The sequence below is a fragment of the Haliotis cracherodii genome, unplaced genomic scaffold, assembly GCF_022045235.1.
Source record: "Haliotis cracherodii isolate W230 unplaced genomic scaffold, xgHalCrac1.p SCAF_4, whole genome shotgun sequence".
NCBI classification, from domain to species: Eukaryota; Metazoa; Mollusca; class Gastropoda; order Lepetellida; family Haliotidae; genus Haliotis; species Haliotis cracherodii.
Window position 1 is genome coordinate 24,574,670 of NW_027266297.1, and position 70,672 is coordinate 24,645,341.

Sequence of the window (70,672 nt, forward strand, 5' to 3'; positions counted from 1 at the left end):
ATAGAAATGGTTGCTACAACCGAGATCCGCTCTTGAGCTGAGTTGGCAGCCATGTTTCTACGTGTGTCAGTACCATACCCGTGCGTTTCACCAAAGTGATAGGACGCGCATCACTTCGAAAACAGAAATACTCTTTAAAGCGGCGTTAAACCCATCTATCTATCTCACTCACAGTCAACCAACTCACGACTCAGACACAAACGTAGTTACTGCGGGGACACGTTCTCGGAACCCGGCATAGAAGGCAAAATCACCGGAACTGATCCTTTGCGTATGGAATCCTAGTAGTGATATTGTCGCATTGTCGCCCTTACATAAACCAGCAACACGTGTCAAAAATAACCAAAGCGGGACATTTTGACCATTTCTCGCATTATCGCGCTTTGAATACTATTCATGTTATTAATTAAAGGGCGACAATGCAACAACGCGACAATGTCCCTTCTAGTATTCCATAGTTGAATTGTGGTCGTTCGGATATGATATGTGTTTGTTTGTTGTTTAACGCTGCACTCAGCAATATTCCAGCTGTATGACGGCGGTCTGTAAATAACCGAATCTGGACCAGACACTCCAGTGATTGACATCATGAGCATCGATCGACGCACTTGGGATACGATGATGTAACTACATACGACATTTATTGTTGCGTATTCGATAGGTCTGTCAGGCTTCATTGAGCGATCATTAATCAGTGTATCCATATAACAATATATATTTCCGTCGATACATCGACGCTAACATTTCTAATCAATGACAGTCTATGGTCATATGGTCCTGCTATCGTAGCCTCACCCCCGGGCAGTACGTCGAACGCCTTTATGTCGCCTCCAGTGTGGGTCAGGAATGGGAACAGGATTCCACCTGAAGCAGAGGCATCTACTACCCCGATCACCATGCCGATAACCAAGTACACTGTTCTGAAACATTATCAGTGATGGATGTGAAACTCCAACAACTACAAGTAGTTTCTGCTGTGACTTCACCAACAAACGTATGATATTACCGTCTAACAAGGCAGAAAGGTTCTCGCCCAGGCATTAATAAACACAAAATACATAATGATCGTAAATAAATAAGGCGTGCTTCTACGGCTATCATCAATTACTGATTGATTGAGTTTGGGTTTACGCCGCTTTTAGCAATATTACAGCAATATCACGGCGAGGACACCAGAAGTGGGCTTCACACGTTGTACCCATGTCGGGAATCGAACCCGGGTTTTCGGCGTGACGAGCGAACGCTTTAACCACTAGGCTACCCGACCTCCCATCAATAACTAGCACAATGGATCTGACTGAATAAAATCAAAAATGACTAGGTATAGGGTACCTAAACAGTCAACACAAACAAACAAAAAAGAAATAAAGAAAGATACTGGGCACACTTTGAACGCGACTTAGCTTCAGATTATTATGCATATCCAATGGTTTGTTTGTTTGTTTGTTGTTTAACGTCGCACTTAGCAATATTCCAGCTATATGACAGCAGTGATACCGCCCACCACCATGACACAACCGCCCCAATACCGATCATGCATGGTCAAGGGTTGTTCGCCTGACATACGACTCGCCGCTCCGTCGCCAACAAATCTGTGAATCGGAGGCAAAGCCTTGATTCGCCTGTAAACATGGTGTATGACCATTGGCGCGCAGCCCCTCCCTGGGGGCTGCCTCGCCCACCCTAATCCTTGCCGCCCATGGTAAGCTGTTCGGGTCATACCTGTCACAAGACGTCTTGCTTTCTGGCGGGGCTTTTAAAGGTAGGTAGTGAAATTCTTTATTGATAACAGGAGCAGAATGATTCTTATGCGTAGTGCAAATCGTACGGTACTTATCCCTAAGTCTAAAAATACACATTTCATTTGCCAACTGTGTTGTACTTGTGATGGCGGGGGCGGGTTGTGGCACTATTCCATTGGTGTGACGACAACCTATTAATAAAAAATCTCTGGGTCAGGCAAACCTGTGGTTGACTGCATGAACAATCATACACGCCGTTGTCATGTAAGGAAAGTTACTCTCTCAGTCCCTGAGTTCTGGCTCACCCTTCATTAACGACGATCTTGCCAGGAGCTCCAGTGAAGGTAGCTATTACGCGCATCGCAGAGTTCATTCTGTTGAATGCCATGATTTGGTTTGTTATTGATGTATCAGTGTAGAGAACAGGGACGATTAGTTCGTCGCCGGCCTCATAATACGCGATAGCAGGGACCGCAAAAGTCTGTGACTGAAAATCTACAAACAAACATGAGGAATGTTATATATGAGAGTTGACAGTGTAACATCACGTGTTTTAAGCGTGTTTTAATATGATTGAGTGAATACTACATGTACTACCGCAGCTACTACCATTACTACCATACAACCGTCGTTGCAACAACTGCATGTACAACACTACTACTACTGGCCCGTGAAGATCCGGGTTAGAATAGGACTACTACTACTACTACTACTACTACTACTACTGACCCGTGAAGATCCGAGGTAGAATGGGTCTTCAGCAACCCATGCTTGTAACTGGGGACTGGGTGAGGTGAAATTGGGTTTAACGTCGCGTCCAAGATTATTGCACTTATATAGCGACGTGCATGCACGTGTGTGTGTGGCTGTTTGTACTAGTCCGGACTAATGACAATTTATAGTGCTAGCTCACCTAGATACCATGTCGCAGTTTAACATGAATACCCCACTCAGACTCCGAGCCGACCAGTCCTTGTTTTAGACCCTTTTTCGGCAAGGGTTGAAACTGCATTTTTACAGCCAGTTATCTCACTTGCCGCGGGGAGATGGGATTTTACAGCAATCTAACTTCCCTAAAAATGATATCAGCACCAAGACTATTGAAGTATTTCCTTCTACAAAGTACTTCCTTACAAGTAATACACAAACTTGACAATTTTCTTCAGGACTCGCTTCATTATTTATAATAGAAGCGGGAAAACATTCTGGATTACAAAATCTTTATATGCATTTGGAAGTTGGATATAATTACAAGGACTATTCTGGATAAGCACTTCTTTACTTACCCAAAGTTTCAGGGCTTCTTCTCGCCCCTTCAAAGGTGGGGTGAGGTAGGGTTCAACGTCGCGTCTAAGATTATTACACTTATATAGCGGACTAATGCCGATTTATAGCGCTAGCTCACTGAGATACCATGTCGCAGTTTAACACTTAGACTCCGAGCCGACCAGTCCTTGTTTTAGCCCCTTAATGCCGAGCGCCAGACAGGGTAACAACAAGTACCATCTTTTAACGGTATGACGCAGCCGGGGATCGAACCCCGAACCTTCCGCGCTCCGGGCGGACGCTCTACCACTAGACCACGGAGGCGGTCTTAAGAGGCGACTAACGGGATCGGGTTGTCAGAGTCGCTGACTTGGTTGATGCATGTCACCATACCCCAATTGCGTGGATCGATGCTCATGATGTCAATCACTGGATCGTCCGGCCATGTCTCGATTATTTACAGACCGCCGTCATATAGTTGGAATATTGCTGAGTGCGGCGTTAAACACAAAACACACACACTTCTACTACTGCTACTGCTGCTACCTCCCGGGAGAGCGAAAGGTTGATGGTTCGATCCCTAGCCTGGTCATATTGAAAAGATGGTGCTTGTTGTTACCCTGCTTGGCGTTCGGCATTAGGGGGGCTATAACAAGGTCTGGCCACCATGAAATCAATGTAATGTGTCTGAATAGGGTATTCAAGTCAGACTATGGTATGGTATCTCACTGTAGAAGAACCTGCATAAGTCCGGACTATAACAAGGAGCCAAACATGACACGTGTGAAATATATGAAATAAGGATCTTCATGCGACGTTTAACCCATCACCTCACCAATAACACCGCAACTAACATGTCTATGCTACACTCACTTCAACTACTATTCATTCTGCTACTACTACTACTACTACTACTACTACTACTACTACTACTACTACTACTGACCCGTGAAGATCCGGGTTAGAAAATATCTTCAGCAACCAATGCTTTCCGTAAAAGGCAACTATGCTTGGCGTAAGAGGTAACTAACGGGATAGGGTGGTCAGGCTCACTGACTTGGTTGATGCATGTCATCGATCCCACTTGCGTGGATCGATGCTCATGATATCAATCACTGGATTGTCTGGTCCAGACTCGATTATTTACAGACCGCCGTCATATAACTGGAATATTGCTGATTTCGGCGTTAGACAACAAACAAAACTACTTTTCCCACTACTACTACTACTACTACTACTACTACTACCACTACTACTACTACCACTACTATTCCCTCTCCTACTACTACTACTACTATCCCCACTACTACTACAACTACACTACTACTACTACTACTACTACTACCACTACTACTCTTCCCTCTTCTACTACTACTGCACTACTACTACTACTACTACTACTGCACTACTACTACTACTACTACTACTACTACTACTACTACTACTACCACTACTACTACTACTACCACTACTACAACGACCACCACTGCTACTACCAATACCCCTGTCGCCACCAATACCACTGGGTCTTTTAATATGATATAGATTACGTCAAATATAATTAGGGTTACCCATTGCATCAGCAACCAGCCTCGAGTTTTGTCCGTCTAAATCTGTACAGAACATCTGAAATGGATTGGCAACAAAGTAATCAAACGTAACAGTGTCAGAATTAACGTCAATGACGAATTCCCTGATTGTAGTCGGAAATGATAGTGTACTAAGTTCTGCAGTTTCCAAGGTGGAACGACGGTTTCGATGCAGAGTCTGGGGAACTTCATTCGGGTTGAATCGCCAAACTGTGGGAAGTTGACAGTCAGAGATGAAGACGGTCGCGCCTTCTGTAAAAGTGAAACAAATGAAGTTGGCCAAGTGCAATTTGTACAAGAAAGTCAAATTCTAGTATTCGAAAAATATCACTCGTCAAAAGCTTAGCTTAACTCCCTCTGTGGAACGGAAACATCGTTTGAGGTGATGCATGTTTTTGTTGATATATACTACTCAAAATAAGTTAAAGAACACCCGATATTTGTCAAATCACTATAGTTAATCTGTCATATGAAAAACATCGGATCTCTTTTGAGTAGTATATATGCATTATGGCACGTAGATGTGAAAGCAGTGATCTTATCCAGGAACGCCACGCGGATCTGGTAGGCCTTGTAGGGCACTAGGCTCTGGCTTCTGTCCTGCTGTGTGACACAAACCGCAGGTCGATCATAAGCAGCAGTTAGTCGATTCGCGGGATAACGGAACTTCACGTCTAACAAGAAACTGAGCTACTGTCTGTAAGGACAGCTGAAATATACTCAGAGGCGATCAGACTGGTTCTCTGGGTATGCTGCGCTGCGAGGCAATATATCATGATCAATAAATATTTCGATATTGCAGAGGGCGTGTGTAAATAAATTTCTTGAACATAAACAAACACAAAATAACGGTGCAGGCTCATCGGATGTCTTTATTTGGAAATACTCCTCATTGTTATAATTTGATTAAAAAAAATTAGTATCCCCGAAGGGAAACCGCGTTTCGATTTCTGACTGTTTGAATGGCAATCTGACTGAAATTGATCTGGATCTCATTTCTAGATCTCTATTTTATAGCTTGGCATTTACATCTCTCTGTCACGGCAGTAGACCTAAAACAATACACATTTCATTATTTAAATGAAAATCGCAAAATACCTGGCATGTGGCTTGTCAAAACATCGTTCAACATTGCGACCCATTACAGATGTATGTATTTCGTAATTACTTTCAATAAAAAAGTCTGTTAAGTTTTGCTGATCAACGTTAAAAAATTATTTCTTTTTGTTCGCTCCGGCATAGCGTGAAGACAAGCATAGGCACTAGTTAATAACATGTTCACAACACAATATACACATCGCGCAAGACGAAGACCAGTCAAGAAAATTTAACCAACTTCAGGTCGACCATTCTAAACAAACAAACAAACAAACAAACAAACGTATGGATAAATAGCGCGAAACTTAATTTGAACCGTTTTGCTGGAATCTCTCAGCATGCGTCTGCTAACGGACCCGTTGAAAACTTCGATTACGGATTAAAAATTAATTCCTTAAGTTTTGAAACACACCCCACTACCACCCCCAAAACGTTAATTCTGAAAATGTTGAATTCATGAGTTTTGTCAAGGATTTATCGACTAGGTGTTGAAAATCATTTGTAGTATTTTTTACAGATCATTCTATATAACGTACAGCACAAGACATCTTCCCCATTCGTGACCAGCTCGTGTTGCTCCGGGACAAGCCGAATAACGACTGGTGCCTGTCATTCGTGACCAACTCGTGTAATTCCGGGACAAGCCGAATAGCGACTCGTGCCCCTCTCGTGGCCATTTCAAACAAGTGCAGTTTTCCGACCGCGGCGTTCGTTTTTACACCTAATTTTTATTGCATGTTTTGATCTAAAAACTTTTTTAAAGTGACAAAGACCATTTGTCATTTGATTCTAAAATGTATGAGGAACTCAAGGATATATGTATCACAGCTGAGTTTGAAATATACGTGATGTCGTTAATCCAGCCAAAATATAACTCCATAATTCCACCCTAGTTCGGCGAGGGTGGAAACTGGACTTTTATAGTCAGTTACCTCCCCGGCCTCGGGAAAATGGTGGAAACTGGACTTCAGTTAACTGCCTTGCCTTGGGATGTTGTGCATTAGAAGGACTTAACAACACTTCAACTTTCAGTCGTCTTTCCGGGGCCATTTTAATTAGCCCGCGTAATCACCAGAAGCCAATTCGCGCCAGCGACCCAACAAACTGGGCTTCTGCCCAGCGAGGGGCTGGAAAAGGCGGGTATATTCCCTTAAATCTTTGCATTTGGATGATGCTCACTATAACTTTTCACCTTGCAAATTCACAACTTCTTTATTTACTGTTGTTATCCGTAAGTTATCGCTACTTTGTCATCCGTCAACTTCCGTGTAATGTCAATCAAACAATTTATATATGTAGATTTACTAAAGCAGACGGAATACACCCATGTCTGATCGTGAAGTGCCGATGTAAAAACAACATACTTTGTTCAAAGGATAAGCCGATCTTACGTTGCGTGATTGCTCGTTTTTATTTTTTAAGGAACCGTGGTCATCATGAACATTCTAGTCACGTGTGCTAACATTCGTGACCAACTCCATTCGTGAGCAACTCGTGTTATTCCGGGACAAGCCGAATAGCGACTCGTGGCAATTTTTGCGACCGGGTTCCGTCTTAGCGCAAATGGGCATACCTAAAACAATTGTCAACTCGTTGCGTAATGGCTCACATATTATTTCCCCATGTTCTATATATAGTTCAGATGCAATTTAAAGCACATTGGGACGTGCGGAATTATACAGTATGATTGAACACATTTAACCGTGTCGATCTTGGGTATATTTTAAGATGCAAGACATATGTAATTATTTTATTTTATAATTATATTATTTCTGAGGGTTTCTTTGACGAAGAACTTAAAATCATACGCGCATTGTGATTAGTTTGTCGTATTTTCGCACATAATATTCATCAATAGGGGGACAAGTCTTCTTGCAGGTTACGGAAAGGGGCGAGTGGTGACGAATGGTGTGCTAAATCAACTGACCAATGGGGTGGGTGGGGGCGTACCCTACCTTTAAACAAATCAGATGAGTATTGGCTTATATAGGAGAGGAGGGGATGGGCATTGGCTTATAGAGGAGAGAAGGGGATGGGCATTGGCTGATAGAGGAGAGAAGGGGATGGGCATTGGCTGATAGAGGAGAGAAGTGAATGGACATTGGCTGATAGAGGTGAGAAGGGGATGGGCATTGACTGATAGAGGAGAGAAGGGGATGAGCATTGGCTGATAGAGGAGAGAAGTGAATGGGCATTGGCTGATAGAGGTGAGAAGGGGATGGGTATTGGCTGATAGGGGAGAGAAGGGGATGGGCATTGGCTGATAGAGGAGAGAAGTGAATGGGCATTGGCTGATAGAGGTGAGAAGGGGATGGGCATTGGCTGATAGAGGAGAGAAGGGGATGGGCATTGGCTGATAGAGGTGAGAAGGGGATGGGCATTGGCTGATAGAGGAGAGAAGGGGATGGGCATTGGCTGATAGAGGAGAGAAGTGAATGGGCATTGGCTGATAGAGGTGAGAAGGAGATGGGCATTGGCTGATAGAGGAGAGAAGGGGATGGGCATTGGCTGATAGAGGTGAGAAGGGGATGGGCATTGGCTGATAGAGGAGAGAAGGGGATAGGCATTGGCTGATAGAGGAGAGAAGGGGATGGGTATTGGCTGATAGAGGAGAGAAGTGAATGGGCATTGGCTGATAGAGGAGAGAAGTGAATGGGCATTGGCTGATAGAGGCGAGAAGGGGATGGGCATTGGCTGATAGAGGAGAGAAGGGGATGGGCATTGGCTGATAGAGGAGAGAAGTGAATGGGCATTGGCTGATAGAGGTGAGAAGGAGATGGGCATTGGCTGATAGAGGCGAGAAGGGGATGGGCATTGGCTGATAGAGGAGAGAAGTGGATGGGCATTGGCTGATAGAGAAGAGAATGAGATGAGTACTGGCTATTGGCTGATAGAGAAGAGAATGAGATGAGTACTGGCTATTGGCTGATAGAGCTGAGACGGGATGAGAGTGGAAGGGGGTGGGGGCGGGGGATTGTTGTAAATGCTCTGGAAACTGTAAGAAAGGCTATTTGACGCGGTGCACGTGAAGTTCCTACTCGACGCATGCGCTGTAACCCCTGGATGTTGTTATCGACTGCATGCAAAGATTATGTGTGTAGACTTCGCTAAGAACTATAGTGTTTCATTAATATCAATAAGCATATTGAGGATTTACAAATATTGGTTACATCTAGAAACAGGACAGCCTTTTTCGTTATTTTGCTAAATTTATTATTCTTGTCTTCCTGGAAAGAGAAGAATTGTAACCTCCCGCATATTTTGAATTATGTATGGGAAAATGGGTCACATGGCCTTTAAATTGTATTGGACCTGGGTCACGTGACCTTTAAATTGTATTGGACCTGGGTCACGTGACCTTTAAATTGCATTGGACCTGGGCCACGTGACTTTCAACTTGTATTGGACCTGGGTCACGTGACCTTTAAATTGCATTGGACCTGGGCCACATGACCTTTAAATTGCATTTGACCTGGGCCACATGACCTTTACATTGTATTGGACCTGGGGCACGTGACCTTTAAATTGCATTGGACCTGGGGCACGTGACCTTTAAATTGCATTTGACCTGGGCCACATGACCTTTACATTGTATTGGAGCTGGGTCACGTGACCTTTAAATTGCATTGGACCTGGGTCACGTGACCTTTAAATTGTATTGGACCTGGGTCACATGACCTTTAAATTGTATTGGACCTAGGTCACGTGACCTTTAAACTGTATTTGACCTGGGTCACGTTGCCTTTAAATTGCATTTGGCCTGGGCCACATGACCTTTACATTGTATTTGAGCTGGGTCACGTGACCTTTAAATTTCATTGGACCTAGGTCACGTGACCTTTAAATTGCGTTTGACCTTGGCTACATGACTTTTACATTGTATTGGACTTGGGTCACGTGACCTTTAAATTGTATTGGACCTGGGTCACGTGACCTTTAAATTGCATTGAATCATGGGTCACATGACCTTTACATTGTATTGTAGCTGGGTCACGTGACCTTTAAATTGTATTGAATCTTGGGTCACGTGACCTTTAAATTGTATTGAATCATGGGTCACGTACCCCTTTGATTTCATTAACATATCTATCTTGTGTTGTTCAGCAGATAGTGCATTTCTTACCTGCGCATGAAATGCTTTCTTCAATGACGCCCCGGAGAGATAAGTTAAGGTCTTCTACATCGGCCACAATATCCTCTTTTACGATGGAGGCAATGCAGGGCTTGTCACACTTGGGATCTAAAGAAGAAGAAAGTAATGTTTGACAATGTCTTAGTTTCACACATGGCACTTCATTAAACCGGGACTGGAGATACATCCGTATCCTCCCAATGATAGTTTAAATAGCTCTAGTAGTAATTCTCATCACTATATATTGGCTAACATTAGTAATAATAATCAGCACCGACTTATGATATTGTCGGAACCGTACAGTTGGCTAAACTTTCATCAGAGATTAGTTATGATTATGGGAATGTTTATTTCTTATTTAGATTATAGAAGTAATTATAAATCATATACATGTATAGCGCCCTTTCCGCGGCGCCCGTAAAAGTAGCACTTTCACTATTGGTAGCATGCTGTTGTCCTCCTTCTCCTTCTCCTCCTCCTCCGCATCATCATCATCGTCGTCGTCATCATCGCAAGTAGTAGTATGTTACACGCTATACTACAGTGTGCTGGTAATGCAGATAAATAAATAAACATTGAATGAATGAATGGACAGACAGGGAGAAAGATAATTTGGTTATGCATGCATGTTTGTCAAGACTTACCATGACAGGGCGTACATTCGTGTAAAGCAGCTAGTTGGACAATATGCAGTTGAGAGTCTATTCTCCGAAGGAGGCGTTCAAGGTCAGCAAGTTCGCAGTTAACACCTCCCTCCGAAGGAGCAGCGAAGCTCACAATCAGGACACAGCTGGCCAAGAGCAACATCTCTGAAGTTTGGAGACCACGTATTAGTGTGTGTTCGTTTAGTCACTTTATATGTCTTTATTTTTCACATATTTTTACGCTCAATTACTTATTTTTGTTTTGCACCATTGAGTTATTTTTTCTCCAAGCCGTAATAATACTAGTTTGACCACGGGGCATAATGATCAACATCGAATAATGTATTTTACAAAGTAGGCCTAATGACATATAGAAAGTTTCTACTTCACATGGGCTCTCAGGACCGCATCCGTGGTCTAGTGGTAGAGCATCCGCCCGGAGAGCGGAAGGTCCGGGGTTCGATCCCCTGCTGCGTCATACCAAAAGACGTTAAAAGATGGCACTTGTTGTTACCCTGTCTGGCGCTCGGAAAATTAAGGGGCGAAAACAGAGACTCGTCGGCTTTGAGTCAGTAGGCGCGGTCGGGTATCCTGGTGTTTAAACCGTTCTCTCGTCACGCCGAAGACCCGGGTTCGATTCCCGACATGTGTACAATGAGTGAAGCCCATTTCTGGTGTCCCCCGCCGTGATGTTGCTGGAATATTGCTAAAAGCGGTGTAAAACCATACTCACTCCTCCACCTGAGGGTGTAGATATGCAATGTTTACGGGTACGTCACTGTTGAACGATTCCATGATCGATGACAGGTATTCCATGCATGTGTTACATCATTTCACCTCACCTCACCTATCATGTTACATTAAATATTACTTATTATAATCTGCTAGTATATAAATTTGTTCTGTTACTTGGCACAAGATAGTATACACCAATGTTTGATGGTGGCTAAAAATGAAACAAACAAGAAATAGTTATACCACAGTGATGTATTTTATACGTGTGTCAATAATGCTTTTAGCTGTTTTGGCAAACTCGATTTTCGAAATCTACAGCAACAAATCTTTAATGAAAAGGAATGAGACACATGCCTGTTTCTTTAGGCATGCGATTACTCTCCTAGGTGAGAGGGCTCTCTGTCTTATCTTCACTGTCGATTAAACTGCCCACGGGGAGTCGGCCATTAAACATGTACAAAATACTGCCAAGGACAATTGAGTTCATTTTGCAATTATTGTAGAAAAATGTCCGAAATGTTCTTCGGATAATGAACTTGAAGATGAATATACTTGTAATCGTAGTCATTGCAGAAATATAACTGAACGTAACTTTCTCTTCGAACGCTTGAACCATTTGAAACTTCTTTAGGTACGTGTATATTCACTATATATTGTGTAGCAAACAGCGTGGTATGAGCTACACATTGTAACATGCATGTTTAAGTTATATGATTCATGCAAACCTCAACATATGGTAAGCTATCATGTTTATTGATATAGTTAAGCAAAGGTTGTGAAAATGGCCTTCAGGGACCGATCATTTAATACATAACCAGATTTTTTTATTTAAAACAAAAGGCCTGATTTCATTTAAGAAAAACACCTTGCGACAATGTAATATGTCATACCTTTGGCTTGTTCAAAATACATTAAAACGTCTGAAACACCGGAAAGGGTCAAGAGACAATCTAACTTTGAAGTGAGTGAGTGAGTATGGTTTTACGCCGCTTTTAGCAATATTCTAGCAATATCATGGCGGGGGACACCGGAAAATGGGCTTCACACTTTGTACCCATGTGGGGAATCGAACCCGGGTCTTCGGCGTGACGTGCCAACGCTTTAACCACTAGGCTACCCCACCGCACCTCTAACTTTTGACATGTCCGTGGCACAAGCATCTCCTCGAGGTAAAGGTGTTAATTGACTGACAGTGGAAACTGGACTTTTTATGCTATCATTATATCTACTTCTCTTGAGAAAAGTAACTTAGGTTGGATCAAAGACTTGCTCATGTCAAATTAAAAACACACTGCTCCCTTAAATCCTAACATGAGCCCTTGGAACACTTTTTAGCCTTACCTCTGCATTTCATGTTATAAAGTTTACAGTGTACGTAATGAACAAACACTAGTTCCTGTTCATACGGAACTTTTATATAGCAATAAATACATGGTTTGCCCATTTCTTAAATAATTCGCATTCAGGGGCCACAATGGGCCCAATGTAAGGGGACCCGTGAAGATTCCGGGATAGAATAGGTCTTCTGCAACCCATGCTTGCCGTAAAAGGTGACAATGCTTGTCGTAAAAGGCGACTAACGGGATCGGGTGGTCAGGCTCGCTGACTTGGTTGATGCATGTCATCGATTCCAATTGCGTGGATCGATGCTCATGATATTGATCACTGGATTGTCTGGTCCAGACTCGATTATTTACAGACCGCCGTCATATAGCTGGAATATTGCTGAGTGCGGCGTTAAACAACAAACCAACCAACCAACCCATGTGAGGCTGCCAGTCCCGGCTACCATCTTATTTGTCACTCTGGGTCTTAGTGCTCACCGACCGCCTCCGTGGTATAGTTGTAGAGCGGAGGTTCCGGGGTTCGATCCCCGGCCGCATCATACCAAAAGACGTTAAAAGATGGTACTTGTTGTTACCCTGTCTGGCGCTCGTCATTAAGGGGCTAAAACAAGGACTGATCGGCTCGGTGTCAGTATGCTGTATCCGATTGGGGTATTCATGTTAAACTGCGGCATGGTATCTCAGATCGCTTAAATTGCACTAGAAATCGGTATCAGTCCGGACTAGTACAAGCAGCCACACAGACACACACACGTGCTTACACATCTCTATATAAATGCAAATATCTTGGACGCGACGTAAACCCCATTTCACCTAACGTCACCTCACCCCACCTCACCTCACCTCATCTCTTTGCTCACCCCTGAATCATGAAGACTACTTCACACAAATATCAATTCACTTCTCTTCAACGCTAGAACGAAACACTATTGAACACGTTCTTAGGTCATCAATGATTTGAAAGACACATTGCGGGACAAATATCGGAAAAATTAAATAAACTCAACAGTTTATTTTTATGCAATTGTAAATTGAAAGAACTATTGTTAAACTTGATTATGTCGATTTAACCATCACTCATTCCTGCAACACTTTACAAAGTAATATGTGCCTGGGTAATTTTGTGTAACATATATTGGCTGGGGTAAGAAATGAATTTGCAACCACATGACCCCTACCATGGTTGAAATGTTGTAAATATGTCTCAGATACCCATCAGCAGTTTCTCTTTTTAATTTTTAAATATTTTAAATTATACTATACTTTAAATATAAAACCATGTAGAAGTATTATTTGAGTGCTGACGAACCCCGCCACAGCTCATTTTTTACTAACTAGGTCCGCTGTTCTGTATAGGCCAATTATACGAGTAGTTTCAGGCTTGTATATATAACATTATAATAAATATAAATAATAGTGATTAAGTATTTAGTATACACTAAATTTTCAGGCATGAAAATATCGGAAACATATTTGAAATGTTAAAATGTATCTATCCCTCACATGGAAGTTACATCAAAGGAGTTCGTTTAACCAGTTCGGATCACGGCTAAACGAGGCGAGTATCGTGGATGTGCATTGACCAATCAACAGGCAGCGTAACATTGAGCGCGGTCTGGATAATAAACATCATGGCGGAAGATGGTAAGTGTGAAATGAGAAAATGTTGAAAAACATAGAATTAATGATGTATAAAAAGATGAATGGATGGTTGTTACTGATGAAGGACTCGTACTTGACATGCAAATAATAACCGAATACCTGCGATGTATATAACGCCGGACACAGTTCAAACAATTGTTCCTGGAAAACGAGAAACATGACATGACCTGCTTCTGTCACTCTCTGTGGATGGAAACATTCCTGTACGCTTACAAATTATGTTGTTTTAAACAAATCATTAAACCATATGAGTTGTGTTAAGTTTCACGATCAGTTTCATACTCTCATTTGCACGTTATCAATTCTTCGGAGTAGTCAATGTTGATATGTTCACCAAGGGTTGGTAACAAGTCGATGAAGTTAAATCACTTTAAACTTCAGGTGTGACAGTATAATTTACGGTTAACTTGAGTATGTTGAGAGTCCTTCATTAAGACATACACCCTAAGCCCAAAATACCTACGAAAAAGACATCACAAAATAAGGTCATTACTCATATTAACCAGATAATTGATAACTTGTTTCTTTGATCATGTTAATAGGTGTGTTTGTTAAACTGAAATTTTCCATGTTGCCTACGTCGAGCCGATTGTAACTATCCAGCTTGTCTCTTTTACTGCTTATAATAGTTATGAGTTTTTGTGATATTCTGAGGTCCTTTGCATTTATTAATGGGACCTAACTATTTAGTCATTAAAAAGTCCACTGATGTTTCAGAAAAGTTTTGATTTGGTTACTCTGAAAATTACAATTAAATGAAGTGCAAGAGGTTTGCACATCACTAAATCAACATTGATATAATGTTGTTTTAATTGCGTACAGCATGTACAGTTTACTAAACTGGCCAATCGGTAGTTATGTTTGTAATACATACGTCATTGTAAAATGTCGAGTGCGAAAGAGTCTCAAGTAAGATTATTATCTGAATATGGAAAAATCTGATGTCTTTCCAGGTTGTAATATTCTAAATATAAACATTTGACAATATTATGAACAAAACAAAAATGAGTGGAACCAGACAAATTACATTTTGGACCTGTACTTGTTTTAGTAAAAGGTCCGAGACCAGGCAGAGTTCTTCCAGAAAGATTTTCAACCATTGATATTTAATGATGTATTAAATGTGCTTAAATGACAGATACACATTGAAGGCAAAAATATGTACATGGTGACATGGGGATGTCATTTGCAGTATGCTGTGATCCATGTAGCATAATGTATCGTGATGTACCCTGGTGGACAGAATGATTAAACATGCAAATGATGTAACTGATTTGATCTTGTTAATCATGTCAATTGTATAACCACAGTCTGTGACTTTAGCCACTAGTCCGGAGCCTGAGTCTAGTAAAATTCTGTTATGTTATGACTAAAGTGACAGCTTGGGCACAGTGTCTTGTATTTCACTTATGACCATGATAACAAGCCCTATATATAAAGAGGAATTGGATATGTTTTACATTATTGCATTGAATCGGAATCAGACCTCCAGATAATTTGCGTATCTGCGTAAAATATGCATCAGAAATGCAGAAGTACGCAGTAAAATCAAATCCAAGTGTATCAAATAAACAATGAACATTACAGATACGCTAAAAAATAAAACTTGTGCATATCATCAAAATATTGTAAAGTAACCCTGCGTATTCGATTAGCAAATCAGCAACTTATTTTGAAATTATATACGGACATCCGTCAACCTTGCCAAACTCCACGATGACAGTTACATCATGATCATTTGCCATCACATGCTCTTGTGGAAGTATCGTGGTATTTTTGAGTCCTATAAAGCTCTGGAACCCACAAGACACTAGTTTGCAGGGATTAGATGAATATCGTTTTTAAATATTTAACTTAAATACCCACATGTGTAAAAACTAGTGGGTAACAGATATTTGAATACCCAGACAGAATTACTGATACCCAATGATTTTAAAATGCATGGGTAAAATACCCACAACACCAAAAGCTTATCTGGAGCTCTGGGAATGCAATGCTAAGATACTTCTGAAATTCAGAAAGTAAAGTACAAATTGTTTTATATCACAACATGCCCAATTGTGAACTAAATAACAATATTTCCCAATTGGCACTTAAGCATGTTAAAGGTAGTTTTATATATTTATGATAATATTACATGGATGCAGCTTAACTTGAAGCATTTACTAGCCCCTAGGACATCCCCAAAGAAGCCTTACGGCTTAGATTCTGGACCTCCTCCATGGTGTAGTGGATAGAGTGTCTGCCCTGAGAATGGAAGGTTGGTGATTTGTTCCCTAGCCTGGTCATACCAAAAGACTTAAAAGATAGTACATGTTGATACCACACTTAGCACTCAGTATTAACTGAGGGGATAAAACGAGGAGTCAGCAAACTGTGTCTAAGTGAGGTATCCATGTTAAAATGCAGAACTGTATCACAGTGGGCTGGTGCTCTAAAACTGGCGTTAATATTGACTTGTACAAGCAGGCACACATGCGCATGCGTGTCGCTCTATGTCAGTGCAATAATCTTTTAATCATGTTAATTATCGTTGTCATTTAAAGATAGTATGTTCTGTGTATTTTTGCAGCGGAACCAGGGCACAGTGATTCTAAAGTGCGAGTGGATCAGCTGCTTCAGCAAGTGGTCAAGCAGTCTACAAAGTAAGCTAGGGATAGGCAGAGGCCATGCTTTTACTTCCTCTGTGGGAGTGTAGTGCAGAGCAGATCATGTAGATGGGCAGACACAACATATTTTGAAGAACAAATAAATGTGTCCTTTTTCATTGATTTCCCACACCCCAACCTGGACCTTTCTCTTCCAAAAGTCTGTAATCCAAGAAACACATAAGAAATAGAAAATGTCTGGTCTTGTCATGTTTGCTGTTTGACTCCTAAGGACATCACCATGATCCCAGTGATCATCTCCACCCAGTCTGCATGTACAATTTACTTCTGCATGCTTTTAGGTACAAGCGCTTGGATAATAACCATGAACAGCTAAGGCCTTTGAGAATTTTTACAACTTCTTGAGGCAAGGGGATTAACTTACTATAAAGGTCCAGAATTATTGAGTTGTAATTTAGCTTGATTAACAAGTCTATTCATAGTTCAATCAAAATCGTGTACCGAAATCAAATTATGGTTCGTAAATTGCTGTGCAGATTTCGGTTGATTCCAGGATTTGCAAAGCATGTTTAACTCCAACAGATGTTTTCCAAATCTTTTCCTTTTTTATCAAGGTGCTCACATGTTTTGATGAACTTCGCAAACTAAATACATGTTTTATCACAATATAGATTTTGATTATCGATCATATTGTTTTGACTGGGTGCCGCCATTTTGTTTGAAACAAATGTAAGTGATACGAGAGGTGGAATCTGATTTGGCAATAGGAGGGACATAGAAGGGACGTAACTCATAATAGTCACTGCTCGCGCTACGATCAAACCCAGAAATTCCAGCCTAGTTCGTCAAGTTTGGAAACTGGACTTTTACAGTCAGTTAACTCGCTTGCCTGGGGAAGATGGAATTTGTACTGTTACCTAAACTTTTATGGAGTATTGCGTCACTACTATTACCATGTACTAGTATATTAGCATGTTTAGTTGCAGTGTTGGGAGAAAGCTATTATTTTTGTCAGTAAACATGGTGAAAAATGTTGTGTAGTTGACAGTGTTCCGTTATGTCTGATGTTGCAGGGATGCCATAGATGCAAAGAAAAAGAAGAAGAAAAAGTCTAAAGGATCCGAGCAGGATGACATGGTAAGAATTTGATTGTTATGTTTACTTCTCAGTTTAACATGTTGGTTGGTTCAACATTGTTGTCCCTACTCAATCTCAGATATTAATATTAGTATCGTTTATCATGTTTATATATGTTTGGGGCATGTTGGACAGATGTGTTTAAGGTAGTGTTAAGCCCTTGTTGATAATAACTGTAAAACGAGTAGGAATTTGCTGCAAATCTGATTGGTTAATAAATGTTTTTTACGATATTTTATTGTGTATTGTGCGTACCTGAGCATAATGAGAACCCCCAATTCTAGGGTGCAAATTTGCGAGAAATTGCTTTTCAATAAAATGTGAACAGTCAAAAACTACATCATGTAAATGAACAGGAGATAACAAGCTTGGTCAATGAAAATGTGAAATTTGAGATAGAAAACCACCTGACATGATGATTAAAATTTCCATAGCATTAACTGTATGCTGGGCATTATTGTTGGGTGTTTATCGAAAGATATGCATATAAACGGTGTCTGCACTTTGCGTTTGCACACAGGTTTTTATGTTTACATCTCCATAAACATGATGAACAATGATAAACGCAAAAGTAAATAAAGTCATTTTTTTTAAAAATGCTGCTCACTGTACCTCCAATAAACAAACATAGCACAACAAAAGTATAATTTTAAACTTATCCTATCTCACGCTATGCATTTCTCCTTCTTTCAATCCTATTGAGGAACATGCTTGAACAAATGTTTCCAGCTTCTAATAACATTTTACCCAAACTCATCCCAGCATCACCATGGTCACCACCCAAACATATGGGTCATGCACTGTAATCCCATGCATAGCGACCTACACGACCTGGTCACGTGACTTCCCCTGCCACATCATTCTCGTTCTCATCAACACTCTGTGGAAACGTGTATTGAATCTTAGAGAATCCTTTTTTTATTGCATGAGCTTCCTCCTCCTCATGATAACATCTACGACACTATTTGAAGAGAATGGGAACAGAACGGGGGAAACACCTGCAGTGATTGCAGACATATTTGCTCCAGGTTACACACAACCAAATGTTTTCCCATAGACTTCTATAGTAACGTTATGATTTTTTTTTAAATAACTACCGGGTAAGCATTCAACAGCTATTACCTGTACGTGTGTGCACAGTTTGGCTTTAGAGCAGCAATAAAAAAAATAAAAATGACTAGCTTAGCCAGCTCCTTTTCCGAGTACCGGAAGCTAAACACACCACCCCCAGTTTCGCACCAAATGTCACCTACTTGAAAATAGCTGTGGTCACATTCAGCATAAGTCATCATGTTGAAAAAGACAGTACTAAATATAGAAAAACATGGTCAGTTTTAATAACTGGATGGATGTACATTTGAAAGACATAAAAATCTTACAGAATATCCTCCAATCACAGCCTGCAGATATCTCTCGATCTGCACTGAAGGCTCCCTACGAAAACCGCACTCTCCAAACTGGTACTGATTTGGTGTAGTAGAACCTCCACTGCTGATCCACATGATCTGTGCTGTGATTGTCATGGCCTTTGCCTTCCCGACCACATATGTTCCCCCTTCTTGGAGGAAGCCTTTTGTCTATACCTACGTGGGGGCATGGGTGGCCCAGTCGTCTAAGGCGCCGCGATTTGCTGTGCAGAGTTGAGTCCCTTGGGCACGCCAGAAAATTATGATCGTGGGTTTGAATCCCAGTTCGCCCCGATTATGTTTCTAGGTTTGTCAGCACCATATCTGTGCTCGTGGGTTTCACCGAAGTGGTAAATGTCTGAGACCTGCATCACTTCGGGCTTTCCTCCAACATTAAGCTGACACACCGCGATATAACTGGAATAATGTTAAAAGCGGCGTTAAATCCAACTCACTCACTTACTCACTCATTATACCTACGTAAGTGTTAGGGCGTAACATTGACTGCCGGTCTGAATCTCAGGATGCTGGTCATGGGCTTTCCTCTACTCAGAAGTTGTCACCAAACCGGCTGCCTCCCCCTCCACTGTAACAGCTGTGAAACCAGTTGTGTCTACCATACCTTCGCTGTTGATCGAGGACAAGGGATCTCAGATCGTTTTCTCAATGACGATTTTCCCACCAAAATGAACCATCCATCTGTTGCCAGTTTCCGCTACATGTCTACACTGGAACAACCAACCACATTTGACGTTCGAACAATCCTGCTCTTCTAAACGTCGATGTTCTGGCTCTAAGGGTCAACATTAAAGGAAACAACGCGTGAGATGTAAGGGTTGACAATCACGCGATCAACGTTTAGAGGATCAAACTTTGCAGGACTTCACAAGGGAGCAACTACTACGTCGCGCTCCACTCCAGCTTGATGTATGATTGACGTTTTGAGGATGAATACTGTACGGACTCTGCAGTTAGATGGGGATCACTCTATGGACTTTAATTGAGACGGAGTTCGACGTCGACCCTCTCCTACACATTGAGGCTCTTTTTACCGGTGGACACTCGTCCGGATCATCATTCACCCAGTAGATCCACATCTCCAGCTCCTGCACAACCAAAGACTCCAGCTATGTCGGCTTCTACTATAGAGGTTCCTCCATCTACTCTGTCTCTGCCTACCTCATAGGACCATCATGACCAGACTAGAGTTTCGACTCCTGAGTCACTCCGACAGGCCGTAACTTCTCTTCTACAGCATCGTACTGCCGCCCTTGATACCTCATAGGGACACTTTGACTCTCTCATGGACTCTCTCAGTCTTCACTGCCTCATTTACTGGGAGCTTTGACATTGTCGATCCGGCTGTTGTCTGTCCATGCACTGCAGATAGACTTCAGTTTCAACGTAGTACTTCTGTGGAAGATCAGCCAGCATGTTTCATCATACCCAGTGCCGGCTCCTCTACCATCAGGCTACCTCCCAGGGCCATCCTATCGGATGTTGCCACTGACTTGGACAAGCCTTCCCCATCTCCGATTGACTTCTAATCTCTGCAGTTCAACTTAGAGGATACTACACTCATGGAGTGTAGACTACCACCCTGGCAAGTTGATGGCGATATTTTGACACTCTGCCCCAAGCACTTTGTTACTACATCTACTGAAGATGATAGGGATCTCCTCCACTTGGATACCACTAAGTCCCGCTTATTTCAACCATATTGTCAGTCACAGAGTAAGAGAGTGAGTATGGTTTTACACCGCTTTTAGCAATATTCCAGCAATATCACGGCGGGGGACACCAGAAATGAGCTTCACACATTGTACCCATGTCAGGAACCGAACCCAGGTCTTCGGCGTGACGAGCGAACGCTTTAACCACTAGGCTACCCCACCGCCCCACGGAAGCTATTGGTGCATCTGTATCTCCCACTAAGTCCTGAAGAAGCCTTTATTCTTGGCTTCATTGTGCTGATTCATGTGTGGTGTTCTACCCACTCACAAGTTCTTGTCTTTGCAACATGCAGCAGTATTACACCTTATGTTTGTATCACTGTTTAGCACCAGCTTTCTCGTGTACGTCTCACAGTTGTAGTCTACATAGGAGAGAGGATCTGCATCCCACCGTCCAATGTCCAAATAGTGGGAGATAGGATAAGTTTAAAAATTGGTAAAAGTTACATTATATTGTATATTTATGATACTTATCCCAGCGTTCCCGTTTACCGGTAATTACCAGTTTTTCACCGGTAAAATTAGGCTTGGACCAGTAATCCATGTGACTACCAGTCCCTGTGGACTGGCAAATGAAGAACCTTATAAATCTTTGTTGTTGAACAAAACATTGGTGATATTCATGTCGGTTTGTCTGTTACCATCAGGGTTTCCCTGTGTCTATTTCTAGGTTAATTATCCATTTGTAGTGATGTCTCGAAATATATATATAATAAAAGAAAGTTTGTGTGAATGACGTATAGATCTAACTAAGTTACTTCAGAGATGACATCTTTGCACTGAACATGATGTTGAAAGAATTCAAACCAAATAATTTTCATACGTTTTTTTATTTGTTGAAAGTTTGGACTGGCAAAAATTAGGGGGGACTGGTAGTTTTTAGAGATGCCAGTCAACAAGGACTGGCAGTTTCAAAAGCCAGCGGGAACACTGTTTATCCTATCTCACATGCAAGTTGCCCCCTCGACCATCCCCGCATCACTGCTCCTCAGACCTGTCAACTATAAGAATAAGAATGATGTGGCTGGATTTATCAGGTTATCAGGTTGTGCAGGTCGTTAGGGATTACAGTGCATGTTTGTTTGTTTGGGTGGTGACCATGGTGATGCTGGGATATGTTTGGGTGAATTGTGTTTAGAAGCTGGAAACCTTTGTTCAAGCACGTCTCCACATCAAAGAAGAAGGAGAAATGCATAGTGTTAGATAGGATATATGTTATAAATATAAAATTTATTGTAAAATTTACAATTTCCGTCTTTTATGCATTTGAAACAAACAAGATGTAAGAAATAGAAGTAATATTTTTGTTCATTATTGTTTAAATTCGTATTAAACTGCTAGACTGAATGACACATTCCCCTCTGTTCCAGCTTGAGTTGTTACGGAAGGGGGAGGGGACGGGGCTACACAAAGACAGAGATGACGCCATTGATGCCAACACTTTTGACCCTGACAACTCAAAGAGTGAGAAGAGCAACAAGAGGAGACAGAGGCTGCAGGAAAAGGAGAACAGTAAGCAGCATTAGCATTGAAAGACTAGTCCAAGCGACTAGTTGAAACTTTATTTCACTAGTCATCAGAGTTTGTAGCTAGACCTTCTTGAAATGTTACACGTTTACATTTTAAGTCAGTTTTATTCAGTTCAATTTGTAGCATAATTTGTAGAATTGTGAACTGGTTCAGAGTTATCGCCCTTATATGCTGCTAGTGAGTGAGTGAGTTTGGTTTTACGCTGCTTTTAGCAATATTCCAGCAATATCACGGCGGGGGACACCAAAAATGGGCTTCACACATTGTACCCATGTTGGGAATCGAACCCGGGTCTTCGGCGTGACGAATGAGCACTTTGACCACTAGGCTACCCGACCGCCCCTTAAATGGTACTAGTCTGAGGACTACCATCATTGAAATTTTACTTCTCCTCAGCTCAATTTAGTAGGCCTTGGGCTAGCTGACTAGTGTGAATTTCAAAGGCTGAGTAAGTCATGGAAGAGTCGAGAATGTAAACAGTAAGCTTTCAGATGAAGTATGCTCAAGCACTGGAAACATCGGTGGAGTCCCTTGTATTAACAAGAATTAAATATCTGTTTGCATGGTTAGAATCAGGCTGTATGTTTACGTGTCCTTTGAGAAGCTGTAGTGTCAGTGAAGACGGTTGACTTATGGATTTAGAAACTATTTTCATTCAATGCAAATCAGATTTGTTTGATAAAGGTCCTGACAGTTGTACCAAGTCATTGCATTGAAAGAATAATGAAGGGGAAATCACTGTCAGCTGTCTTCACAAGAGTTGTTTCTGTTTTTATTCCACTCCGTATTTGCTCCGTGCTCAGTCGTCAGAACACTACATTAAGAGTCAAAGTCTGGCAGCATATGTTAATACCTGAATTAAACTGTACTAGTACTGACAGCCCAAAATAAACTATTATGAATTGGTACAAATCTACAATCAATATAAACTTTTAATATGGGATAAATATAGAAGTTATTGTATTGTAACTAATTCTTTTTGTTCTGAATATCTTATCATGCTTTATGTTATTCTTCATTGTTAAGGTCAAGTCTTGTATGACTATGAGTCTTAGATAATAATATAAATATATTTGTGGAGCCTATTTCTGTGTTTGATGCCTTGATATTGCTGGTATATTGCTAAAGGTAGCTAAAAACCATACTCACTCACTCACTAACAGGATCGAGTGGTCATCGTATCCCAGTTGTGTGGATCGATACTTGTGATGTCAATCACTGGATTGTCTGGTCCAGACTTGATTATTTACAGACCGCTGCATATAACTGGAAAATTACTGAATGCGGATTTAAACAACAAATAAACAAAAAAACTTACACACATACTAAACATTTTGTTACAGATGAGAGTGATAAGGTGAAGAAAGATGGTAAGACAAAGAAGAAGGTTCCCAAAACTCAGGACACAATTGAGATGATTGATGAGACCAAGGAGAAAAAAACAGTAGTGAAGAAGAAGAAGAAAGTCAAACTACCGGTGGAGGAGGTTCCAGAAGAAATACCCTCACCAACAGAGACCACGCCTAAGAAGAAGAAAAAGTGAGGCTTTTACAGAAGTTTGTTATTTAATTTCACTTTGACCATGTTGACATTGGCTTTGCATGATAACATTAAAGGTCAGTGTAGTGACTAGTGACCCCATGGGAACTCCAGGATAGAATAGGTCCCTGCAACCTATGCTGGTTGTAAGAGGAGACCAAATGGATCGGTGGTCAGGCTCGCTGACTTGGCTGATAGTGTGTCATTTAACCTGGATGGATCATTGTTCACAGTATCAGTCACCAAGGTGATAGAGATGCGAGCAGCATTAAACAAGATATTTCCCCTTTTCCTCCCCAAACACCCCCCACCCCCACCACACCCCCACCACACCAACCCCCCAAAAAACAAAAACAAAACAACAATATAAACAACCCTACCATGTGTATTGAAATAATCAATGATCGTTGATGCCATCTATCTTCAGAGCCAAGAAGTCGTCAGCAGCAGAGGAGACTATTGAACCAAGCCCTGCTGGGCGGGAGGAGGAGGAACAAACAGAGACAACAGCACTTGTATCACCCAGAGATGGAAAGAAGAAGAAAAAGAAGAAGAAGCCTCCAGATACAGAAGAAGATCCTGAGGCCACTGCAGTGAAGACAGAGGATGAGACTGAGGTTAGTTGTAGCATTGCCGTCAGAGTGTGTTTCTATATTCTTGATTTGTAACGGAATGTTAAGAATTGTTGTCAATCTGTTTTATTAAGTGAGTGAGAGAGTTGGGTTTAGTGCTGCTTTTAACAGTATTCCAGTTATATCGCGGCGTGTCAGCTTAATGTGGGAGGAAAGTCCAAAGTAATGAAGGTCTCAGACAATTACCACTTCGGTGAAACCCATGAACACGTGTATGGTGCTGACAAACCTAGAAACATAATCGGGGAGAACTGGGATTCGAACCCACAATCATAGGTTTCTGGGGTGCCCGACTGGGCCAGCCGTGCCCCCTTATTTATTTAGAAGTTGTGATTATAATGCAATATTGATGTGAACAAATTATGTTTTATCACACTGGCATTTTGTCACGCAAGCAAGTGAAGCTATAACGTTGGAGAACCTTCCAACATGGCTAGTGATTTATGCTGCAAGATGGTATTATTGAAGCACTAACAACATGACTAGTCTGCCAGGGTGCTCCCATATTTGAGACATTCTATCGACTAGAGCTTCTCGTTTGGTGTTGCTGTATATAGTGACTGTTTGTCCAGGCAACAACAGAAGAACCACCTACAGATGAAACATCACCCAGAGCTGAAACTCCTAAGAAGAAGAAAAAGAAGAAGAAGAAAGAAGGTACAACACTTCTATTATTTTGAATTAGTCTTGTCCAAACAAATGTGTGGTTAATGTTCACAGCCACTGTATGTAAATTGTCATTTCTTTTTGAGAAATGATTCCTAAATTCAGGGGAGATAATCCAGATGACACTAAATGACTTGCACCTCAATAGACTTGTTGTTCAACAGAACTGAATGTGGCAGAGGCTGTTACCTGCACCTTTTTCATGCTCAAACTGTTTCTCAAACTTGCGACCGCCTCCGTGGTCTAGTGGTAGAGTGTCCGCCTGGAGAGCAGAAGCTCCGGGGTTTGCTCCCCGGCCGCATCATACCAAAAGACTTTAATAGATGGTACTTGTTACCCTGCCTGACGCTCGGCATTAAGGGGCTAAAAGAAGGACTGATCGGCTCGGAGTCAGTATACTGTGTCTGTGTGGGGTATTCATGTTAAACTGTGGCATGGTATCTCAGTGGGGCTAGCATTAATAATCAGCATCAGTCCGGACTAGTACAAGCAGCCACACACACACACACGTGCATGCACATCGCTATATAAGTGCAATAATCTTGGACACGACATTAAATCCCATTTCACTTCACCTCTCAAACTTGCGCTTAGAATGATCTTTATTGTAGGTTAGCAAGGAACGTAGCACATAACATGTTACAGCATGCTGTCCATTCCCAGGTCACATGTGATCCCAGTTGTAGATTGATAAACATTCAAGATTGCAATGCTGCAGATTCTTTAGACAGTCTGCTACTTAAGACGCTACTCTTGAGTCCGAGTCTAGTTAAATTCTGTTAGGTCCAGTAAGCTCAGCTAATAATGATCTATTTAATAACACAAAATCTTTTGAAAATGATGCTAAGAGTAAGAGCTAGGTTTGGGTTTGTAGATTCAAAAGTTTTTGGCACAGACTGTTTAGATTCCTGTTGAAAGATTATTAATGTTAACAATTCCAAACATTGCTACATCCGCAGAGGATGAAGTAGTTGCTGCGACTGAGGAGGACACGGTGGCGGCGCCTGATGTGAAGGACATCGAGGACAGGGGGCAGATCCTGGGTCTGACCGTACACCGCACAGACAAGCTGAAGAATGACTTCCACATCTTGCATCCCATGATCAGAGTACACATGGTGGATGAATCCACAGGCACCTACCTCAAGAAACAGAAGGAGTGAGTCCTTAGAAGTGCAGAAACACAGGTCTCCTTCTGCCAAAATAATAACTGCTTCATACAGAATGAGATTTGACACCTATGTTGCTTCATACAGAATGACGTTTTACACCTATGTTGCTTTATCCAGAGTAAAGGGGGCACGGGTGGCCCAGTCTTCTAAGGCATTGTGATTCGCTGTGCAGAGTGAAGTTTTACACCTATGTTGCTTCAGGCAGAGTGAAGTTTTACACCTATGTTGCTTCATACAGAATGACGTTTTACACCTATGTTGCTTCAGGCAGAGTGAGGTTTTACACCTATGTTGCTTCAAGCAGAGTGAGGTTTTACACCTATGTTGCTTCAAGCAGAGTGAGGTTTTACACCTATGTTGCCTCAGGCAGAGTGAGGTTTTACACCTATGTTGCTTCAGGCAGAGTGAGGTTTTACACCTATGTTGCTTGAAGCAGAGTGAGGTTTTACACCTATGTTGCCTCAGGCAGAGTGAGGTTTTACACCTATGTTGCTTCAAGCAGAGTGAGGTTTTACACCTATGTTGCTTCAAGCAGAATGAGGTTTTTCACCTATGTTGCTTCAAGCAGAGTGAGGTTTTTCACCTATGTTGCTTTAAGCAGAGTGAGGTTTTACACCTATGTTGCCTCCGGCAGGGTGAGGTTTTACACCTATGTTGCCTCCGGCAGAGTGAGGTTTTACACCTATGTTGCTTCAAGCAGAATGAGGTTTTTCACCTATGTTGCTTCAAGCAGAGTGAGGTTTTTCACCTATGTTGCTTTAAGCAGAGTGAGGTTTTACACCTATGTTGTCTCCGGCAGGGTGAGGTTTTACACCTATGTTGCCTCCGGCAGAGTGAGGTTTTACACCTATGTTGCTTCAGGCAGAGTGAAGTTTTACACCTATGTTGCTTCATACAGAATGAGGTTTTACACCTATGTTGCTTCAAGCAGAATGAGGTTTTTCACCTATGTTGCTTCAAGCAGAGTGAGGTTTTACACCTATGTTGCCTCAGGCAGAGTGAGGTTTTACACCTATGTTGCTTCAAGCAGAGTGAGGTTTTACACCTATGTTGCTTCAGGCAGAGTGAGGTTTTACACTAATGTTGCTTCAAGCAGAGTGAGGTTTTACACCAATGTTGCTTCAAGCTGAGTGAGGTTTTACACCTATGTTGCTTCAGGCAGAGTGAGGATTTACACCACTGTTGCTTCAATCAGAGTGAGGTTTTAGATCTTTGTTACTTCGAACAGAGGCAGGTTTTAAAGAGTGAGATTGAAGTATTGATGAGCTGCTTGTCAGTCTGGACAGTTCAGATTTGACTTATTTCATACACTGCTACCTGGGGTATCTATTTGTGTGCCTAGAGACATGGAGTTATGAGGACCAGGACGTTGTTTATATTTGCAAACAGTTGACCTTCCCGTCATGAATTACATAACGACAAGCATGATGGTCTGTTCCAGGTCTCGAGCAGTCACATCCTTCTATGAAACCAAGAGTGATAAAGTTAACCACATTCTACCCATCATGACGCAGCCATTTGACTTTAAACAAAGAAAGTAAGTATACAGAATCAATCTTGTACCAACTACCATTATGCTGACACCTGCATAAGGGGAAAATATTATGTGTGTTTGTGAGAAAAGCACAGTACCGATAGTACTGGCAGATAGACTCAAGCATACTCAACCCTGTATCCCCCATCCTTGAAATTCTGTAGATAAACATGCAAATTTGCGTAAAATATGCATTAAATTAACTGAAGAACTCGGAACAACAAGCATAATGAGAGATAGCTTTACAAAACTTGCTACACTTATGCACCATGTGGTGTAGATATGCTGTTTGCTATTTATGATTCCCCCAATTTATTGTGTTTTTATCAAAATTTTATGAATTTAGACTTGAATTGAATGAAAGCAATATCTTAACAATTTTACAACTGTTTTTACTTTTCCATGAAAGTTTCTACGATGTCAGTCTAAGGCAGTTATAGAGTCTCTTTTAAAACTATGTTTTATATTCTTATTTCAAGTAAATGGCAAATCAGTACACACTGCAACAAACACAGCTATAAAAGGATTCATAGTAGATGTACCTGTTTTAGAAATTCACCAGGTTTTGAGGGGTCAGCATGCTCACGACTTGTGTACCTTATCTGTACTGTGTTCCTTAGTTCTGCTGGTAACTACCAGTAAAGGGTAGGGCTGTAGCAATACCTGCCTTTAGAACAATTCAGGATATCGAAATGAGTGAATTGTGCACTGAAAAGACATCCGTCACCACTCGCCCCTTTCCGTAACCTGCAAGAAGACTCATCCCCCTCTCGATGAATGTTATATGCGAAAATATGACAAACCAATCACAATGCGAATATGATTTTAAGTTCTTCCTCAAAAAATCCCTCAGAAATAATTTTTGATTTTACATTTGTCTTGCATCTAAAAATATACCCAAGACACAGTTAAATGTGTTCAGTCATACTGTATAATTCTGCACGTCCCAATGTGCTTTAAATTGCATCTGAACTATATATAATACATGGGGAAATAATATGTGAACCATAACGCAACGAGTTGACAATTGTTTAAGTTATACCCGTTTGCGCTAAGACGGAACCTGGTCGCAAAAATGGCCATGCGAGGGGCACGAGTCGCTATTCGGCTTGTCGCGGAATAACACGAGTTGGTCACGAATGTGCTCAAGGATACAATATATTAATAGCCTTCCCAAACTGGAAGATGATTATATCCTTTGTTTATCATTACAGTCCTCCTTACTTTCCTACTGTTTTACCTAACTTGAGGCTACACGGTGCTTTTGCTTCCCTACCTTCTACAAACAGACAGTACTGGAACAGAGCGACAGTTGAAACAGACTATAGCCCGTGCTCCAATATTCAGGAGTTATCCTCCTTGGCCTGTACTCCCTCATGTTTTTGTCAGTCTGCCTTACGATAGATATGTGTTTTTGAAGGTCATTTTACCGTAGATTTTGATCAGTTTTTTACTGTTTCTGGTGGTGTTACAGCCGTATATCCTTTCCCTGATATTATTATCCACTTATTTGAGGCATATTTCTTGTTTAATTTCCGATGACTGCGTAACTTAGCACTTTTGGTGCCATGCTTGCCATCTGGCTTTTCATGTGTCTCGTGTTTAGGAGGTGTGCGTACTTATGTAGTTTTTGCTATCATTTATAAATTATTGGTAAATTTCTCATTTATGTGCTTGTAAGTGCCTTTCTGTTATGTATCCTGTTATGTAGGCATAATATGTGTTTGTCGTCTACCAGGCACTCTCCACACTGTGGGTGTGTGTGGGTGTGTGGTGCACCATTAACATTTTATACTGGTAGTCTTATACACTGTTTACATTTTTTGCAGAATGTATTCTATGACTTGTACGCTCTGTTAATGTACCAGGTCGGGCAAAGACCCACATCACCTTTACCCTTACTGCCGACCTTTGTGTTCTTCTGTCAATCGATGCTCTGTTTGCTCTGTTTTATCAATTGAAGAATTTGCATCTTACAGAAAGGCTCTCTTGTTAAGCACTTGAAACAACTTGCATAACGGAAGGTGATGTCAGTTCCTCCTCCGTAACCGACCCCTCCTCCACCATCGGAATCAGCCCCCTCACCTCCTGCTACGACATCTACGCCAGAACCATTCGCCTGTTCAGCGCATTGTCTCTTCTATTTCTGGCGCCAAGTGCCTTGGGTCCTCGTTTGCGTTCCTGTTCAATCCCATGATCGGTCTTTCTCTCCTGTTAGGCAATGCCAGACTACCATCTCCCCTGATTGTTGCCACACTCAGATGATGAACAGGATTTCATACCCGATTATGATGAGTCGTCCACTGACAGGAAACTGGCTACTTTATCATCTCCCCTGTGCTTCTCCCTGGGCAAGGCCCTTCCACCAGAGGGTCTTGGATTCGTGGGATGTTCTCTCTCTTCCTCCCCTCCGGCTAGTTGCCGATCGTCCTGCTCTATGTTTGCTGCCTTTACTGCCCTCCCAGTTAAATCTTTCTATTCAGATCTACACTACCCTTTCCACTGTATGCATTTTGCTGACATCTTGTCTCCTGTGGATGAAAACATTTGACATGGGAACGTCTAAGCTAAGTTCATAGGTTTCTGCGACGGATGCTCAACTGGGGCATGTGGATACGGCTCTTCGCAACTTAACCCCCTGTCGGTGATGGCCTCAGCCAACTCAGCTATCAAAGACAGTTAAGACAAGAATCTTTCAGAAGCTAGCGAACAATTTCTTTAAGTTTTAGACTGGCAGTAATCACAGCTTTTTCACATGTCTAAGTATCTAGCCCTGGACGCCCCGGCCATCACACAGGTTTTACTCACCTGACTTACCTTATCAGTCTGGACCTACAGAATTCCTACCTGCATGTTCCCATTCATGCAGTGCATCGTTGATTCCTACATTTCATCTTCCCAGTTGAAAGTGCTCCCATTTGGAATTTCCTCGGCCCTGTGGTTGTTCCCTTACAAGTATAACCAAGTCCATCATTGCGTTCCTACACAATGGAAGAAGGGGATTCAGTTTGACTCGTACATCGACGACTGCATCCATGGCCACAGTGTCCCACAGGTCCTGAGAGGGACTTCACCCTTCAACTCCTCCATCGGCTGGTTTGGATGGTCAACCTGGAGACTTCAGATCTTACTCCTTCTCGACACCTCACTTTCATCAGCGGCCTCTTTCTAATGGACCACAACTTGATACAAGTTCCGCCAGAACTATTTGAAGCCATCCAATCCAGGGTCCAGCGACCACTATGTCAACACCTCAACCTCCACCAGTGGCAGACTCTCCACGGTCTGTTGACTTCAGCTCAAGATCTTATCTCCAGGGGTCGCCTTCAACTATGCACCCTTCAGAAGTTTCTCCTACCGTTTTTGAGTTTAGAGCTGATTGGTACTGACTCTCCTGTTTCTTCAGATCTGGGCCAATTGCATTTCAGGATGTCGCAATGTGTTAGCCTACTCCCTCTCCCGACCAGATCCTCCATCTCCCACACAGTGGATGCATCACCCAGACACCTTCTGGTTCTTGTGCGACCGCCTGGGCACTCCCAACATACATCTCTTTGCCACTGTGAGCAACCACCAACTGCGGGTGTATGCCACTTCAGTCCCAGTCCCAGACGGCCTCACGCTGTCCTGGTTGACTTAAGCATGTTAAGCGTGTATATTTTTCCGCCCCCAGTTCTTTCCCAGGTCATTCTCAAAGCAGCCCAGACCAGTCATCTGAATCTGCTGTTGGTTTGGGTTCCCAAACCTCCTACAGCTTGCTGGAGAACCTGTGCTGCACCTTCCGACGTGGCAAAATTTACTGCTCAACCCTCACACCAGACAGCCTCATCCAGACTCTGACGTCTACAATCGTTGTGTCTGGCATGTCTCCAAAAGTCCCTGAGGGCTTAGGGGTTTGTCGCCAAGGCTCATCGTTCCTCAGCAATACCCTCTATGATGGCGCTCTTTTCAGGATTTCTCGACGGCCAGACCCATAGTCTCATGGAGGCCTCCATCCCCCAGGTGGCTGACTTCTTGTTATTTCTGGCCAGTCCAATCACTTTGCTGGCTGCACTAGTGCAATGTACCTAGCGGCTCTCTGTATTGAAAATCGCTCATGATTCCCATCAGGCCTTGGTGCCTGAACTTTCCGCCATTGTCCAGGGTTTTAGACTTGTAGATCAAACAAAGAAGTTTCGCCCTCCAGCTTGGGACCTCGGTGTTGTTTTATGAGACTTATGTCAGGCGCCTTATGAAACGCTGACCTCTGCTCCTTTGAAGATCTCGCCATTAAGATATGTTTTCTCACATCCCACCTCTGTCGGAGATTGTCTGTTCACATGATGACGTGAAACTCGCCCTATGTCTTTTGGGGGCCCTCAGTCAATATCTTCAGGTGTCCCAGCTTGGCTAACAACTCTGCACGACCTCCGTGCACTGTCCTTACGATGGCTGTCCACACCAACTTTTCTGTCTGAACTATGACAAAGGGGTGTTTTTGGTCATCTATGTCAGTATTTGCCAGCCATTATCTACGCAACATCTCTGTGGAGGATTCACAGCTTCGGACCACATGTCCTGCCCTAGCAGCTGACAAACTCCTGACGCCATTGACCGTGCCCTGAAAGAGGAACGAAGTCGCCCACTGGCCCCGCTGGCACCTGCTGCCAAGGTAGGACCTCACCTTGTTTCAGCTCCTCTATAAACATTCTGGGTTGCTCAGTACTGTTCTGTCGGTACCGGGTAAAGAATTGGTACCATATTCCCCTTCTCTCAAGCCAGATGCAGAACACCTTGCTTTTGCCCATTGCATACCTTCAGACCATTGCTCTGTTCTGAGAGGGCTTGACCTCCATCATATCCCCTAGCCTGATATGAGGATGGAGCCGCTAGCTCGGTGCCACCTGGAGGGAACCTTGCCTGAGGCTGTTGCAGTGCTTCCTGCGGTAAGCCCGCCTTCCATGTCGATTGAATAAAGCACTGTGCAGCGTCAGGTATGGTAAAACATGAGCATTTCTGAATAAATGCAATGTTTTTATACTTACCTGATGCTACAGCTATAGGCCCACCTGGACTTCGTCCCTCTCTGCCTTTCTGTTTTGGCACCAAAGTCTATGCTGTGCCTGCTGTCATACAGTGACAAATATGAAGGAGTAGGGGCCAAGGAGGATAACTTTCGGGTAACTGGGCACAGGCTATAGTCTGTTTCAACTGTCTCTCTGTTCCTGTACTGTTTGTAAAAGGTAGTTATGCTCATATTTGTACAACGTTTAATGAAGATGCTATACAGTAGCTCTTGTATTCAACTTCTGGACAAACTTATAATTTACAATGTCAAATTTCATTGCACATATCTTTAAGATCAGACTTTGTCTTCTTGCTTAACCGTGCGGTACTGACGTGAATGCACAGACATGCTTACTGGTATACCACTTTATCATATAACGGGTAGGTTTCTCGGCAGGATAAAGCCAACGGATAAAAAACGATATCCGTTGGGGTCATATGCGGATAGAGATGCAAATATCAAAGGTCAAGTAGGGACTACTTTCACTGTTTATAAACAAATATGGCGTCGCCCTCGTCATTCGGCGATCGAGTCAGAATTAACCATCGGGAATCTGGATAAACTACAGGGATAATTGCTATCATTATCAAAAGAACAGTCTATTATACTGAAAATCCGTGTCTAGCTGTGACGTAGATAAGGCATTTTATAAGTTGGGGCAACATTGGAGATATAAATTTCGAAACAATTTTGCGAGGGCACGAGGCCTAGCCAAGCATGATCAGTAGCCATATCTGTGCTTGTAGACCTCTGCGGCTTGAAACCTTCTCCACAAATCAAAATAGTTAGATTTGGCCGAAAATATATGTGAATTGTTACCTTGTTGCGTTTTGTCGCTGTGTGTACATCTGACTACTCTTCTTAACGTTATGACAGGACAGACTGACTGTCAACAAGGTCTGACTGTGGCTGTGACGTCCCAGAGACTAGGGTTAGAGTAGCTTCCCTTTGACAAAGGGCAGTTACTCTAGCAAACAGACCGATGGATTGCCGCAAAAGGCAATTAAAAACAATTGTTGTTTTGCGTTTATGTTGCTTCGCCACTGTATAAGAAATAGATTTCAGTTGGAACTATATTGGCTACTGTCACTGTCCGACTGACACGTCACTTACCCTCTGACGTAATAAATATTAATGCGCGCATTGCAGGAAAACTCGCAATGTTTTGGTTATGTTTGTGAGAGAGGGAAAGCGATTTTTAAGCACAGAATTAAAGAATGACATAATATGATAAAGAGGTTATCACGCTTGTGTGTTTGGGGATGGTAAATATCCTGTATTAGGAATAAACACTATGTATTTAGCTCGCCAAGGCTCGCTAAATACAATGATATTTACCATCCCCAAACACACTCGCGTGATAACCTCTATTGCTATGAAATAATATGATTTTCTGTACTGGTGGGCCCACGGATGGCCCAGTCGTCTAAGGCGCCGCAATTCTCTGTGCAGAGTAGATCCCTTTGGCTTGCCAGAAATTTGATTGTGGTTTTGAATTCTGGTTCCGCCGATAATGTTTCTAGGTTTTTCAGCTCTGTACCCGTGCTGAAGGGTTTTATGAAAGAGGTGAACGTCTGAGACCTGCAGCACTTCGGGCTGATATAACTGGACTACTGTTACAAGCGGCATTTAGCCAAACTCACTCTGTATGGCATGTGTTAGTCATGTATTGCTTGTTTCCAGGTCAACACTGCCAGTGTGGGAGGAACTCCTTGTTTTCAATGAAAACTTCAACTATATTGTACAGAAAGACCTCAAAGTCATTCTTTTCTTTGAAGTAAGTTGACATTCTGTTACACTAAACTTGCTAAGTGTTTGTTCATAATGGGAGTAAATATGTATGACAACAAAACTTCACTGTTTATTTTCATGATAGTTCTGGAAGGAAATCATTGACATATCTGCTTCTGAAATGTGAAGGAAGCATTTCAGTATTGACCCATGCTATGATAATTGTTTTAATCGGACTTATAAGAATAAGATGGTTTAAGTGATTTATCAGTTCTTCAAACTGTCATTATGCCCTCTTTAGAACCCAAAAAACTGATTCTCTGGTGCTATATTTCACAAACCCTATCCATTATTTTTATGGCATTGTGCACTTGATTGTCAAAGGCTTCTGTCAAGATAACATGTTGCATCGTCATAATTCCCTTGAATTCACTCCTTTCCTTTGTTTGCAAACTTGGACATCACCATTTGACAAATGAACTTATACATTTTCTTTATCCTATTAGCTGCTGGACTTCGTGAGTATGAACACCGCCAGTCGCAAGTACAACAATGAGAAGCAGGAAGGGGGCTGGCATCGAATTGCTTGGGGATTTCTCAAGGTAGGTTGTATACTCCCCAAGGAGCTGAGAATGAAAATCATGTGCTCACTGATCCATTGACCGGGGTAATAATAGTGTAGCGCTATGAATATCCACTTGGTGAATGGAATTTGGTGCATTATAAATACACATATTATTATTTTTTAAATTATTTTAAGTCATTGCCATATGTTGTTTTAACCTGGTGATATACTGCAGTCCGAGACACCGGTATTCAGTCACTGTAGTTGTTGGAGGTCTCGATGAAACCAGAAACTCAAATGTAGGAAATATGATTTCCTTTACATACTTGTCTTTTGTTCATTATTGTTTGTCATTTTAATGTCTTTGGCACGGTGACTTTGAATTCAATATTTCAGTTAGTTTGTGGGTGACATTTATGCATTATAAATCAAATTTTGTGCTGTGGTTTCCTTGTCCCTTGTGTCCTACCTACTGAAAGTATCTAACAGCTTGCATTTGAATATCATGGAGTGACAGGGATAGAAACTAACCAAGAAATTCTACTAGCCCGAATGGTGATAACATATAGCAATACCCTCCAACATTTTTGAAATTCTACTAGCCCTTTGAATGCTTAGGATGCATTTACCATTAAACTTGTCTCGGCTAGTGGGCTAATGCTAATTTCTATCCTTGAGTGAACAAGCAAATAATAAGGCCAATTTTTTTTTATATAACTTGCTTTTAGCATGTTTAGAACCTACCAAATGAAAGCGATTTCGTATAGCCAATGCGACATTCAATAAACTGTAAAACAAACAATATCATATACTAATTCAATCTCATTAAAATCAAATCTTATTTCTCGCTACCACTAAGCAAAGATCTTAGGACATCCCATTAGGGGTCACGTCTTAACGACCCTCCATTTGACTAATCAGAGCATCGCTTACCAGATCATGAAAGTGACAGTCGGAATGTGATTTCTAATCATGCAACCTCGAAAACTTTAACACGGTGTATTCCGAACGATTGTTACGGGTTTAACGACTGAATCCATACAATCTAGACCATCTATTAGCCATTCCAGAATGTTGTTTTGTTCAGGTTTCAAACTTTTAATCGAGTTCATCTAAATATGTTTCGAAGCATAGTCGCAAATTTGAAATTAGTGCCGTAAAGCACGAGAAATCTGCATTCTGATTGGCTAATGTCAACTTCTTGTCAGTCATTCCATTGGTCTGTCAAAGTTCGCGCAAGGTCGGTCTGACGTGACCCGTAATGGGATGTCCTCAGATCTTTATATAGCGGTAACGAGAACTAAGATCTGATTTTATTGAGATTGTATACTATTTGTACCCATCAACCCAACCCAACCCAACCCAACTGGTTATTCAATGCAGATTCACGGCGGTAATGACAAGCTGAATGTGGGATCCAAGGTACGTCTTCAGCTGTTCCAGCCCCCGAACAGGTTCACCGTGAAACCAGGGAAGATCGAACTGTACCAGTGGTGGTACAGCCTTCCCCGAGTAGCGTACCCCTCCACGCTGTACGTCACTCTCAAGGGCATCACCCCCCCAGACGAGGTGGAGGCAGCAGCCAGATCTATGTTTGCCACTCAAGAGGTAACTGACCCAAACTCGACCTATATGGGTCTCCATGCTGAAGCTGAAATATGATTGACTGTGGTGTAAAAAAGTGTTCACAGATTCCACTCTCCCCATGGGGATTCTGGGTTAGCATAGGTCCCAAGCTACCAATGCATGTCGTACAAGGCTACTTAACGGGTCACGTGGTCAGACGCTGTGACTTTGTTGTTTGCGGGTTGTTGTAGCTGGATGGTGTGGAACGTTGCGGGTAATATCAATCCCTGGATTGTCTGGTCCAGACGTGATTGTTTACAGGCCATTATCATACAGCAGGAATGTTGCAGAGTCTGGCATTAAACAACAAACAAACAATAAAACGCTAACTCACATGAGTCAGTACTTCCGTTTTCAAACACTGGTATGACCATCTCTGAATCTACAAGTTAATGGACCCGTGAAGATCCGGGGTAGAATAGGTCTTCAGCAACCCATGCTGACTATGCTTGTCGTAAAAAGGCGACTAACGGGATCGGGTGGTCAGGCTCGCTGACTTGGTTGATGCATGTCATTGATCCCAATTGTGTGGATTGATGTTCATGATGTAAATCACTGGATTGTCTGGTCCAGACTCGATTATTTACAGACCGCCGTCATATAGCTGGAATATTGCTGAGTGCGGCGTAAAACAACAAACCAAAAACAAATACAAGTTAATGGTATTTCAACTTGAGTTTGGTGATTTAATGGTCTTATAAACTGATTTTAATGGTCTTGTTTCAGGGTATTCTGCCTTTAAAATTGCTTCAATTTAAGTAGATTTTAAGGGTCTTTTACTGATAACTCAAAGAGGCATTTCAGTGGTGTTTTAATGATTTTAGAAGCAGTAGTGTGTGCAGCGATCAGCATGATCAGTTCATACATTGTATGTTTGATTGTTCACATCAAAATTTCCTTGCAGGAGAGGGGGAGGATGACCTATGACGATCTGAAGAAGAGCATGAACTGGTCTTCCAAGAAAAAGTAAGATTTACTCTGACATACATCATATTACATCACACCTGCTTCATCTTTTACAGCATGGTTTGATCGTTTTCATGCAATAAGTAAACATTATTAGCTAAGCATGTTTCCGTTTCATTAATATCATATATTAGGAATACATTTTTGTATTCCTAATATATGATATTAACAATGCGGAAATGCACAAGGTTATAATCTCTTAATCATATAATATCGTTCTTAAAATAATCAATGTTTCAATTATATGTTGAATGAAATGAAATGAAATGAAATGACCTCAGAAACTGTAGAAATGCAATGACTGAGTGAACCACCCTATATAGCATATAATGACAAATGATATGCGGGCAGGTTTGTCGACAGAAACTCCCGATCTAAATGTACTGGGAGCGTTAGCCACTACCGGTAATTTATTGATCAAGCTGACATTTCATCGATGTATGTGGCTCAAAAGTAGTTAGGGGCGGTCGGGTAGCCTAGTGGTTAAAGCGTTCGCTCGTCATGCCGAAGACCCGAGTTCGATTCCCGTCATTGGTACAATGTGTGAAGCCCATTTCTGGTGTCCCCCGCCTTGATATTGCTGCAATATTGCTAAAAGCGCCGTAAAACCATACTCACTCACTCAAAATAGTTACGGCTAGGTGGCCTCATTTGCATATTTATCGGATGTTGTACCAAGTTTATCAGAATGGTTTATTGCCTCAGTTGCAGCATCCTTTTTATGATACTTTGAGATTAAATCTGTACCGTTTGCAATGATTCAGACTTGAAGATCGCCGACCTATGACGTCGTGGTCGCGCCTTTTTGGACAGATGTGTCGAATCCCCAACAACCTGATGCTGTCGCTGCCGGCAGGGAGAAAGGGATGCTACGTTCTTAAGTTCTCTCATGATGGGAGGTGAGATGTGGCCTTATCCTATGTAGTTTTGAAAAAAGCTTACAAATGTATTTGTAACGGTATATAACTTGGGGGTGTGGGTCTTCCCAGGCACTTGAATTCGCGGTGCAGTTTTCCTTAGGTCTGCCAGAAACCTGGGAATACCATTCTTGTGGATTTCACCAAAATGGTAAATGTAAAAGAAGGCTTTTCTCCCACATGAAGCTGACATACCATAATAACTGAAATATTGTTCAGATCAGTTCAAACTTGCTCACTATATACGTGGTATATAATAGGAATTTTAAAATGTAAACTGTACCAGATAATCAAATACAAATGTCCTCAATTAGAAGAAGAAAAAATATTATGAATATACACATGATACAGTATGAAAACACAGTCTGTAATCAAGGTAATGATTTCATTAGATTGTAAATTATTTTTACCAAAATGTACACAGGAATCACTTTTTGTTTGACTTGTACTTTTTAGAGATAAGATTTTGGACTCGTGTTATATTTCTACATCTTGATCACGTTGATGTTACTGTGTTATTGCATCATATTGTAATATCCTTGATCATTAAGAAGATGTTAACTAAGTGAGGTTTTCTCATTTCCAGGAACCTTGCATGTGCGTGTCAGGACAAGGAAGGATACCCTATATATGTGTACGAGGTGAGTGAAGGCTATCACACCCAGGACCAGGTGTCAGTGAAGGCTATCACACCCAGGACCAGGTGTCAGTGAAGGCTATCACACCCAGGACCAGGTGTCGTACAACCAGGAACAAATACTTGACAATCACCTGGTCGTTTGAAATAATTCACCCTCAAGTTAAAGTAATGATGTATAGTAGCATTATTAGGCCTGACCAATATTTACTTACTTGGTTGTTTTCAGAATGAGCCTGCCCTATTTTTTCAAAATCAGTTATTAATAATACTAATAAATGCTGTTCGATGTATTTTTTTGTTGTACTTCTTTTCAACAGTTTTCTGAGAAAGCTAATGTTAGATCAACATTTTTATCTGGCCTCCAGACTCTTGGCATATAGAAAATTCTCAAAAAAAAGAATTTTTTATTTAACCTTATCATCCTGCATTACTCCTTAATGCATCTTAACTTAGAAGTCGTAATACAGGATAAGTATGCAATGTAAAAAATATTTAGATTTTCAGTGCTCCAGATAAGCTTTTGGTGTTGTGGGTATTTTACCCATGCATTTTAAAATCATTGGGTATCAGTAGTTCTATCTTGGTATTCAAATTACTGTTACCCACTAGTTTTTACACATGTCGGTATTTAAGTTAAATATTTAAATACACTATTCATCTAGTCAGTGCAAACTGGTGTCGTGTTAGTTCGAGAGCTTTATAGGACTCAAAAATACCACGATACTTCCACAAGAAAGTGTGATGGCAAATGATCATGATGTAACTGTCATCGTGGAGTTTGGCAAGGGTGATGGAATGTCCGTTTATAATTTCAAAATAAGTTGCTGATTTGCTAATCGAATACGCAGGGTTATTTCACAATATTTTGATGATACGCACAAGTTTTATTTTTGTAGCGAATCTGTAATGTTCGTTGCGTATTTGATACGCTTTGATTTGATTTTACTGCATATTTCTGCATTTTTTATGCCTATTTTACGCAGATACGCAGCTTATCTGGAGCTCTGGATTTTACAAAAAAAATTAACTTATCCTGCATTACGACGTCTAAATTAAAATGCATTAAGGAGTAATGCAGGATAAGTATACAAATGAAAAAATATTAAGATTCTACTAAATTTGATGAATAAGCTGAACTGTCCTTACACATTTTATGATTCCTGCTAATGTTGACTCTGTGGTTTCCAGATTCCCTCTGGTACACTGAGAGGGGAGTTTTCAGGTCATTTCGGCATCATCTATGACCTGGCCTGGTCCAAGAAGGACACCCACCTGTTGTCAGCAGCCTCCGATGGAACCGCCAGGTAGGGACCTCTGGGATACCGTGTACCACTTGCGGATCCAGAGGACTATCTTTTGGCAGACACCTAACATTTCAACCAATAATATGTTTTTGTTCACTTCCCGGCTTGGGTAAAGTAACAACAGCTGTTAATATACCAGTGAGATATAATCTGTGACTTGAGTACATAAACATATCTCCACTTTTTGGTATAATACTGTAAATTCCAATGAATGTAGTCAGAAAACCAAATTCTTTCAGTATCTGAAATCTGGCAAAGGGGGTGCTCATTGTATTGCCTGTTGTTCAATATGACAAGCATTTCTTAACATTGAGGGGTGGGGGTGTTGTAGCCTTGTGGTTAAAGCGTTTGCTTGCCACATCAACAACCTCACTAAAATTGGATCTTGTTTCTCGCCACCGCCAAACAAAGATCTGAGGACATCCCATAGGGGTCACATCAGAACGACATTTCATCCAACCAATCAGAGCGTCACTTACCAGATCATGAAAGTGACAGTCGGAATGTGATTTCTAATCATGCAACCTCGAAAACTTTAACACGGGGTATTCCGAACAATAGTTACGGGCTTAACGACTGAATCCATAAAATCTAGACCATCTATTAGCCCTTCCAAATTCTTAATTGAGAATTTGGCAAAATATGTTTCGAAGCGAAATCGCCAATTTAAAATTAGTGCCATAAAGCACAAGTAATGTGCTTCCTGATTGGCCAATGTTGACCTCTTGTCTGTCATTCCATTGGTTTAATACCTAATTACAATATGTGAATCCCATTTCTGTTATCCCCTGCCATGACATTGCCAGAATATATTTATAACAGCGTAAAACCAACTCACATTATCCATGCAAATTGGCCTGTATCTGCTGGACAGTTTGAGAGAGCAGTGTTGTTGCCTTCGTACATGAGTGTGTGATACGCTATTTATGGATTCTCCAGAGTCTGGGATCTGAAGAACTTTGGTGGATCCTCCAATAAGCTGCTGCCTCACCCCGCCTTCGTGTACAGCGCCCAGTTCCACCCCCGTGTCGACAACATCGTAGTGACAGGCGGCTATGACCAGGTGCTGCGAGTGTGGGACATTCACGGAGACGAACCACATGGACATGTCAGTACTGATTAATACATCACATACTGTACTAGTAGTACATTAGATCTCAGTGGGAGTGTAGTGTTGAGTGGTCAGTAATAGTGGTTGCTAGAGGGAACCCCAGTGAAGATCCGGGGTAGAATAGGTCTTCAGCAACCCATTCTTGTTGTAAGAGGCGACTATGGTCATGATGTCAATCACTTGATTGTCCAGTCCAGAGTTGATTATTACTCGGCTGCAAATATATAGCTGGAATATTGCTGAGTGCGGTGTTAAACAACAAACAAACAAATTCAGTCTTCAGACTAGTGTCTAAAGTCACAGACTGAAAATTACTATGTTATTCTTGGTATTTGATTGAATGGAAAAGTACTGCTTGAATAAGAATCTGTGTTGACCAGATAGTTGACATGGTTTATGAAAGGCTCATCATGTTTGATAATATTTGACAAGTTGGTAATTACAGTGTCTGTAACATGTATTTGTGTATTCCTCCAGTTGATGCAGGAGATTGAGAACCACCATGGCCACATCAACAGCCTGTGTTTTGATGAGGAGGGACACAAGATGTACTCCGCTGACAGTTCTGGAGCAGTCTTCATCTGGAATGTCTACGTCACGGAGCAGGAATCTCGCCGAGGTATCTCACTTTGATAGCCTTTACTTGAAAAGGATCAGGGGCGGTCGGTTAGCCAAGTGGTTAAAGTGTTCGCTCGGCACGCTGAAGACCTGGGTTCAATTCCCGACATGGGTACAATGTGTGAAGCCCATTTCTGGTGTCCCCCTGCCGTGATATTGCTGGAATATTGCTAAAAGCGGCGTAAAATCATACTCACTCACTCACTCACTCACTGTTTTATTGCTAAGTGTAATGTTAAACAATAAACACACACCTTATTTCTGAAAGAAAAATAACTTATCCACCAGCCCCCTTTTACATTCTCAGTGTCACTTGTTGTGATATTGTGCATATACTCCCTTTTAGGGTTTCCATATATCAGATATATCTGTTGGTTCAATAGGGTTTACATATATCTGTTGGTTCAATAGGGTTTACATATATCTGTTGGTTCTAAAGGGTTTACATATATCTGTAGGCTCAATAGGGTTTACATATATCTGTAGGCTCAATAGAGTTTACATATATCTGTGGGCTCAATATGGTTTACATATATCTGTAGGCTCAATAGGGTTTACATATATCTGTTGGTTCAATAGGGTTTTCATATATCTGTAGGCTCAATAGGGTTTACATATATCTGTTGGTTCAATATGGTTTACATATATCTGTAGGCTCAATAGGGTTTACATATATCTGTAGACTCAATAGGGTTTACATATATCTGTTGGTTCAATAGGGTTTACATATATCTGTAGGCTCAATAGGGTTTACATATATCTGTAGGCTCAATAGGGTTTACATATATCAGATATATTTGTTGGTTCATTAGGATTTCAAGATATCCACAATTAAATGATCGTATATCTTCTCTCTTTAATCAGTTCTGTTATTACTTTACAGCATTCATTCGAGAATGGACTGTATTCCTCGAAATCCGGGATCCAGAATTGAAGGTAAACATATGTTGGAGTATAATAGGTCTTCAGCAACCCATGCTTGCCGTAAAAGGCAACTATGCTTGACGTAAGAGGCCACTAACGGGATCGGGTGGTCAGACTCGCTGACTTGGTTGATGCATGTCATCGTATCCCAATTGCGTCGATCGATGCTCATGATATCAACCACTGGATTGTCTGCTCCAGACTCGATTATTTACAGATCGCCGTCATATAGCTGGAATATTGCTGAGTGCGACGTTAAACAAAAAACAATCAAACAATCTCCTCTGGCTAAGTCAGAGCATTGAATTAAAACTGAAACATGCAAAAGATCTGAATCACATTTCATGAGTGGAAGTTTGAATGAATACGCATATTGTCATTTTTTGCCGAAAGTGTAGTGATGTGAATTTGATTGTGTCATGTTTCGTTCTTGTAGAATGTTGCCATTAACAGTATTAGGATGCATCCAAGTGGGCGTCGACTGCTGCTCCACTGCCGCGACAACATCCTCCGCATGCTGGACCTCAGAGTGTGAGTGGGAAACAAACACAGCCTTATATCTATAGCGGTGGCGTAGCCTGGTGGTAAAGCCAAAGCCAAAGGCCTGTTTTCGATTCCCAACATGGGTACAATGTGTGAAGCCTGTTCCTGGTGTTCTCCTGTCTTGGTGTTGGTGGAACATTGCTAAAAGAGTTGTAAAAGCACTCACTCACTCACTCACTCACTCACTCACTCACTCACTCACTCACTCACTCACTCACTCACTCACTCACTCACTCACTCACTCACTCACTCACACAGTTGTACTATGCAATCACGTCAAGAACTATAAGCTATAATCTCAAATGTGAACTTAGATTTCCATCACAAGCAGATCATCATAGCATCATGTTGGATTTTTTGTTGATAAGTTTGTTCTATTTCAGACAACGAATTATGCAGAATTACATTGGTGCCTTAAACTTCCGTGAAAAGATCCGTAGTGCTATCTCTCCGTGTGGAACGTTTGTGTTTTCCGGCAGTGAAGACAACACAGCATATGTGTGGAACACAGAGACAGGTAACCCATCTTACATATCACTTACCTATTATCACATGGGTGGCCCAGTCGTCTAAGGCGCCGCTATTCGCTGTGCAGAGTTGCGTCCCTTGGGCACGCCAGAAACCTATGATTGTGGGTTCGAGTCCCGGTTCGCCCCGATAATGTTTCTAGGTTTGTCAGCACAATACCCGTGCTCGTGGGTTACACCCAACTGACTCACTCACTCACCCATTATCACTCAGTGTATTATGGTTCATTATCAGGTTCTCCATTATTCTCGGTAATGAGCTCATATATTTCATAAATATCAGGTTTAGGCTAAAAAAATAATAGTCTTGCCCGCACATTTTGCTAAACATTTAAAAAACATGACACTTAAAAGGGTGTTTGGGTAGCCTGGTGGTTAAAGCGTTTGCTCGTCACGCCGAAGACCCGGGTTCAATTCCCAACATGGGTACAATATGTGAAGCCCCTTTCTGGTGTTCCCCGCCATGATATTGCTGTAATATTGCTAAAAGCGGCGTAAAACCATACTCACTCACTCACTCACTCTCACTCACTCACCTAATACTTAAAAACAATGCGATCCAATATAGCACACAGTTACTTCCCTGTACATGTGCACTGCTTTACTGTGCATTTCATGTTATGGTAATGGCGGCAATAGGTGTTTGTATGCTTGTTTATGTAGGGAGTCCCTTTCCCAGGTTGATGATAACATAACACAACTGTTTATTTGGTTACACACTAGTTTGACAAGCAAAAAAAAAAACCTCCAGCCCACACTATATTTTCAAAAGTCCCAATAATATAACTTTAAAGAAGTTGCAGCTTTACTATATATTTTTGAAATAAATTAATAACCATAAGCATAGCCCTTTTGTATACACAAGCATTTTCTCCTTGATATTCCAGGGGACCAAGTTGCCCGGTACTCGGACCTCAACTACCAGCGACCTGTCACCGACCTGGATTACCACCCCCGCGACCACATCCTCGCCATCTGCTCCCTCGGGGACAACCAACCAGTGCTAGTCTACAACTACGACCCTCAGGGTGAGTTCACAGTCCTGGGGTTTGCTTTGTGTTGAAAATAATTCACATTCCTGTTTGAACTGAAGTTGCTGCGGGCGTTTTACTTTATTAGTTGAGTCCAATATCAAATGACCCAAGAGGCTTGGAGGTGATATCAAACATGGGATGAAACATCATGACCACATCAACAGCCTGTGTGTTGATGAGGAGGGACAGAAGATGTACTCCGCAATGGTCATCGGCTGATTTAGTAATTAACCAGTTAATCTAGAAATCAATATACCAATGCCATTTCAGGGGCAGTTGGGTAGCCTAGTGGTTAAAGCATTCACTTGTCACACTGAAGACCCCGGTTTGATTCCCCACATGGGTACAATGTGTGATGCCCAATTCTGGTGTCCCCCGCCGTGATATTGTTTGAATATTGCTAAGAGCAACATAAAACCATACTCACTGACTGACTCAGTGTCATTTCATAGATGTTTTTCATTAACGTGATATGATTACTTTTAACGAGACCTGACCATGATCAAAGAGGTATTTAGACACATGTTAGATGTTGATTTGATCACTGCAGAGGTATTTAGACACATGTTACAGGTTGATTTGATCACTGCAGAGGTATTTAGACACATGTTACAGGTTGATTTGATCACTGTGTGAAACATGTAGAAATGTTTGAGGCAGTTTGTTCTGCAGAGGTATTTAGACACATGTTATATCTTGATTTGATCACTGTGTGAAACATGTAGAAATGTTTATGGCTGTTTGTTCTTCAGAGATTTTTAGACACATGTTAGATGTTGATTTGATCACTGTGTGAAACATGTAGAAATGTTTATGGATGTTTGTTCTTCAGAGATATTTAGACACATGTTAGATGTTGATTTGATCACTGTGTGAAACATGTAGAAATGTTTATGGCTGTTTGTTCTTCAGAGATATTTAGACACATGTTAGATGTTGATTTGATCACTGTGAAACATGTAGAAATGTTTATGGCTGTTTGTTCTTCAGCGGCTCACATAGGAATGGGTCTCTCTTTCCCCACCAAGGAGCCTGATGAGACCACCGACATTGAGGAGATCAACACATCGCGCACCACAGGGAGAAAGAGGTAGGGACCCAGCTACATTAATGTTCTCACATAGTTCTGTTTCCCAGACACTGCTCACAGCAGTAAAACACTCACTGCGTTTGAGCATTTCAGTTGTGCTGGTCATCAGTTTATGAAAGTCATGTGACATGACACTACCCCCTACAACACACACACCTATTGTCTAATAATGTTCTATTAGTGTGTCAGTCAAGTAATGAAATTCTAGTACAATGACATTTCTCTCCAACCATGCCAGCCCACACTGATTTTCAAGTGTAAATGCTTAAGAATCAATTCAGTTCTTTTGTGCATGTTGTAGCCATGACTCTATTATACATAAGGTCATTATCATTTCAGACAAGTTTAGAACCAAGTTTAGGTACCATATAGAGGAGGAGGGTTTGTCACAATGACCAATTCTAAGTCACAATATCAAAAGTCAGACACCCCCCACCACCACACCCCAGTATTTTTCACTGAAGTACCTGATATCATGAATACACAATATCAAATGTACAACATTATGGTTTGGGATTCGAACACACACTCAAATGTAGCACCTAATCGCCACTTATCTAACCCACTCAGCCACCAGGGATTTTCTAATCCTCAAAGTATATGACCGTTACTGACCAGCTTGACCTATGTCCTTACAGCCCAGTTCCGACCGAGGACCAACTCAACTCTGCCAGGACGCAGGTGTTCTCGAAGGGAGAGTTTGAAGCCCACGAGAAGGCGCGGTACCATCGGGTCATGAGGAAGCTGGACAACGCCACAGTGAGTATCTGCTTGGGCAGCAACCATATTGACTTGTCCTGAAATTTCTTTCAGATCTGTAAGTGGTTGCGAAGAAAACTCCTCATGATCATTACTTCGTTACTCCAAGAAACACTCATACTGTCCCTGCTTAATACACATGCTTGTATGTTAAATTGTGTTTCTTTGAGTATGATCATATGTAGGTTAGCAAATCGAGCGGTCTTCCAGACTTCAAGACTATTGATGGATTGTTGCTGACTGGCTGAAACCATTACTTTCTCTCGTCTCCTCTCCTCTCCTCTCCTCTCCTCTCCTCTCCTCTCCTCTCCTCTCCTCTCCTCTCCTCTCCTCTCCTCTCCTCTCCTCTCCTGTCCTGTCCTGTCCTGTCCTGTCCTGTCCTGTCCTGTCCTGTCCTGTCCTTCTCCTCTCCTCTCCTGTCCTCTCCTGGGGAGCTGTGGTAGCCTGGTGGTGAAGTGTTTGCTCATCATGCAGAAGGGGGCACTGGTGGCCTAGTCGTCTAAGGCGCCGCGATACGCTGTGCAGAGTTGCGTCCCTTAGGCACGCCAGAAACCTATGATTGTGGGTTCGAATCCTGGTTCGCCCCAATTATGTTTCTAGGTTTGTCAGCACCATACCCATGCTCGGGGGTTTCACCAAGGTGGTAAATGTCTGAGACCTGCATCACTTTGGGCTTTCCTCCCACATTAAGCTGACACGCCGCGATATGACTGGAATAATGTTAAAAGCGGCGTTAACCCAACTCAGTCACTCATCACGCAGAAGGCCCGAGTTCGACTCCCCACATAATGTATTAAGCCCAACTCTGGCGTCCCCTGCTATTGATGGCTCATTGCCCCTCAACCCCACTTGTAGCCACCCATCACTACTGTTGTATAGTATCCTTTGCGAAACACATACCCCGGTACCTAGTTGCCTATCCACCCCCGGGGATTTTTAAAGCAGTCTTTAATCCAACTCTCTTAAAATAGTTCCCTGTGAAGAATGCTTAATGTATGTAATGTTGATGTTGATATATGGGTGTGTAATATCATATGTGTGTTTCAGCTTCAGATGGTGGCCACGGGCCCACTGTTCCAGATGCCCGAGTCTCACCCGTTCGCAGCCGCCCAGGGTAGTCTGCCGACAGCAGGGATGGGATCCATGTTTGAACAGAGCTATGGCCTCACCCCACGAGCTGTGAGTGGATCTCTTGTCTTATTTTACCAAGAGGTATTCATGATATCTTACTGACTTTCCCGCTGCGGGCATTGAGATCTTCATAACATATAAGGCCACACTTTTAATTTTATGTTTCACAGATTTATTCCAACTTTTCCACACACGGGCAGTCGAAACAAAAACAAACAAAAATAGCTGTGTCAATCATTTATTCATATGAAGGTCATTCTGCCATGGCGTTAAAACTGCAGTTGGCTTCTTGAATCACTGATGGTGATGTAGAGTGAGTGAGTGATTTGGGGTAAACGCCACTTTTTACAGTATTCCAGTCATATCACGGTGCATCAGCTTAATGTGGGAGAAAAGCCCCAAGACCTGCAGGTCTTAGACGTTTACCACTTCGGTGAAACCCACGAGTACGGGAATGGTGCTGACAAACCTAGAAACATAATCGGGGTGAACCGGGATTTGAACCCACAATCATAGGTTTATGGCGTGCCCAAGGGACGCAACTCTGCACAGCGAATGGTGATGTAGACATGGAATTTATATATGACATTTTATATTGTATAAGAAGGTCTGTATTACTAGCAGGAAACGAAAAATAAAAAATGTGTGTCCTAATGTCTTTACCAACCTTACGATGACATCAGCATTACTAGCTGGTAATGCTCTTTTGAAAAGATTTTCCTTCCATGCTTACTGCTGTCATAGGGGCTGATGGGTAGCTTTGTGGTTAAAGCACTAGGCCGTCACGCTGAAGACCCAGGTTCGATTCCCCACATAAGTGCAATGTGTGAAGCCCATTTCTGTTGTCCTCCGCCATGACATTGTTCAAATATTGCTAACAATAAAACAATACTCACTCACTCACTCACAAAAGTCAATCACAAACCAAATAACTTGTAACTTTCCCCGGGTTATTTTTAACCCACAAAAACATAGGCTCTTATTTATGATGTCGCCACCTCTCTCCAACAGGCGGTATTACCGAGCACGTTCTCACCGCATGCACCGCAGACGATGTCGACCATGATGCAGCATCAACAGTACTCCAACCAGAATCTCTACCTCAAACAGTCCGATGGATGGAGGCCAACATTCTCAGAGGGTGAGTAGGAGCATCATGCACTGTCAGAAAAAGAAGGGAGCGAAGGTTGACTTGATTTACATGGGACCTGACTGTGATTTGAAGCAATTGAACCAGTTATCTTTGGTTCTTTTGTATTGTTTGATTGACCGGATTATGTTACTAGGTTTGTAAGCATCATACCCGTGCTGATGGGTTTCACCTAAGAATCATCTGAGACCTGCATCACTTCGGGCTTTATTCCCACATTAAGCTGACATGCCATGATATTACTGTAATACTGTTTTTGTTTGAAGTTTAATGCCGCACTGAGCAATATTCCAGCTATATGACGGCATTCTGTAAATAATCGAGTCTGAACCAGACATTCTTCATTTGTTCTTCCACCTTGAGTTCATCAATTGCTATGTACAAGAATACAAGTGTTTGATAAGCATTTTGAAGTTTGAAGGATATTTACCTTTGTAAAGACTTTTCAGGGCTACTTCTTGAGGTTCACCTGATGAGTGGGCAAGAAGTACGTACCCCTGAAATAAAGAAGTTGTTTTCCATAAAATGTTTCATGTCTTCATACAAACATCCAGATTAAAAAAAGGGGATAGGTGAGGTAGGCTAGTGGTTAAAGCATTTGCTGCTGACACCGAAGGCCCGGGTTTGAATCCCATATGGGTACAATGTGTGAAGCCCTTTCTAATGTCCCTGCCATGATATTGCTGGAGTATTACCAAAAATGACGTAAAACCATACTCACTCACAGATTAAAAACAAAAAGCAATGAAATGTATGCTATTAGCCTCTGAATCAATAGCTTCCACAAGAGTATTGAAGAACGAACATTATTGTATTAAAATGGGGTGTCAAACCTGACTCACTCACTAACTCTTGTTACAGTTGGCCAGAGAGGGGGCAGCAGGTCGTCCAGCCCCACGTTCTATGGCCGCCCTCATCAACTCTCTCTCAGCGCTGTAAGTATACCACTGTTTATCAGCCATTTTCAGTTACCTGATTTTCTGACTTTAAACGAAATTTAAGACAAAAGTTGTCCCTTAAAAGAAGTGTATTTCATAAAAAAATCGAAGATAAGAAACAGTAAAAGAATGACTTTGAACTACACTTGAGGCTTTTTTATTAATGATTTAAGTCACTTGAATTGGTGAGGGAATTTTCTTTTTCTTTCAACAACTAACTTTTACAAGTGTAAAATTCATATGTTTATATGATGGCTGTGTTTTGTGTAGGATAAAGCATGTCCGAGGATTTTTAAGATATTTAAAACCAAGAATTTTTATGAGGGCTGTTATCCCTGAGGTTTTGTCCCAAGGCTAAGGGTTTTTAATATCATAAAACCCCGAGGAGAAGTGTTTTATCTTACTTATAAACTGAAAAAAGAAACTTAAAACATCATTTATCAACATTTTTATGTTTCAAACATACTTTCTATGAAAATTAGGAAACGCGGGTAAAATATCTTTTGCTGGCCTATGGTACTTGGAATAGTCATTCTTAAAATGATTAAGATTTATCTGCGCCTCTGTAGCCTTCGCTCACTGGGCTACAGATACAAGGGTTGCGTGTTCGAATCCACCATTTTGTTTGAAGCAAATGCAAGTGATATGAGAGGTGGAATCTGATTGGTCAACAGGAGAGACATGAAAGGAACATAACTCCTAATAGCCACTGGTAGCACTACAATTGAACCTAGAAATTCTGGCCTAGTTTGGCAAGGGTGGAAACTGGACTTTTATAGTCAGTTAACTCCCATGCCTTGGGAAGATGCTAAATGACAAGTTTGGGGTTTGTCAACAGCCAGGGATTTGTCACAGACTGATATTGGTGTTTGTTCATCCCCCCCTTGTGTGTTCCAGTCCCAGGGCAAGGCTTCCTTCTCCTTCCAGTCGGCCCCTGGCAAGATCAGTCTACAACACAGGGTGAGTATGTCCAGCACAATCTTTGGAACAGGAGCACCTGTTAGTAAACTGTGGTTACTGTTCCAGGTAATGTCAGTGCTTGGATTACCAGAGTTTTGTCTTCACAGGATGATTAGTATAGCTTTGATTCAAAACATCACTGTATACATCAGCTGTTTATTGGGTTTTGTGTGTTTCTTCAAGGCATATCAAGTAGGTAGTGTTTCAAGTACCCATCTGGGAGATGGACCTTTATCTCACCTTACATTAAAATACTAGTTTCTGATTGGTTAAGAAGAGGGCAGATATTTTCCATGTTGCCCGTTCATGTAGCCTGCTCATATACCCTGCTAAGAAATCAATTTATAGCGGATGTTTATTTTGAATGCATTGGGTAAAGGGAAGTAACTCTTCATTTGCATTGTCTGTGAGCTGTCAAAATGGATTAGTCAAAGCATTTTACTCAGTGAAACTTTGAACACCTATTCTGGGTCTAACTCGGTTTCAAACCCAGATTCACCCTAATATGTTTCTTGGTTTGTCAGCAGCAGGGATCCGGAAATATATTTTGTGCCTATCGGACATTTGCATTTTGGTCACGCCCACCTCACATCTGAGGTGCTGGATGTATGAACAAAAAGAATAAACTCAAGTGTCACTTTCATAACAAATATAGTGTTTCCTCGTTATTGCACCCTTCAAAACCTCGGTTATGGCGTGCGGTAACAATTGGCTCCCAAAATTTACTTACACTTTTAATGAACTCAAGGATTACACTGACACAATGTTTTTCCCCATCTCAAAAAAACATTATCAGCTGATCACAGCGAGCATGTAACACCGGAAATACCAGTCAACAAATCCGAACTGAAATATACAATCCCATTACTATACTAACTGGTTATAAAATCATGTTCACAGTATATCTGGACTTATTTTTGTAATATATTTTATCAATTTTATTCAAAATTTCATTTTACATTAATTTTGGCAAAATCGTGTGTGAAGGGATCGGTAGATCACACAACTCACCGTTATTTTCAGCAACCATGGTCAGATTACCGCTATTGATGCCTTGAAATGAACTTTAATTGCCATAGAATGGATACATATATCATAAATGCCATACTTTGACTCGTTAAAAGTCATATTTGTGTCAATGTGACTATTATCATGATTATATGTGTTTACATTATGTTTATGCAATCGAAATACATGTGGTGCGGGAAGTCCCTACGGTGACAGGTCAAATTGGTCCATACGTAAAAATATCCTGCAATAGCAGCCTATTGGGATGTAGGTCAGTTTGTCTGCGGTGATTGATGTTGACTGAATTGTTGACTGAATTGGACATTTTGCAGTTTCAATCGGACCGATTTCGGGATCCCTGGTTAGCAGCATATTCATGCTCGTGGGTTTCACCAAAGTAGTAAACATCAAGACTGAAATCACTTCAAGATTTCCTCCCATATAAAACTGACATGCCATGAATAACAGAAATACTGTTGAAAGCAGTGTTAAACCAAACTCACTCGCTCTCGATGTTTCAGGTAGTGGCTATGTACGACTACCGAGCCCAGCGCTCGGACGAGCTGACCATCTACAAGGGCGACATGATTGTGGTGCTGTACAAGGACAGTGATAACTGGTGGATGGGGGAGCTACCCGATGGCTCCCAGGGATACTTCCCCGCTAACTACGTCATCTCAGAAGGTGGGTGGCTACTACAGTCTCACAATAATCTCTGTACAGTTTTCTCTGTAAGGTAGATGGGAGACTTTTGGGGGTGGGGAGGGGTTACTACTAGTTTGTATCCATGCATCCTAGGGCATTCCTTGATGAATCTTGCGGGGATTCTGGGACACAATAGACTACTGGTGTCATATTCAGGGTTGGAAACTAACAGTTTTCGTCCACTAGTCCTTATAATGATAACATATAGCAAAACCCTTAAAATGGGCCAATTTCTACTAGTCCTTAGGATACCTTTACTATTGGGCAGTTTGGTAAGCCCTACAGGACTAGTGCCAATTTCTAATGCTGCATATTGCTGCAATATTGCTAAAAACAGTGTAAAAATCTCACTCACTCGCTTCGGGGCAAAAAAATCAAGACATTTGTATTTGTATTCATATCCTAAAAAAACAACACTTTGAAGTAAAACCATCTGAAATAAACATGCTTCTCTGATAGAGATAAATATCTGTTGATGATGATGACTTTTAAAACTCCTTTGTGTCACTCCAGATGCGTATGAAGGTGAGGAGTTGGAGGAGGTGTCAGCAGGGAGGAAGGAGAGAAATGGAAAGAAAAAAGAGGTAGCAATCTTTTATAGCTATCATACTGGAAATATCTGTATTTAATGTTTGTTTTCATTTGCTGTGCAGAATTGCATCCATTCGACGTGCCAGAATCCTATGAATGTGTATTCGAGTTCCAGAACACCCTGATTGTTTCTAGGCATCTCAGCACCATTCCCATGCCCATGGGTTTCACCAAGAGGTTGAGCATCAAAGACTTGTATCACTTTGGGCTTTCCCCCCACATCAATGTCACATAGCTGAAATATTGTTCTAAGCGGCACTAGACCCAACTCATTCATTCAGATGGCCTGTTTGTAGACTGTTAGTAGACTTAATATTAAATCCCCAGTCCAGCATCTGTATGCCAATCTTATCACAGCCACGGCTTCCAGATTTGTATTCCGGATATTCATCCTTACAACACCTACATCTAGCCTGAGACTGGCCAGCTATGACCTAGCCTTTCACACACTGACTTAGACAAACATCTAGTCTCTGAAATGAACATATTGTACAGAAAAAAAACAGTTGTTCAGTTAAAAAAATAATAAAAAGGAGCCCAGTGACTCTCTTCATTTTCAGATACTGCAGTGATCTAGACTTGCCAAACATTATAGACTTGCATGGGCTGTATTTGATATATATTTGTATCAGGGTCTGTAAGACAGACTAACACTGACTTGACACACTGTGATATGCCTGAAACACTGATCCTGAACACAACTCACTGCTACTGTCATCTGTTTCCCAAGGTCACAGCAGTCAAGACAAGAGATGGTGACCTGAGGTTCTTCTCGGCCACAGACGAGTCTGATACTGAAAACACACCAAGGCACAGGTAACTGACTACTACGTCACTCTCACCTGAATTATTACAGAAGTCCACTGAAGTACTCCCTAGTACATGGTCATTGGTCATGCCACAAGTAAATGCCTTGTTTCACCAGTCTTTCATAATTGTCATCTTTCATCTTTGCGCATTTGATTATTATTGGAGTTTTGTATTAAGTGTACGTTTAGGCCTGACATTGGGAAGGGAGGGGGGGGGTGGGGGGGGGAGGGGATCTGTGGATTTTGGTCCTAATATTGCAGGTCAGTAGGTTGGGGAAACAGAAAAATTATCCAATTTAAAATATACTTTTTAATTTTTGAATGGTAATGTTTTATATGTTTTTGTCCTCCCACTTGACGTCCGTAGCTTAACTTCACTTCAAGTGGTTCTTCACCTCTGTGTTATACATGTACATATATGTTTCTTCTGTCTCTTTGATGTAATACCATATATTTTGTTTGTATTTCATACACTGTAAACCAAATTTCCCACCAAATAATAAAGCATTATCTTATCTTATATCCTCAGTAGGTAGGAGAAAAAAGAGGGGTAGGAGTTTTCAACAGGTTTTAATTGTAGTATTTTGAGTAATTTATCTATTTTGGTAGCGACAGTAAATGTTGTTTTTTTTAAACATTTGACGTATATCTGGTTAGACTAAAAAAAACTGCTTTTCATTTATATTTTTTTTACATTTCAATTTCTTTGAGTCTGTGGATTCACAAACCAAGTTTTAGAAAAATCGGTCCTTACCACAGAAAATATTCATTATAGTTCTCAGCAATATATTTTAGGAATTATTATGTTTTTAATCAATTGATACAAATGTAAGATATATTCTGTTGTGTAACTCAGAGCATGCCTATTTGCAGTAAACCAAGAAGCAGTCTGACGGGAGATTCCGACACAGGGTCCGATTCTCGGCCACCGAAAGCACGACGGAGAGTCCGCATGGATGAATCTGTGGCTTAAGACAGTATGACGCAAAACAAAGTTGCGTGAGAGATGTGTGTTTCTCCAGTATGTTAGACATACCAATGTGAAATGTTACGGAGGTCCTATAGTGTTTGTTGTCAGCAGGGCTATGAAATACTGAGATGAAATCCCCCACATTTCAAAGTTCTTTCAGTTTGGGCAGATGTTCATTTATCATACAGCTGATGTGAGATAATATTTATCTGAGATTAAAACAGCTGAAATGTAGAAACCTTGACTAAACTGTACAATGTTTAAATTTCCGTGTTTTTTTCAAAATTGCATAGGAGTCATAATTGCAGGAAAGGATATGCCTTTATATAACTGTTAGCAATTCTCTTGCATACCTTGAGCTTTCCAGAAACCTGTGATTGTGGGTTCAAATCATGGTTCGCTCTGATTTTCTAGGTTTGTCAGTACCATCCCTGTGCTTGTGGGTTCACCAAAGTGGTAAATATTTGAGCCGTACATCATTTTTGTCCCACATTAAACTGACACACCGTGATATAACTGGAATACTGTTCAAAGCAGCATTAAACCCAACTCACTCACTCACTCACTCACTCACTATATTACTGTTAACTTATTCCTACTGGAAGTAATGATTGTGAAGCTTGTTTATTTAATCACGGAATCAAACAATCTGTGCATACTATTTATTAAAGGGAGCATTATTTTCTCAGATTAATTAATTCCTAAGATATTGCATGTTGTCAAGGTGTGCAAAACGACGTAATGTGCTGCCATTTGATCTTCCACACTGTGTTTCAATTGGTTCTATGTTATTATTTATCTGTGATAATACCAAAATGGTTGTGTATATATCTTTGTTTTTGTTATTGTATATGTGTAGATAGTTATTTGCTGTTGTGCTGTACATAGCTTATCAGGGTGACAATAGATAAAACCCAGACTTTCATCCAAACTGTTTTCAAAGGTTGAGTTGGACAATGTGGAAGGTTATTCACTTTCAAGCACGAAGATGATATTTGGCTCCATTAATTATTTACAAACGTTACATTTGTAAGAGTAATTACCTGAGAAATACTAGTGATGATACAGCTTGAAGCTTGAGGCTTAAAGAATTGGTTCTCAGGCAATGGCTTTGAAAGTATAGTGTGGGCAGGCGTTTTATTTTTGGGTTGTTCAAGCTAGTATGTAACCAAATTTTGTTTACAATAATTTCGGTGAATCATGTTCTTCTTAAGTATAGTAGTATTTCACTGCCAGGGTTGTGTGTTCGAGACGTTGAATAATTAAAGATTTTTTATTTTTGAAAATGGAAATATAAACGAAACGTGGCAGGCTTAATGATGATGTGGGCAGTGCCTGAGAACCAAGACTATAATTTTTTCACAGCCTTATGTTGAGTATTTTCGTTTTATATTTATCAGACTTAATGAGCATGATACCTGTACACCTCACCCAGTGATGACCATCTATGACAACACCGGCATGTTGAGCTGCAGGACATACCTGTGAACGTAATCCATCTGAGCTTCTTCAGGCAGCTTGAATATGAGTAGGTGGTGGGGTGAACAAAGTTTGTTATGTGTCAATATCTAACACTACAGATAACTGACTGACATCTCTGCTACGAGGGGTCACATGTGGCACAGTTGCTTTGAGGACCCCATTTCACTTTGCAGAGTTGTGTCCCTTGGGCATGCCAGAATCCTAGGATTGTGGCTTCAAATCCCAGATTCGCCCTGATTATGATTTTTGAATTGTGAGCAAAATAAGAAGAACAAGAAGACGAAGAAGAAGAAGAAGAAGAAGGAGTCCATCTAAGAAGAAGAAGAAGAAGGAGTCCATTTAAGATGTGCCAAAATTCCACTCGAGTGAATTCTCATTGTCTACATTATTATTAGACTGGTCAATGGATCACTGTGCATTCAATTTTCATTCTCAGCTTCCTGGGGAGTCTACAACCATACCCCTACTTGTGTGTTTCACCAAAGTGGTTAACATCTAAGACCTACAAATCATAACATCACATTGTTTATTTATTTAGCCATTTACCCCAGTGCCTGGGAATTTGATGTGTGACTGTCTTTTTGTGTCAGAATGTAGAACGGAAATGTGTTTGATTCTTGTTTTCATACACCTTAAGAAGTAAGTGAGTTAAAATTTAACGTCACATCGGCAATATTTCAGCCATATCGTGACGAACTCCATAGAGGAAAGTATGGATGAAATTCTAGGTTTTGATTTATTGCATGCCAATAGACAGCCTGTAGACAGGTGTTGCATTTATGAGCTAGATGGTATTGTTATAACGACATGACAGGTCACAAGGTGTGTGTCACCAGCACTAGTTTACCTAGGAGGCAGTCAAGTGTGACCTGTTACATAGTGAACAGGGCTGCAAGGTGATGATGTGGTTTTATCAACTTATAGACTAGTTCAGTGGTTGTATCAAATGATTATTTTAACTAAAACTATGTAATCAAGTTAGCTGTATGACTATGATCACTAAATACCGGCGATATAAATGTTACGATTTTGTTAAATTTCATCTTGATTTCTTGTAAAATGTCCAAACATGTTACCTGGTTGATGATGTTGCAAAGTGTTGTTCATGAAGATTAATGTGGCATCATATGTAGGACAGAAAACAGCACAAGGGACACTTCTACCTTATCTTAAAACTGATTTTATCAAATCTCTTTAGAAAAGAGAAAAATTAATAACTTGTCGATGTGCCTTAAAAAAGAATGTTCAATGCAACAAATTATTGTTTTATGTCGCTGAGGATAAACGTTTTTTTATTTTTAATATTTATACTATTGATGACAAATAAACTCTGGTAAGTCAAAGTGATCACATGAAAGTTGTGGATCTGAATTATTTATCCATTTGCCAAGACATTATAGGGGTCAGTGGGAAATAAATAAATGCTACGTACGTGTAAAATATAGGTAATTTACTATCTATACATGAACAAGTACCGGTAGTATTAACTTCTGTTGGAGAAGTGTGTGTTCACTTGCTAGTTTTCAGTCGCCAGCACTGTACAATCCACGTGTTAGTATTTTAAACGATCTTGAATCGGTGGGATTTGTAAAATATCCATTGATTTCTACTTCATCTGAAACACAGATTATGGACAAATATCAATATATAAGAGTGCAACTTGGAGAAGATGCGATCTGTGAATATTTAAAAAAACGTCTGTTTTTGCCTCATTTTGCCAGATGTACCAGAAACAAACATAAAGACATAAACAGCCAAGCCTCCCAATACAATAGAAGTCTGTTTGAAGTCAACCTGCAACATGCAGTAGTGTTGGGTATAGCGTGTGTGTTTACAACCTTTTACCTTGTTTAATGGCATTTTTAGAGGCCTAAAGATTAGTCCTTAACTGTTTAGAGCAATGATGTATATATATGTTCTGTGTTGGGCTGTGACAAGTAACTGGGTACCCGGGTCGGGTGGGTACTGAGTAGGACCCGGGTACCCACAGAACTACCCGGACCCATGGTTAGTCACACCATATGTTATTTAATGACAAAAAATATCTGGAACTCTATGGTTACACTACAAATCATTAATGTTCGCATTTCTTTCTGACCATGCACCCATTCCTTCTGACTTTTCATATGGTTGAATAAAGACATAACTTAAGTCAACTTCAGTGTATGCATCACCAGATTGTTAAATACATGTATCTAAATACGTTTTGCCAGGGTTGTAAAAAATTCCCACTCGTACATTTTGGACCTATCTCTTTAGACCTACAGCGGGTACCTGGGTAGGGTCGGGTAATAGTGGGGTGGGTACCCGGGTAGTAAATTGGGACTCGTCCCAGCCCTAATTCTGTGGTAAAATATTTCTCCTTTCATAATTTAAAAAAAAGATGGACTCATTCACTTCAGCAATAGCAACCTGAAGATGGATGATGGGTACTTAATGCATCATGCCATTGGTTGTTATTTCTGTGTTGTATTATTTTTGTATTGACAGTTATGCATCCACAGTGGAGGCCTTATACATTCGTGACTGTTTGAAGTGCCTAATTAATCCCATAATAGTATAAGGGGCCGTGGGTTAGCCTAGTGGCTAAGGCATTCGTTTGTCATGCCGAAGCCGGGGTTCGATTCCCCTCCCAGAAATGCATGAAGCCCATTTCTGGTGTTCCCCATCTTGATGTTGGTGGAATATTGCTAAAAGACGCGTAAAACCCTACTCACTCACTCATGGTACAGAACATAATATCAAGTTGAAAGTGAGTGATAAGCTTAAATACAACAGTGTAGGTGCTGTGTTTTGTCAGCCTTCACGAACCCATTCTTGCCATAAAAGGCGACGATGCTTGTCTTAAGAGGCGACTAACTGTATCAGGTGGTAATTCTCGCTGACTTGCTTGATGCATGTCATGGTATCCCAATTGCGTTGATCGATGATCATGATGTCAATCAATGGATTGTCTGGTCCAGACTCGATTATTTACAGACCGCTGTCATATAGCTGGAAAATTGCTGAGTGCGGCGTCAAACAACAAGCAAACAAATGTATAATGTAATGGCAACAACAATTTGTGACAAATGATGACTTCACTTGTGATAAAAGACGAACCGTCCAGAAACATTGCCTTAAGAATTTTTTGCTTAATCAAAGTTTCCATTTTGCTACTGATTTTATCAACATCCTTTGCATGCTCCTTTGTTTCGTGTAAAGTTGAAGGATGTGGATGTTACCATGGTCACAATTCACATCACATGTATTATATCGTGAGAATAAGGTTAGTAAGATCAGTTTTATATTTGTCAACAGAAACGTAATCATATTTTGTACAAATATGGCTTGTTTAATAAATAATATTCTTATAAGTTTAAACGTGTTTGTTGTTCAGGATGCGAGGGGATATCAGAAAGTTTTTAGTCTGGTATGTTTAGCTTCTTCTTTAGCTTACATCTGACATATTAGTACTGACCTGTGTTTGAAGGTGAGGTGAAATTGGGTTTAACATCGCTCCAAGATTATTGCACTTATATAGACGTGCATGCACGTGTGTTTGTGGCTGCTTGTGGCTTGTACTAGTCCGGACTGATGCCGATTAAGAGTGCTTGTACACTGACATACCATGCCGCAGTTTAACATGAATACCCCACTCAGACACAGTATACTGACTCTGAGCTGACCAGTCCTTGTTTTAGCCCTTTAATGCCGAGTGCCAGACAGGGTAACAACAAGTACCATATTTTAACGACTTTTGGTATTACACGGCAGGGGATCGAAACCCTGACCTTCCGCTATCTGGGCGGACGCTCTACCACTAGACCACGGAGGCGGTCGACCTGTGTTTGAAGAGTCATCTTTCACACTTTGGTGTGCTTCAGTCCACTGACATATTGATAACTGACTTGGACTCTGAGGTACTATACTCTTTCAATGCATTCAATGGACAAAACTTGGTATAGAGGGGACACGGCCACCCCAGGCGCCGGTTTCGCTGTGCAGAGTTGCGTCCCTTTGGGCGCGCCAGAAACCTATGATTGTGGGTTCGAATCCCGGTTCGACCCGATTTTGTCAGCACCATCCCCGTGTTCGTCGGTTTCACCAAAGTGGTAAATGTCTGAAACCTGCATCAATTCGGGCTTTTCTACATCATTAAGCTGACACTGAGATACAACTGGAATACTGCTAAAAGCAGCGTTAAACCCGCCTACCTCACTCTTTCTATTACTGTACGTCTATTTCCAGGGGAAACGACACTTTCTGGATCCAAGACGACCAGATGATTTTGAAACTAGCTGTGTATGAAGTGACACCGAACCACCCATCTGTGTCCTGTTACTGCTTAAACATGTTACCGACAATAGTGCTGAGTTTTCAATTTATAAATACCTATGAGAATTTTTATATCTCATTTAAGGTAAGTGATCATAAGTGAATGAACGTTCTTTTGCAGCGTAGTCATGAATACTCTAGATACATCACGGCGGCCTATAAATAACCCAGTCAGTCTTAGGCAAATCAGTGACAGAACAGAGCAACGATCCACGCCATCGGAGAGGTTGAGTGAGTGAGTGATTGAGTGAGGTTTTTCGCCGCTTTTAGTAATATTCCGGCAATATCACGGCAGGGGACATCGGAAAATGGGCTTCACACATTGTACCCATGTGGGGAATTGAACCCGGGTCTTCGGCGTGATGAGCCAACGCTTTAACCACCAGGTTATCCCACCGCCCCCGGAGAGGCATGAGAAACAGACACTCGTCACGCTTTATAGTTTCAATAAAGCAGAAGCCAATATGGCCGATGAAAGTAACGCCCAATCATTAGGATTAAGAGACGCACTTGAATCAATAGTCAATCCATAATCCGATGAAATTAAATAGGCTAATATGCTACGGTTACACACACACACACTCACACGAACAAAAAGAGGAAGCATTGCTTGTTATTTAATATGTAAGAATATTGACTCGTTTATGAAAACAATAGAAAATATAAGTATGAAATAATTAAAAGTTTTAACTAAGTAATTTATATTAAATCAAAAGCTTGTTACAAATTCATTGCAATGTGTATTTAAATCATTATGAAATAGAAGATATATTTAATCGAAACCTTTGAAGGACGAGTATGTGGTTACCCATTCAACCACTGTGAATGTCGATTTCAAAAATGTTCTATACTTGAATTATTGATACAATACAGAATACAGTTGCTCATCACCAAGTGAGATGAAATGGGGCTTGACGTCGCGTTCAAGAATATATAGCGACGTGTGTGTGTGTGTGTGTGTGTGTGTGTGTGTGTGGCCGTTTACACTAGTCCGGACTAATGCCGATTTTATAGTGCTAGCTCACTGAGATATAGAGCCGCAGTTTAACATAAATACCCCACTCAGACACAATATACTGCCCTCGAACCGACCAGTCCTTTTTCAGCCCCTTAATGCCAAGCGCCAGGCAGGGTAACAACAAGTACCGCCTTTTAACGTCTAGTAATATGACGCGGCTAGTGATCGAACCCACGACCTTCCGCTCTCCTGGCAGACGCTCTATCACTAGACCACGGAGTGTTCTCCTCACCAACTGACGACATGGTACAGTGAGGCAAGGTAAGGCTCCGGCATGTCCCATTAGAAATGGCAAATTATAAAATTATCCAATACTTAAAATCATGTCCAATACATGTCAATGCGACTGAAGTTTTCTTTCTATAACATTGTTGCGACAATTATTGGATATGTTTGTAGATGCCTAACGCTCACTGTGTGGGCTTAAGTGAGACTACTGGATAGAAATTAAACCCAAAGTACACGTAATCTCACAACAGATGTGTTACGTCGAACATGACGTGCTAGCGTAGTCAGTGCAAAACTGTGTAACCTTTCTGCATTTCATGAAAATATATATGCCGTATTTCCTCTATTAGACGCCGCGTTTTCAATACATGCCGGTGTAGGAGGATCAGGTAACTCCAAAGTGATTTCATCTTAGGACCAAATCTCTCCCCTCAGGATCATAACACTCCCCCTTCGCAGGTTGAAACCCCAATTCACAATTTGAAGCAGCAATAACAATTGTATTGTAGAAATTCATCATTCAGAACAGTAAAATGCGAATTTACTAATTCAACAACAAAGTCCTTGACCTCCAACAGGGGACATTTATTGACAAGGGGTTATTCGTCCAGTATTCGATCAACAACACTGGTTACAACTTAAGGTGACGACGGCCCAGACAGTTCAATACGGGATATGACCTCCATCAGCGGCAATGCATCTTCGAATGCGGCGTCGAACTGAGTAGACAAGCGTCCTCACATCGACTGCAGGTATCCGATTCCATTCCTCACGGAGGGCAACGATCAACGCTTGTCTCGTGAAGGGGGGATGTTGACGTTTCCGAAGACGACGCCCCAGCTGGTCCCAGAGATGTTCTATGGTTGACAGATCTGGTGATCGAGCTGGCCATGGCAGGACAGTCACGTTGTTGGCGTTGAGGAAGTCTCTAGTAATACGGGCTTTATGGGGTGTGGCGTTATCTTGTTGTTGACGCTGGATGAAAGGAAGAACCACTGGCCGTAAGATATTGTCAATGTAGCGTTGTGCTGTCAGATTGCCTTTGATGCTAACAAATTCCGTCTTCTCGTCCCCGCAAATGCCGCCCCAGACCATCACACTTCCGCCCCCGTAAGGTTCCACCTCCTGGACACAACAAGGAGCCGTACGTTCACCACGTCGTCGATAAACTCGCGTCTGCCCATCAGGTTTGAAGAGTTGGAACCCTCTCTCGTCACTAAACAGCACTCGCCTCCATTCCCTTTGTTGCCATCGCTGAGTTTGCCTGCACCACGTCAATCTGGCACGTCGATGTTGACGCCCTTCAAAGGGCGATAAGCCCGGAGACCATAATATCGTAGTCGTCTGGTCACTGTTTGTCTGCTGACCACATGTCCTAAGCTGTTGGCAGCTGATGATGTCACAGTAAGAAATCGGTTCCTCAAATGAAGTACCCGTAAAAAGCGGTCATCCTGCGGGGTCGTGACCTTGGGTCTGCCACTCTGTCGGAGACGTGCGACCAGTCTGGTAATGGTCATCTTGGAGCAGTTCATGTTAATGGCAACCTCTCCCTGTGTCGCTCCCATCTGCAGCACACCTATGGCTCTCTCCTTCTGGACAGCGGTCAGTCTTGGCAGGTTCGTTGGTGTTAATCATCGCAGCCAATGATAGGGAACAGTTCCGTGCGTAATTTATACCCAAAAATTGCACGATAATTTGGGAAAGAATGTTTTTAAAAATTGCTGAAAAACACCAATATCTCCCAAAATCCGCAAAGCACGTGCAAAGAACGACAGAGAACATGAAGGCTGTATTCGTGAGATGTGTTCTTTACTGTTTTTGAACAGGTTGGTATCTTTGTTTCAAAGTGGCAAATCAGTTAATGTTGGTAACGTTTCTTTTGGCCCTCAGTTTACATGTAACATTTCTTTGATAGGCATTTAGAGGTTGGAGTACTAAGTAACATTAAGTAACATTTGTTCATGGACATGAATAAAAAAGATTACGATTTATATTAAAATCATTTGACAATCTATAAAATTACAAATAAAAAGAACTGCCATTATTCATGCCCCACCCACCCTTAATCTCGCCTGTCGGGTTGTGGCCATTAGGATGCTAATATAGATACCTTTATATATATACACTGATCGTAGATGACTGTGATCGTGCGAAAAGAAAATTTCATGCGTGTGTGAGCAATCTGGTTACTCCCACGTTTAGCTATATCCAGCCATATTGGTTTCACATTGGATTGGATTAACACTTAGTCCCTGAAAGTATATTATTTTGAGAGAAACAAGCAAATTCATTTAATTTAAAAAGGAGCCCTTGTGAGATCGACATTTCAACCCCAAACGGTGGGAAATCTAGACTTACTTGATATAGGGCTATACCATTACAGTAAGGGCTGGGCGGAAGGGGAAATAATATGGTCCAGGGACTGTGAGACGGTCTTGCAAGCCAAGTGCTGTTTGCCGTCTAAATATTTAGGGCTAAGCAAATCGAGCCATTTGAGACAGTGCCTCCTCGTCTGTTTGCATCCATCAGATACCAGTCACTACTGTCACAACTTCTCTTTCCCAAAGAAAATTAAAACTAGAAATGTCGGAAGTGTAAATTTCTAAACCTACAAAATTACTATTTAGATACATGTTGCAACTTGAACGTGATCAATGTACCTCGAGAACAAGAAAGTAATATTCATATATGTGATGCTGGTACAATTTCGTGTCGCCATTGTGTAGCGTAGCATTATTATGAATATCAAATCACAATAACACATATTGTTTTAAAACAGACGAATTGTGGGTTGGTAATGCTTTAATCTTTATGACATCACTGGGTCCTAGCTTGTTCTATTATGCCAACAGTCCAAACTCGAGACTCAGCAACATATCCGATTACACTGGTCCAGCCTGACCCAAGCAGGATTCCGTCAGTTCTCCATCCGATACTCACACACCGTAGTCGGTCCCCTAGTCCTGCTCCATGACTGTGGACTTATATATTTTTTAGGGATTTTTGTTTGTTATTAAAACCCTAGGCAAGTCTAGATCGAACTGACCAAGTCTAGTTTGCGTGATTCCAAAACAGAAGAAGAGGAGAGGTTCCTTCGAATAAAAAATAAAATTATTTTAAAGAAATGTTTTCATTGACTAAGTGTTAGTCTATCTGTATCCAAGATCCTAGAGAATAAATTTGAAACGTACGCCAAGTCAAGAATGATTTGACAAGTGTAGATTGCCTCAGTTCTGGTCCTGAAATCAAGCATTGTTCTGGGCTCCATTTGGATTCTATTGTGTAGATTTATAATTTTAACCACGAAATTGTATTTCTCGGATGTTGATTGATTTTCGATGTGGGTATTTAAAGATAACTAAATGATATGAAGTATATATTATTCATGGTGTAGCTAGGGTATGTGCACGTGTAAAAACTGTATTTTGCTGTCAACCAAAGAAGATCTTCAACACCTTATATAGTATATTGTTGTGAAATGTCTCGCCTTATGAACACGTTCCTTATTCAATATTGCATTTAATTCCATACATGACTGTACACAACATTGAAATATTTTACATGTATACGACGGCTACATGGACAAGTATAACGGTAAACACAAACTTGTGTTTGTTTAAAAAAAATTGTGTGTTAAAACACCGAAAATATAAACATTTAGTCTGTTCGGGTAACAAATTCTAACGATAGATTTCCTGAATAACTCTTATAACTAATAACACATCAGCTTACATCTGGCCGAAAGGTGTGGCCCGGTCAATATCAAATACCCATGACAAAAGAAAACCCAGACACTTTATGGCACGCAAATAATATTTTGTATTATGTAACACCAGATGTTTTTATCAATCAATACTCATGTCGTAAACAACCATAGAAATATGAAATACAATGCTAAAGAATAACCAATTTCGATGTTCAATAGAAACAAATTCCATTTGGCGTAAACGTTAACAATAGCGGTAAAAATATTTTAATGGATCACTGAAAATCAGTGATGTCGCAGTTGATTGCAAAAATAAGTTGTTACGTCAGGTGAATATATGAAGGTTATGTCGAAACAGTAAGCTCTTAGAGGTCTTGTTTGCCAGCTGGGACCATGTCAATATATATATTGTATATATATATACAACACGCATTCACAGGCTATCGACGAATAACAGATACACAATTGTCAAATTGATCCAGGACTCAACAGAAAATCTGTTTTATCTGGGTATCTGGTAGCGAACACATAATTGTTGCATATATTTAATTGTGATATTATAGTTTGCGCTATCAAGAAAGATATCTGATTAACGTAGACAGTCGTTATTGCTTATACTTAATTAAGAAACTATGTAAGTTTAAAACACAATCATCAGGTAGTTCATGTTCCCTCAGTAATGACACATTCGCTTACTCTTATTATGGAACAAAATATCGCAGTGTTTTCAGAACTTCCCATATGCATGAGGTGATGATTGCGCTTATCTAGAATTGCTTATTATTATATTATAGAACTACTTATCATTCAGTACAGCCTTGGAACAAGGCTAACTACAGAGAGTGGGGGGAGGCTTGCGATTGGAAGACGGGCAGCTGGAGCAATTTTATCCTCCCCTTGACGTGTGAAATTAAAACTAGGCCGAATCTCCCTACTGTGGGCAATGGAACCACACACAGCAAATCGGACATGCCAGAATACATCGGACCATTTCTTATAAATAAATTGCAAATATGATTGAAAGTAGAAACCAACTTAAAGCTCGAACAAGAACGATGCATGTTTAAATTACAGCATTTCAGGAAATTAATTAGCTTTGATAAATGCAATTTGAAAGTTTGATGTTAGGTCTTAAACTATTACAGATATATATAATATGAGTAGACCCGTTTGTTTTAATCACCCTCTTTGAACAGTTTAAATTGTTGTGTCATCTGCTCGAATTATACCTGTTGGTCATAATTAATAATCAATTATGACCACAGGGTGTATCCCAGCGTAACGGTAAATGGAACGGTAACTTCAAACATCACAATCTCTCCTCAGCCCCGAGCAAATTCCGACCACTGGAAGAAGTATGGAGTTGCAAAATTGTTAGTTTAATTCATAATTTCTAGATTATGTAAATAATAAGAACAAGAGTCCCCATTAAAGACGTCTTTAGACTGTCTGCTTATCTTGACTTGCCTATTATAAGGATAGAATTACTCTACATCCATTGACACATCAAGCAGTACAGTCTTGGAGCAAGGCAAGAAGATATAGGTAAAATGGAATGTTTACGACTGAACACACGTTCCTCTTTGTGTACAAAACATATCACGACTAAATAAGATACGCGTTATTGACACAGAAGTCCACGTACAACACAAATAGTCCAAGGCTATTAAATCGCGTAGGCGTATCTTAATCATAATATACATTTAATTTATACAGTTTTGTTACTTGTTCATCTTTGCTATTTAGAATAAAGTAATTATGAAGAAATATGATGCTGAGAGCTATAGTTTCATCCAGCAATAGACAGTTTGATTGTTAAAATATTGAAATGTTTGTAAAACAGTACATTAATTCATTTTGCTTCCACACATAGGTCCTGATTTTTGGATCTGTGAGTGAGTGCATGCTATATGATATCTAAGACATCAATATTTAAATTATATTTTAGTGACTCGGGGATTACTAAGGCATTACAATGCATGTCCCCTATTTTAGGAGACGATTACACACAATGAAGCATGTCACACATTGGGTATTAATCTTGTATTTATCACTTCCGAAATTACATGTGCACGTGCTTGCCAATTTTTAAATTCCGAATAATTAGCCACGATTTTCCCATTGCGACCGGCCGACGACAGTCTATTCCGAAAGAAGACAGAGTGTTGAGCCTACGCAGCTCATCCTACTGAGGAGAGTTCCACCATATCTTTAGATGTGAAGCTCTTCACCAACAAAAGTCACAGAATATACCAAAGAAATATCAACAACGATCGAATATACCCGCACTAAAGAACAATTGGAACGTCCAAATCTGAATAATCTGAAAAACAAAAACAATTCGAAATGTGCTTAATAATTATTGAATGAAACTAAACATTAGATAATTAAAAACGTTTGTAAATGTTACCTCGACTGTGTATGCGTTTATTTTAACAGTGTATACAATTGCCTATGTGCGACTGCTGGTTTGGTTTGTTGTATAAGAAATATGTGCATCTTGAAACATGAAACGTGTACCTTATCCACAAATAAGTTGTCACTAACGATCATTGTGATCCAGAATAATGATTAGCGGTCAAAATAGACGTATACATGTACCGCTTCCTTACTGTAACAAAACTGAACATACATAATCATAGCACATGCATTCATAGCGTTTGTTAATAAAGTATTACTTGAATATTTCGCTTTTGAATTCTCAAATCTTGTGGTCTGTAATCGGTGCAAAGAAACTGAACATGCCCATTAAAAGACTTAATGTCAAAACAAACTGTTACAGATTCTGATTTCATCGCTCTTCATTGGAAGGATTATCAATAATGGCATGAGTAATGAGTTCAAATATATTCCGATGTAAAAACGTCCAAACGTTCTGATCAACAATAATGGTCTCAATCAGTACATTTTACCAAATGTTTGACATACACTCTTCAAAAAAAAGAAACGCACGGGTGGTATGTAGTTCATTAAACCTGACTACACAAAAAATCCGGTATATAAATTGGATATATGTTATTGGAAAATGTTGGTGGCCTGATATCGACCAACGGTGCGTCAAAACGCAGCTATAGTCCATTTGCAATGTCTTAAACGGCATTTTCACACTTGTTAAAAAATGTCATGGAGGAAAACAGTAAAGCAAAATGCACTTGCAAGTTATGGCATTCGTATCTTGTGGTTGTGGCTGTAAAAAGGCAAGCATAAGCCAATAATTTGTCATTCAATTGTCAACATTTTTCAAGTTCGAAAATGCCGAGACTCAGAGCTGCCGATCAGAACATCCCCATAGGACGTATCCAAAGGGCATATCCTACACCACGAGATCTGACTTGGTTGTGGTTCAGGGACATTTGACAGCAAATCGCTACATGAATCAAATTCTTCAACCTCACATTCTTCCAATCATTGACCGCCAGAGGGAGCTGTTTCCACAGGATAACGCTCCACCGCACACAGCTCGTGTCACGGTAGACTACCTTCATAAAGTCAACATCAACGTCCTGCCCTGGCCGTCGAGATTTCCAGATCTCAACCCAATCGAACACCTCTGGGATGAACTCAATCGATGTGTACGTCAACGTCGGAACACACCGCAGACACTCCCACAACTGGCCAACGCGTTACAAATAGAATGGTGCAGAATTCCGCAGGACAGAATTCGTACACTTATCCAGCCGTGGAGATGCAGAGCCGTGATTTCTGTCCGCAAACTTGTGGCCATATGTGACATGACAATGAACACTTTTCAATGCCTTTGTTCAACGACAGCATGTGACTATCGAGCTCCGAAATTTCATATTTGTATCTATGATATTAAATTAAATATATCGACTTTATTAGGTACAAAAAGTTTCTTTTTAAGAGTGTATCTGCCCACTTTGAAATTATTTCTAAATTATTCTTGATTATTTCTACGCATTGCTGTACTAAATGGGTCATGAATTATTGCATATAATGATGTATCATACGCGAAAAGTCGCACCTTACAATCTATATTATTAACAAGGCCATTTATGTATTAATACAAGAAATAACAATGGTCTCAACACCGATCCGTGAGGGACGCGTGCCACTATGGGCATA

General features: G+C 41.0%; 2 protein-coding genes across 2 annotated transcripts in view; one reads left to right on the forward strand and one right to left on the reverse strand.

Moving 5' to 3' along the window:
- Window positions 1-10,634, reverse strand: part of LOC139479339 (uncharacterized) — a 12,446-nt gene extending 1,812 nt beyond the window's left edge. Inside the window, exons 1-5 of the mRNA XM_071262197.1 lie at window positions 10,472-10,634; window positions 9,819-9,935; window positions 4,580-4,849; window positions 2,048-2,237; window positions 796-920 (exon numbers count right to left, since the gene is read on the reverse strand). Of these exons, the coding sequence (XP_071118298.1) occupies window positions 796-920; window positions 2,048-2,237; window positions 4,580-4,849; window positions 9,819-9,935; window positions 10,472-10,634 (865 nt within the window). The remainder of the gene's footprint in view (window positions 1-795; window positions 921-2,047; window positions 2,238-4,579; window positions 4,850-9,818; window positions 9,936-10,471) is intronic.
- Window positions 10,635-14,168: 3,534 nt separating this feature from the next.
- LOC139478436 (jouberin-like) lies at window positions 14,169-60,640 on the forward strand. Its single transcript, XM_071260893.1, has 32 exons — window positions 14,169-14,196; window positions 16,787-16,859; window positions 17,897-17,960; window positions 22,470-22,611; window positions 23,973-24,168; window positions 24,596-24,785; window positions 25,373-25,457; window positions 26,426-26,624; window positions 28,079-28,174; window positions 34,902-34,995; window positions 35,456-35,551; window positions 36,898-37,122; window positions 38,045-38,106; window positions 38,871-39,005; window positions 39,610-39,664; window positions 40,852-40,967; window positions 41,907-42,075; window positions 42,556-42,697; window positions 43,580-43,632; window positions 44,057-44,151; window positions 44,547-44,680; window positions 45,578-45,718; window positions 46,715-46,814; window positions 47,453-47,573; window positions 48,621-48,752; window positions 49,716-49,845; window positions 50,716-50,789; window positions 51,690-51,752; window positions 53,282-53,444; window positions 53,979-54,049; window positions 54,787-54,872; window positions 55,739-60,640. The coding sequence occupies exons 1-32, from the start codon at window positions 14,184-14,186 to the stop codon at window positions 55,836-55,838; spliced, it is 3,615 nt and encodes a 1,204-aa protein (XP_071116994.1). The 5' UTR covers window positions 14,169-14,183; the 3' UTR covers window positions 55,839-60,640.
- The last annotated feature ends 10,032 nt before the right edge of the window (window positions 60,641-70,672 follow it).

Excerpts from the sequence above, each read along its gene's own strand:
- LOC139478436 (XM_071260893.1), top strand. Across the intron at positions 37,123-38,044 it reads CTATGTTTGCCACTCAAGAG|GAGAGGGGGAGGATGACCTA; the intron begins GTAACTGACCCA and ends ATTTCCTTGCAG. Across the intron at positions 54,050-54,786 it reads GAAATGGAAAGAAAAAAGAG|GTCACAGCAGTCAAGACAAG; the intron begins GTAGCAATCTTT and ends CTGTTTCCCAAG.